Here is a 72089-nt window from a genome sequence, read left to right on the forward strand (position 1 = left end):
AGACTTTTCCAATTAACCCAATATGCATGTGTTTAGATTGTGGGAGGAAGCCGGAGAAAACCACGCAGACGCAGGGAGAACATGCAAACTCCACACAGAAAGACTCCAGCTGAACTGGGATCCGAACTGGGATTCGAACTGGGAACCTTCTTGCTGTGAGTGCTAACCAACACACCACAGTGCCACATTTGATTCAGTTAATCACAAATGTTAATACAGGCTTAAAGTTTTTTTTTGACCACATATCACTTTGAGAGTCCTGGGTGGGCTGGAGCCAATCCCAGCTCACATTGGGCAAGAGACGGGGGACACCCTGGACATGCTGGATGATTGTTTATGTAAATCGTGTTCGTGTGGCAACACTGACACAATGCTAACCCTGGCTGGCCTCTATCAATAAAAGCTGTTTCTAAAATGCAAGAAAGAGGGGCTGGAGTTTTGGAGCTGAACGTAATGTCCCTCATGCATCATCATCATCAGTGAGATCACTCCTGGTTTTAAAATTCCTCACACATCTCCAAGAGGTGGGATATAATATAAAAAATTGGTGAGAATCTGTACCCCATGGGTGCTGTTCGAATATCTTCTCTGTTTTATAACTGCTTAGTGTTAGGCAATCCTATTGTTGCCCCTCAGTACATATACCAGCCACACCATGCACAGCTTGTATCAGATGATTTGTTAGGTGTTGGACCGTGTTATGCTTGTTGGGATATATCGGTGTAGTCATGTGGGTCAGGATTGCTTTAGATTGCCAAGTGTGCGATTATGGCAATCTAAAGTTGTATATGTATCTTTTATTGGTGTGTATGTGTGGAAATAAGATTGGTCATACACTGAATCTTATGTAATTAACATCCTTATTGTGCTGGACGTCCCAGCTAACAGGTGTGTGTGGGTGTTGATGGACATTTATTCCTATTAATATCATGTGTGACCCATGAGTGTTTTCCTACTTGCTAGATGTTTACTGTTAATAAATCGCTTGTTGAACATTTAGCTTAGTTTAGCATAAATACTAGAAACAGGGAAAAACCATTGAATATATATAAACATGGACAACGCATCTCCACTTTTCTCCCGTCGGAAAAAAATGAATGGTAATAATCTACTCAGTAATAATCTGCACAATATTAATATTGATTAATATCAAGGTCTCAATTCACATGCGTCGCCTATAGTAAGTCATTGTTGACTGTCAAACATGTTGTCTCAGTCAATGTTTGGCATTTATTTAGTCTCAAAATTTGCACATGTAAAGACAGTCGAGCGTTCGTCAAGTTCAATTTTAAAACTTTGGAGGTGGGGATAGTGGCCTTCGATTGGTCACTCGGATGTTCTTCCTATCTCTGGTTTTTGCGTGCATGAATTTTGAGACTTAATAAACACAATACCCATGTCCCATCCACTACCATAGAGGAGGCAGGGGTTATTTACTGCTGACAGCCAGCAGTCAAGGTGTTTTGGCTCCACTTTTAGGGAGAAGGCATGTCGTCCATCTTTATTGTCAGTTTGTGAGGAAGGAAGGAGTGAAGGAAGGAAGAAGGGAAGAGGAAGAAACTTTAAGGAGCAAGAGAAGTGAAAGCCTCTTTTAAAGAGCTAGCTAACATGTGTTATCTTATTTGTTTAATCTGTACGAAAACCAACCTGTGGAGACGTCTTTATTTCACATTTTGGATTGATTAATTGGTTTGTGTAAATTGTTTTGGCTTTAAAGGGGCTGGTGAGATGATTTTTATAAACCTTTGAACAGGGCGGTAGCTTCACTTTTCATCTACTGAGTTAGACAGCATACCATGTCTTCAATGTTTTTTCAACATCATCATCTGATCAAATACATTAAGTCTAAAAAGACACAAAAAAAGGGAATGTGATCACAAGTAATTTTTCTTATTAAAACAACATCAACAGAACTTAAAATACCAAGAAAAATCAAAGCATACACTTTCCATTCCCATACTGTCAAGTGTTTTAAAGGCCACTTAACAGAGGGGACTTTAATAGTATCATAACACTTATGGATTAATAGTTAAGTATTCCAGCAGCACTGTTTCCTCCCTCACTTTAAAGCCAACTTTAGAAGATGTAAAAAACTGACCTGTGAATCACCTGGTCCTTCTCTCTCTCTCCCTCTCTCATTCCTACTCCCCCACCCTTCCTTCCCAGGAGGCTCCGCACAGAGAGCGAGGCCGCAAAATGTGAAACGAAAAGGGGAAGATGAAGGGATGAGAAATATAGGTGCGGTGGGGGTGGCTGGTTAACACAAGGGGCTGAGCGTGGCAGATAACAGAGTGAGAAAGCAGAGAAGGAAAGTCCACTTTAAAGGAGGGAGGGAAAAAGTCAAGAGAGTGGACGGGGCTGGTGTTGAGTGCTGTTGTGTTTGTTTAGTCCCCTTCAAAGGCCGGCTTAATTATTTTACCATGCTGTGCCTGCAGAGACTGCAGGATTCATGGGCTGCTCTCAGCCCCTATCTCTTCCAACCAACCGAGCACTTAACCCTTTGTCTCCCACAGAACACTTCAAATGTTCACATTCAGGAGGACATCAAGGTTTAAATAATTTGCCTGATCAATGGAGGTAATGTTGAAATACACCATAGATTATCACTTTTTGTCATTTTTGTTAGTTTTTATACCTCTGGCAGAGTTGTGATTAATAAAATGTCTCATCCCATCATACACAGAGAGCCAGCTGATGACTGTGCACTGTCTACGGCTGGACTGATGCTTGCCGCCTGCAAAACAGCTTGCTTTTTAACAGTGGGTGCAACAAATGTGTGTAATAAATAAGTCAGTAACAGTGTCACAGTATGTTAAAGTGTAAACTACTCATAAAAAAGCAATTTAGACATTAAAGGAACAGTTTGACATTTTAGGAAATGCAGTAATTTGCTTCTCTTGCCAAGAGTTAGGTGAGGAGATTGATATAGCACTCTCAGTCTTGTACATCAAATATAAAGCTGGAGCCAGGAACAAGTAACTTATGTCATAAAGACAGGAAACAGGAGGGGAACAGCCAGGCTCTGTCCACAGGTAACAATATGCCTAGTATCACCTCTACAGTTCACTAACACAATATATTTGGTTGATATTGTACAAGAGCTGAGGTTCTTGTCGAACAAAGTACTCCTTCATCTTGCACAAAAACTTCAGTTGTTTTATAATAAACATACTAACTTGTTAGTTTGTGAGTTAGTGGAGTATATTTTAAATATTAAGAAAATGTATACTATTTGAATGCTGTAATTACTATTAGAGTTCTGTATCATGGTCTGAACCAAGGCTCATGTCTGTTACATCGTATTTAATCGGGTTAGTTTTTGTTTGACATTGTAATTTAGGCAGCCCACTAAAGACTATTGCGTCACACACATACATCCTGTAGTCATCATTTACATGGGCTGCATCGACCTATACTGGACATTGTTGGTTTGTAGACAGGCATGGGTCGGGTGTTTGTTGTCAGTTCAGTGGGTAGGGGTCTTTCCATTTGAATGGAGAATATTAATTATCCAGTTCATGTAATATAATTAAGGTATTGCTACCAGCTTCCAGTGCAGTACTTAACACTAGTTTGAATGCATCAAATTAATGTTCTCTTTGGTCAATCATTATATCCTTGGAGTCGAAGATTGTAAGCATCTCTTCAAGACTGAGCAACTCTCACATACACATACACATACACATACACACACAAATAGCTGCCAACTCACTATGTCCAAATCTGTGGTCACTTGACTTTGCTTCTAACGTTAACAGTCCCAGTGGTTAGCCAGCTGTCCTGCTAGCTGTGCTGCTATCGTTACATTGTCAACGCACTGGATGGGTTTGGGCTCTATAAATATGTCGGAACAGAGTCCAATAAACCATTTCAATCTGGACACATAGTTAAGAAACCAGATTTTACCAGTTCCCTTTAATTTAAAAGATATGGTAAAGGCTTACACTTACTAGATATGTGACACATTCATAGCACATCTATGAACTCACCATTTAAAATCTGTAATACATACTCAGTATTACGTGTCAGTACATCTGGACCATAATAGTTTAGACGTGAGTGCAGCTGTACTGTAACTTAGCTGAAACAGCCCATTTTGTTATTAAACAAATGATTTTAAAATGCTCTAATTTGTTTTCTGGCTTTTATGTTTAAATTGCATGGCTACTTTTCACTCCATTTTTACAGCAGCGGTGTCACACACAAAAGCACAAGGTTCTAGAACATTTAAACTGAGAGACTGCTTCAAATAAATTGTATAACAGGAATAGTGTCAGTGATCTTGTTCACTCAGTCCTGGCAAGCACACAGCAGATCACTTTACATCAAATGGGAATGCCACTCACTTTAGGAATTTATATATATTATTGCTATGGTCTAGACAGTCTAGGACAGATGTCATGGAGATGTAAAATTGGACCTTGTCCATTAAAGATTGAACAATGCAGCATGGTGAAGGTATCTAAAAGTGAAAAATGTGTATGTTAACAAGAAAATCCTCTTTTTCTCAAAAACGTGAAATTGAGTGTCGGGTAATTCCGCTCATTCCCTGTGTAGTATCCCTGTCTGTGAAACTCGGTTGTAATAAGAAGCACTATTTAAGTATAACTCAAGGCGCATTGCTCCAGTATTATCAAAGAACTACATTTATTTTAGGAAACCTTTCAAGAAATTTTAAGTATTTTCTATCTGTATCTGCAACGGTTTAATGGTTAAAACACTTCTCCCCACTGGCAGGTTTAACTCAACTTTCTTTTTTCTTAAAAACTAATATTTTAAGAGTCCTAACTAGATTAAATGACTTGTAAGATTTCCTGCGGTGTGACAGCACCCAGGGTGATTTTTCTGGGAATACCATTTTCTGCTTCATAACTACCAATAATACAGACTACAGCTCATCGGGGTATAAAAAGAAATAAATACCCTGGGGACTCGCAAAGTCACTCCTTCATCTGCTGAACAGTTCCAGATTTTACTTCTCAATGGCATCACAGCTTTGAGGCTTTACTGGCCATTGTGCTGAGCGTGTTCCTTGTCCCATTGACTGTACAAACAAATAATGTAAACCAATCAGAGAAAACAGTCACAACAAAGAAGAAGCTCACTTATGTGCCTCACAATTTATTGTTTGCTCTTAAAGCTAGTTAAATCCTTACAGCTAATAACTTCATGTAATGTCTTTAAATTACGATTAAAAGCAAAACATTCTCTCCACAGCGCATGGGAAATTCATTAGCTCATAATGACTTCTTATAGTAATAGTAGCCTTTTTCAGCTATGTTTTTAACAAAAGTATATCAGAACATTTAAGCAAAACCCCACAGATGTCAAAAGTCCAGGTCCAATTAGCCAAAATGAATTTGCAGACAGTGTGACGTTTAATCCAGAGGTCCATGTTTAAGCTTTCCTGAATCACAGCAACTCCGATCAAGGTCTTCCAGCCCCGGGGATGCTGCTCTGTTCCTGACCCTGCTCTCTCAACAATTTCCTCTTCAGGGATTGACATGCTATCACGAGAAAGAAAAAAAACGGAAAAGAAAATCCTCACTTCACCACCTCTGATAGACAGCACACAGGTTTCTGTTGGACAGGGAGCATCATGATAAATACAAACACAGACTCCTCTTAATATATAGTATCATCTACAAATTGTAAAGGTAATTATTTTCTTGTAAATAACAACATTATGGCAATATCAGTCCATCACTCACTGGTTCCAATATTTAAGTCCGAAATATCTCATTAACTACTGAATGAATTTCTATGAAATTTTGACCAGGGATTCATTGTCCCCAATGGATGACTCCTGATGCCATATAGCGACCGACTTTTCTTTCAGCCCGACCATTCTGTTGAAATGTGGGTTAGAGTGAAAAGTCCCAATAACTGTTGGACGGGTTGCCATTTAGTACAAATACATCAAAGAAGCAAAATACGCACTGGCTGCAGCAAACAAGAGTTTCCCCTGTTTGTAGAAACATATTTACAAAGTAAAACAGCTTCACCTGCCTGTTCCCTGAAGTGAATTTATGTCATGATAAACCAAATTCAGAGTGTGTCTTAATGTTACATTAATAATACAGCACAACACTTCTGGCCACTGAGTGGCATCATTTGTCCACTTTGATGGAGACTGACTAAAGTGACACTTAGCAACCCTAACCCTAACCCTAACCCTCCCGCTAACACATGCTCATGCTACTGTGAGCTACCGTCTACTGCCACTGTGTTCCATAAAGTTTTTATCGTCCATGCAGACAGTCGGGCCTCATACTTTTAGCTGCAGTAGTGGAATGCAATTCAGTTCTTTCTCTCACGCGAGAACTTATATTTCACTCTTCAGTCTGTGTACCTGTCACTCGGACTCTGTCGCTCGTGAGACTGACCTTCGTGGACCCAATAGATTGAATGAATTATTTGGGAAACGCTGTGATATTAGGATTTAGTTAAAACCACCAATATGTCTAAGTACAGCCTCATATAGCTCCTTGCATGACTATATAGACTCTCTTGTCATTGCTCTTAGTCTGGAAGGTCATAAGCACATAAAGTTTCCATGTCAAATTGTGCTGAACATTTTATTTAAACTTCCCTCGATCTATCTATAACATTCTATTATGGTACCTAGGGCTGAAAGCTGCTGTCTAATCCCACCAGCTCTCTTTGACAAAATCTGTCTCAAAACTGCAGTAAAAGTCACTGTCAAGCGGTTGTATCATGGAAACAGGACCCCTCCACTCCTCTCCTTCTCTTCCAATTTCACTCCATCTTTCCCTCTCTTCCTCTCTCCTGTCTTTTCCATCTCTGATCTCATTTTCTATCGCTGTCTCCTATGTCCCCACCCCCCCCACTGCCCGATCCCTCCTTCCTGTACCCTCCTCTCTCCCTTTCTCTTTCTTCTCCTACCATTTATCTGTCTCTCGCTCCCTGCTGTTATTCTCCCCCTCCTCCTCTTCCCTGTTCCCTTCTTTCCTCTCTACTCTGCAGCCTGTGGAACCAATTAGAGCTTGTAAGCAGGGGCCTTTTGCCCCTGTCGTGTGGTCGGTTTAACCTGGTGCTCCAAAAGGACCTCGCATGATAGCGCGACCACCACCACCTTGCCTGCCTCAGTGGGTGGGTTCGGGACAGTGGGGTTGGGGGAGGGGGGTGTAGCTATGTGACCGTAGGCGCTCAGGGACCACCAGGCCTCTCTTGATCCACTGTCCTGGGCTTGACTTGTTTTAAAAGAGAAAAGATGACAGCTCGTTGAAGCTAGGGTTGATTTTTTTAACCGTCAGTAACATGAGATACTGTGTAATAGGCTGTTAACTTTTCATCAACTCTCTCCATCCTTATCTTTTCTAGGCTACTAGAAGTTGCGGGGCAAGTTAGGATATGGTTCATCCTCTTTAGCAGTAAACAAACTCCTCTTTTAGCACCAGACCGTCTCCTTTCACCCTCTTTTCACCCTCACCCCAACTGTCAGGAATGCTTTTAACAATTCACTGTCGGACGCGGAGCAACACGGGACTCTGGGAGATTGTCGCATTCCAAAGGGGAGCGTTTTTTAGTTGCTCTTCACGTGTCAATCAGCGACGCTATCTCCTTGTCACCCCTTTAAAACCCCCCCGCTCTAAGACACACAAACACCGACTCTTTGAGCCTGCAGCCCGCTTTGCTGCGTCTCGGTTTGAGGACACAGTCATCGATGTGTTAAGAACCTAAGAATGCAGGCCTTATGGCGGGTGTAGGACACACAAACATAGTTTTCTCAGACTTCACACAAAGGACTCTTCCACCTCCAACATCTGTGATGTGGGTCACTGAGGAGCACCTCTCCTCTGGTGACATACGCAGCAGAGTAGCAGGTCACTTTTAACAAAGACTCTCTGAGAGAGAAAACTGAAACTATAGGTTTCCAGCCCCATAACTTGTCAATGCTGTTTTTTCCACGTATGATGATTTCATGTGGGTTTGGTTCCAGACACTTAACCTTCTGGCGCTTTAATCCATAGAGACGATACTAAATATTGCAAAATCAATCCAAGTATGCAGCTGATATTTATTTCTGTAGCTTGATCTGGACTGATGAGCAGAAAATTGTGTCGCAACTGGAACACACACCAACACACACACACACACACACACACACACACACACACACACACACACACACACACACACACACACACACACACACACACGCACATCCTCCCCCGTACAGTTGGGATAACAGTCCTGGTGAAATTCCTTGGCACATTATCAGTGCGTTGAAAGCACCTGTCTGGGATGTGACAGTGGCAGTTAGTGACAGTTCCCCTTTAAAGTGGGGGCAGTGGCGGTGGTGGTGATGTAGGGGGTAAATGGTTGATCCATCTGATACGAGTCCTGCTGAATACTTGACAGAAGCTGTCAGTGAGCCGAGGGGTGGGTGGTGCTTATCGATCAAACACCCCTCCTATCTGCTTGGTGACCTTCACGTCCTGAGGAGGGCTGTTTGGGTTGGGAGGTTGTAATGGTTGACACGGTTGGGTGTTGTCTTGTGATTGTGAAAGTAAATTCATTACAACATCAGAGCTTATGCGCACACTCATTTGTTAGTGGGTTTATGTGAATGTGTTGCTTCTCAAAATGTTCTAATTAACTGTATGTGCTCTATACAACTTATATATCCGAAAAAAATATTAATTTAATCCTAAAATAAAACACATATTAGCATCTTATTAAACTACTTATTATTTTTTAGTTAAGTAAATATATATAAAAACAAACAAAATTTCCTCAATTTCAGGCTTAAATTTCCTCTATTGTAAAAAATATAAATGCGTAATGTATTAAGACTTCAATTAAAGGTTAAAAGGTCTGCACCCAAGTAAGATTTATGGTAAAGTATACATAAGTACAGAAAACTGAATGTATATATTACGTTTCTTTTCAAATTATTATTTATACTGTTGCAGCTTTATAGTATAGTATAGCTGTAATGCTACAGTATATCTGCTTTAATAAAACACATACACTCATGATGTTGTCACTTTTTAAGGGTATGTAATATTGTAATAGGAAATTTGGGGCTTAGTATTGTTTTCTATTATGAAATCTAAGATATTACCACTTATTACTATACTTACTACTGTAACTTTAAATTATATTAACAAACTATAATAAAATGGTCCCTACTACTCAACAATTATTGATTAATTTCTCCCAATCTTTTTTTTCTCCATTAATCAGTTAATCAATATCTCTGTGCCCCCGCATGTTTAAATAGTTTGTCTTCAATCCAAAACTTTACAAAAAATTACAATACAAAGATTAAATGCAAATCTTCCCACTGAGAAGCTAAAACCAGCATTTTTCTAAGTGTTTTGAATTAATTTTAAGTTTCAGCTTCAATCCCAACAAAGTGAGCACTGATTTACCAACTTTGTGAGAAAATGGCTTATGCTTGTTAAGTAATTGATCCAACACATTCCTATTTGTCTGACATGTTTAACTCCAGCGACGCATCATATATGAGCTAATGGTACATTTTATTTGTTAAGCCTGTAACTTACTCTGCAAAGTCACTACAGCTGTTGAATAAATTTAGTGGAGTCAATAAACAGCTCCCTCTGCAAACTATGTAAATACATCTGTAAAATATTTCAATATTATAAATATTCAGTATCTTAGCAAATGTGCTAAATTACTCTTCATCTATTTCTTCAAACCTAGTCCATTTGAATTTGAACCAATCCCAAGCCTGCTTCTCTGACCTCCACCTCCGCACACACAAACACACACACACACACACACACACACACACACACACACACACACACACACACACACACACACACACACACACACACACACACACACACACACACCACAGTTAGTATTTATATTTCACATTTTCAGAGTGATTCACCAAATTTACAAAACTCATGAGTCAAACATGGACATTTAAATCCCCATCACACCACATACACTATGAGCACTCACAGTGATCCTGAATTTTTTTTTAATTAACCCTACTTTCTTCAAATCTGGTGCAGTGCCACAGTTTATTTTGGCTGGAGTGGTGGACGCTGGTGAAACCAGCAGCATGCAAAGAGCTGAAGAGAGACACCCAGTCATCTTGCGGTTGACCATAACCAGTGTTTACCCTGGACAATGTTTGGACACTGGTCATCACAGCACCATGCTGCACGACTGTCAAAACACAGGGACTGCGTGTAACCGAGTGTGAGTGGACGGTTTAAAATTGTGGCTTTTGTATGGACGTTTTAAGCGTCTGATCATCCTGATGAACTGTTCACTTGAAAGACGTCTGTCTCCACCTCTTGGTTGTGTGAAAGGCAGCAAAGCCCTTTCAATCCAGTCAAGATGTGAGTGTAAACTGAAAGTCAGGGGTCTGATGTGTGGTTAATTGGCTCCCCCTACTGTCTCCTGAGCTCCTCGCCACTCTGCGACGGCTCTGCATTAAATGGCTTTATGTGACTGCAGAGGATCAGCTCAGCTCGTGTGTTAAAGATACATTTACGATATACAAGACGATATGAAGACGTATAGATAAATATGTTCCATCACATCTGTATTTCTGTGCGCACACACTTCTTTACAAGCCACTGGGACACACATCCTGCCACCAGCGGCCTCCCACTTTTCTCCCTCTCTCCATCCTGATCTATAAATACTCTCTCATCAGCAGTGGTTGGCTGCGAGAGGCGTCGACCCCGGCCTCTCTCCGTCCAGCAGAGCAGTGATTTATGGGGGCTCAGGCTGGCGCTAACCTTGCACTTGGGCCCTGGCAGTATAAATGATGGCAGGTCAGTGCCACTGTGGATGGAGGGGAGAGACTCTCTTCCCCCACCTCCGCCTCTCTCTCCCTCTCTCTCTCCTCTCTGTCCTGTTATCATCAGTGTGATGGAGACATCATCATCGCCTCCTGGGAGTATAAATAGTGCTGGATCAGGTGACAGTGCCAGCCCTGGCCTTTGATGGGAGCTTTAATTTCATGCCTAATTTCTCTCGGCACAGAGAGGATCGATGCTGCCCTGCTTGTGCTCCCTATCCCTCTGCTTCCCTCTGCTGCAAAGACAGAGAGCAAAGAAGGACAAATGCTCACTGCTGACTGATGTGCACGCACCGAGACATTTAGCTTACCTGTAAACACACGTGTGCGGACATCCTTCACAGGCCACAAAGATGGTGACAGATAGAGGAAAATGCCAGGTTAAGAAGCATATGGCGAGATCCTTTTCCGCTGCCACAGATGACTTCAACAATCAATACAGCCGGAACAGATGGCTTTGGAAGTAAGAGCAACAAGCAAAATATAGCACCTGTGTGTTGTGTGTGTTACACATTGCCATGGTGATAAATATAAGCCCTCTGTCCCCGCTCGCAGCCCCAGGGAGGCATTGAACTCTAGCCCCTCCATAATGACTTTGTCTACCTATCGATCCGGCTATGATCCATGTACTGTAATTCTTATATCATCAGCCCCAGCACCGGCAATAACTCCAAGTCATATTTCGGGGCCTCCCGTCCGCTTGACAACTTAATGATGCAGGGGTCCTTGCCGAGTTTGGACTTTTACCACCCCCTCCACCCCCTCTCCCTCTCCTTTCCTACTGCTCCTTCCCCTGCAGGGCTCTAATTTCACCTTGTTCTTCCAGACTAATATCAGCACAGGCACAGAGAGGCTGTTCTCTCTAAGGCCTTCCCACTTTGAACCACACATCCTCTCCTTTTCACCTCTGCGTGTTTGCAGTATAGCACAGGGTTAGTGTCTGGGACTGCTGTGCATCTGTCTCCGATTTGGAGCACAGCCCCTGCAGGCTCCTGAGGAGTCTCAGGCGTCCCTCTTTAGACCCTGTTCTTTTTCTCCCTTTGAGCCACAGCTATATTTCATTGTCATTTCAACCCTCTCTTCCTAGCCTGGATGTAATAGCGAAAGATATATGGGCCCCTGCTTCTGCGGCCTTCTGAGCTTCCTCAGCCTTTTATAAAACACTGTCAGAGTGACAAAACAGCAGCCCTTGGGTATTCGGGCACAGATGCCCCCTCATCCCAAGGCAATTTCTCAATATCCTGCGCTGATCCTTTTAGCAAAGAGATAACATCTGGGTCCTTGGACAGGATGAGTTGGAACAGTCATCCTAGACAGAGTCGTAGCTCATCTCTATAGCTCTGTCTGCCCATAAGCCATAGGCTGTCTGTCAGCTCTGTTTTTATAAGAGCTGATTTAGGGAGCAGCCCTTGAATCCTGCTCCAATAGAAAACTACAGGAGCATGCAGGGCTGATCCAGCACTGACGCACCTGATACGGCTAAACAAGGAGCTCCAAAGTGTCGGAGCAAGAATTCAAAGAGGGGGCTATGTGTGTGTTTTAATTCACCACCGTCTCTGTTATAAAGAGTCTAATGATGTTCCACCTGGCCGCAGAGACACATAACAACCCTATACCTCTGAGACGTGGCCCTGATTGAGATGTGAGTAAGAGAGAGCAGGAGAGTGAGGGGGGGGGAGCAGATGAGGCTTTGCAGACAATTAAAGCTGCATGTGTCTGTCCTGGCTCCTCTACTTTGTTCCTGTCACTCGGCCTCATCCCCGGTGACATCCATCCTCCTCTTATATGCATCTACCTCATTTTCCTCGCGGCTCCCACAAATTCTATCTTCTCCTCATCTCCATCTCTGCTCCTCTCCCCCCCCTCTCTCTCCCTCTCTCTCTTTATCTCTCCATCTCTCTCCCTCTCTCTCTCCCTCCTGCACTCCGCAGCTCTCTCTCTCTCCCTCCCGCCCTCCCTCTCCCAGCCTTAATTGGGAGTCAGGGAGAGCAGTGGAAATCGCATTAACGCGGGCCCTGCCTGGGTGTGCCATCCATCTTCTTTTTTATTACGCCGCGCCGGGGCTGCCTGGGCGCTGCCGTTCGATTTGTCACCGGCCTCGTTCGCTGATAACAGGCATTTGTCATCGCCTTGCCTCCCTGTTAATGTTATCATCTCCTCCCTGACAGCCGCCCTCCGCCGGGGAGCGCCGGCGACAAAGCACATCCGTCAAGCGAATATTTCCACGGCTAAGGGGACCGCACACTGCAATAAGCCACATTAAAGCACTTATGAAGGGTGCGGGCACGCAAGTGCGCGCGTCTGTGTGTGTGCATCTGCGTGCGTGCACTGGTGCGCGCTTGGCACTGTGCGCTGCGTGCGCATACGCATCCTTGCAAAGACGCACGCACACTCCAGGAGCGTGTAGTGCGCTTGTCGAGGTGGGGGCCGACAGGGAGAGGAGGAGGTAATTTGTTGCAATTAATTACGCGGTGAGTGTGGCTTTGTTATGTGGGAGAGCATTTTATCTGTTGGAATGCTTCCTTCTCCAGACTGTGATGCTATTTGTTTGATTTATAGCTTCTGCCTGCCTGAGGCGGGGTGAGCCTGCCTGTGTGTGTATGTGTGTTTTCACATGTGCACAATACTGTGGCATTATCCACAGAAATATACTGTAGTCTCGGTGACAAGGAGCCCTTTGTTTGGGAGTGATGTTACATATGAACAGCCACACAGTCCCTGTTTGTGCACCCCCCTGCAGGACTCACACTCTCCTATGTCCATTTGTCATTCAGCAGCAAATCACCAGCACCAGAGGTTGACCTTCCATCGACCACCTTCGCCCGAAAGTGCAGCGACACCCAGATTTACTGCAGCACACCCCAAATACAATTCAGAAGTGATATGCTGATGTTTCTAACACAAGCCCAGTCGACCCTCCTCTCCTCTCGTCTCTGTGGTGTCAGGACAAGCTGGGATGTGACAACATTTATCCGTTCTGCCTCAGCCGGGGGTTTGCCGGGGCCCCTCTGCAGGGGCTGACAGATGCATCAGCCAGCCTAAAGGCAGTGGGAAGGCATGAGAGAGAGCGGGGCGCCGCTCACCACCCATCCTTCAACATACTGTATGACTCCCAAATTTGCCAGAAAACATCACATGGTGTAGCAAATCTGCAACCCTGGCAGAGAAGTGCAGCCATGAGATGATGGCATCATCACCCACTAAGAGAACAGTGCTTCATGTGACTCCCTTCACATTGTGATCACACGGTTGAAAAATACCCTCTGAGGAAGATTTCTAGGCCAAAGAAAGCTCCACTTCACTGAAATGCAGCTCTTCCATAAGCATTTGCAACCCTAGACAAAAAACAAGATTATGTTTAATTAAAAATAGATCAATACAGTGAAGAGCTGCAAGCATGTTGATTGGTTTCCTGTCTCTTACAAGTGAGGTGCAAGGCATTTACAGATGTTTTCTTCTCTATCAAAAGGTCACATGTTGTCTGTTTCCAATCAGTCATTCCCAGAATGAAACAGTCTTCATGAAGGCTGGAGAAGTCTTAAGAAGACAATTTAATCACTTACCTAGAGTCAAATCAAGAGCTACAGATCTCTGGACCACTGCAGACTTATTAAAAAGGGATAAGCCCATCAATAAATCAATAAAATAGATAAATACTTGATAAAAACATACTGTTTTTATTTACATTCTTATACCAGCTCCATAAAACACATGTAAATCTTGAGCAAACACTCTCACCCTATAGGTGCACTTAGTAGCTATTCTGGAGTTTTTGATCGTTTATAATTACCAACAAATAGAGCAGCAGATGTTTAAAGTCCCACCCCAGCAGATTATTACACCCCCAGAAACTCCTCTTTGTTCCTCAAATAGGTTTGTCATGAAAAAAATCCCCTCCACGGCACTGAAATGGCTTAAATGTAACTCTACACATTCCTTCCTCCTATTGGATCTATGAATATGCTACTATGTTCACAGTCACCCCACCCTCACAGCGCCACCTGCAGCTGAGGAGACTTTTCCCAGCTACTGAACCCCACCCACAAGTTGACAGGATTGGTTTCTTAGGTTTGTGACATCACAACCCCTGGATGTCTGAATCCATTGTTTTTAGCTCTCGCATTTGTCTACTGCAGTGTTAAGGTGGGAATAGTTAGCCATGGTTCTGACTGCTCTTTTCAAAATATATCTTTTGTCATATAAAAGCTAAAATATTCCAAATTTGATTTTCACCTGAGGGGACTTAATGTGTCTCTTTTTGTTGATGTTCACAATCAAGAAATGCGTTAACTCCATCTACTGATGAAGGTCCTGTAATATGACTCATAAAAGCAACTAAATGGACCTTGTGGCGAGACCTGTTTCCTAACCTGCTGTTTCCTGTGAAAATAAACTTTGCACTTTACAAGTATATTATTTGTTAGCCAATAATATAGCTGATAGTTATCACGTTCAAACCCTTTAGAGAGTAAAGCGTGCTTTATTAGACTGTTGTGCCTTTATTTGTTTTTTGCTTCAGTTTGAATATAGGGTTTATTCAGGCGCTCAGTGTTTCCTCTCTATTTTTCTTCTGTAATGTCAGTGCTGGGAAATGTTTTACTTGGGTATTTGTTTCATGATGTATGGGTATGTGTGCTGTAATTGCAAGTGTGCAATTTTGTTATGTTTATGGTTGTTTTTGGTGAGAGGCAATAAAGCCAGACTGTGATTTTTAGCTTCTGTGTGTGTGGAGGCAACATCCAGTTATTGGCATCACCACAGCCAATTGAATGTGGAGTAAACATTGGCCCCAGAAGAAACTAAATTGTTGTGGTAGCTCAGAAAAGCTGTGCGCTGGTATTTTTGTGTGTTAGTCAGAAAAACAGTTTGCAGCCAAATTCTGCAGAATAATAAAGACGATAGAGATTTTCATGTTCAAACATCCATACATTTTTAATAGTCTTAATTTAAAATTATATCTCTCATTGTCACTCCACCATATTTTATACAAAGAGGTCTTGAAAAACATGCAACAGATAAACAAAAAAAACCTTGAAAAATACACAGTACATGGATCAAACTTGTAAAGCTGATTTGTTGTGATATATTGATTCATTATAACTCTTTAACAAGCTTTACGAACATTATGACGATGTCTGGACAGGAAATATGAGATGACTACTACAGTAGCCACAATATTCAGCTCTCTTATGTAAAAAAGAGACAAAATCACAGAGGGACGAAAAGAAATACAAAACAAACATGAGCTCAAGTTTTTGGTCAGGGCGTTCACCTTGAGCTCAACAGTGTAAAAATGCAACAAAAAGCAAATGTGTGACCATTTTAACCACTGAGGGAAACGAGGAATGCTACCTCATCACACTAATCGAAGCGCTGTTGTGATGTTGTGTATGATGCCTCCGGTTGTGTGCACTGGTCGTTGTTTCACGTGAAGCAGAAGATCCCCTTGTGGCCACAGTTCCACGTTTGTCTGGGCCATACTAATCAAAGAAACCTTCGTTGAAAGGTCCACCTCTACGTTCCTTCTCCATGGGCTCTTATTTTTCGTCACGGTGGCCGAGGGTTCCGTAGCCATTCATCATAGCCATTTTCAAATGACCGTTGGCAGTCATCTCCTCTTCATGTATCTTGTTCTTTGCAGCGAACATCTGACTAATCTCCATAAAGGTTTTGTTCTTGGTCTCAGGAATGATGAAGATGGTGTAGAGGGCCACGCCCACGCAGATCACGCAGAAGATCAGGTAACAGTAAGGACCTGTAGCCATCTGAGGAGGGAGGACACGCAGAACAACTGTGATTAAATAATACCAATACTTACAAAAAAGTGGGAAATGTCCAAGGGAACTAAAAGGAGACAAATATGAAGAATTCTGTCATAGTTAACTGACACTTTCCACCTCAAAACACCTCCTGCTTACTGCAAGGAGACATGAAATGTGGGCAAAAATAGCATCCATAGACAGTGACAGGCAACAGTTTGGCTAATAAAAGCTGCAATAAAAGCTGATCCAAATATGACAACAGAACTGGAAAAGCAGGCCATACTCTTGGTTTTATACAAACAACTTCAGATTATATTAATGGATGATCTTCAAAGAAATGCAGAAAAAAATTCAAGTTTAAAAAAAAGACACTGAGCAAAAATATGTATTGACTTGAGTCAGGTATTCACGTTTCTTTAAGCTTTGTTTTGGTCTCCTCCAACTCTCCAACAATATCTGTCTCTTTAGCTACTGAATGCTCTGCTATGTTCACCAGTCAGCTACTAATGCTGTCTCTTAATGTCGTAATCCAAATCACTACATTTGAGGGCTAAAAACCAAAACTAGCTGAAAGATGCTAAAATGCTCTGTTAAATGGAGGGAAAGCACAGTGTTGGGTTACATTTACATGTGGGATCGTCACTACAAGTGGCATCTTGTACGCAAACACATTGTCACACATAGTTGTTAAAGCCTAGTATGAGAATGTTGATATGTGCAGCTTTAAAGAGGAAATTGATATTATAGAAAATAGTTAATTGGGCACTTTCAAAACACAACACGAGAACAAGGTTTTGTTTACTCTTCAATGCCACAGTCTGATGGGAAAATTGTAATAATTTTCATTGCAGAGATGGTTCAGGACAGGATGTTTAGCCTAGCTTAGCACAAGGAGAACTGCAAGCATAGCTCCAAGTGAAAGAATAGTCGTCTGACTGCTCTGAAGCTGTTCTTTGTTTACGTATTTTCTGTGAAATTAAAACAGAAAGATTTAAGACCACATGGCCTCATAGCAAACTCATATTTTTAAGCTCTGTGTCCAGAATGTATGTGGGTTTGTGTTGTCTATTCCCACGGCTCAGGCTCTTGTTCTCTGGATCTGTTTGCCCATAATGCTGAGGATAATGAGGGAGAGCAAAGCTGGGATTTTAATTGGTAATTTTATTGGTGTTTTGGGAGTCACCTCTATTCGACTGAACCAGACAGCCCGTATGCCGTGTGTCTGACACTGAGCCATAACAGATCCTGGATTCAAAGTCAAGATGAACTCACCGCCTCACAATGCCAAACAAACAAAACCTTGGATTTCAGAATCATATGTCAACAGTCATACACTTTGACGCAAAACGCCTTCAGGGAAAAGAAAGAAGTTTGCTCTGACCTCTAGGAAGGGGAAGACGAAGCCGATGGTGAAGTTGGACAACCAGTTGAGGCAACCAGCCACAGTGTAGGCAGCCGGTCTGTGCGACTGCTTAAACAGCTCTGCCGTGATCAGGAACGGCACGCCAGCTTCGCAGGGGAGACAAAGTCATTTCATTTCACATTTTGACAACAGCAACAATCTCAGCTAATCATGGTTCACTCCACAGTCGGTTGGTTTGATCTAACAAGGCATCCCATCAAGCCGTCACAATACAAATCACATTTAATCACTCAGTGCACTTGTGTGAATCTATTGGGTGTTGTGAAATTAACTTCAACGTCTTCGTTCATCAATTAGTTTATCAATATTCCCACTCAGGACTGTTCTTTGGCAGTCATTCAAACCAAACAAAACATGAACAGAAATGATAGACATTCCTCAAGCGCCACTGTGCTATTATATTACTCTCCCTTTATTCTGCATGTACTTGATTATGTGATCATTATTCCTCAGCGTCCAAAGATTGACAAGAGAGGAAGATGTTTGTCAAGTTGGCGAAACTCCATCTCTGAACCACAAGGAAAAAGAAAAGCTTCATCCGGACTTGTGTAATTCATGAGTTTGATATGTTGGAGATTTTGTCTTTAAACACACAATCCCTCATTGTTAGGAGTGAAAGCTACGACGGAGAAATATACATTAGTAAAAGCTCTAATGATGAGCTTTTCCAATGACGTCCTCATTATCTGTGCATGATAATTGCATGGAGGAAGGTTTAATATCAGCAAACCAATAACTAGGCCGTAATTTGTCAACATCTGTGGTATGTATGGGGGATTTTGTGCGAAGCCAATCATATTCATCATAGCTAACTTATGAACAATGAGCCATTAAAAGTCTAATTGCAGCGAGAGAAACTTGTACGCGTGCCGAAGTATGGATTTTGCCGACGTGACGGATGATGCTATGTAAACCACATTCGTCCCAATTCATCATCCTCGCAGGTCCGCTCAACGTGGCACCAACATTGTAAACTACTGCCTGTTAATTCACTTCACTCAACTTATCCGGAGTACAAATGGTGGTGGGAATGGATGTGGTGTGGCAGGTCTAATTTCCTCATTTACAAGACTAATGAAATACAATATCTCTTCACAGTCAGAGGAGGAGAAGGGAGGGAGGGAGGGCGCCTGCTGTTGTGCGAGCATCCAGCAGAGAGCAGTGCTACCTTGCACACAGGACTGCACAGATCTCGTGTGAGGAGCTGGAAAAGTTAAATGTGAGTGTTTGAAAAGGGTTTTCAGGTGAGAAGAGAAAGGGTGGATTCCTTAAAGTATTTACCTGGACCTATGCAGAAGCCTGCGATAATCCCAACAACGCAGCCCACACTGATGTAGCGCATGAAGGACAGCTGCGTCTGTGATTGGTCAAACACAAGTCACGAGTCTGAAGTCATGGGTTCAACTGAGTTTTTCATAATTATTCATTTTACTATATTTAATCATTCTGATTATATGTAACATGAGAGACATGATTAGTAGCATGTGAGGCTCCTGACCCTTACTTCATAATTACACATAATTACACACGTACAGTAATTAGTGTGTTGTTTGGTTTCATGTTGTTTCCTGAACTGAATATATGTGAATACATTTTACTCTTAAGCCAATAGGCTATTCTTAAAGATGTTTTTATTAAATATACATTAATTAATTAATAAATAAACACAAAATAAAAAGTATGTGAATAATGATAATATTTATTATTATTATTAATAATTATAATATTATTAATAATAATAATACGATTTTGTAGTTTATGTAAATTATGTTAAGTCGGTAATGTCCTTAGCCCCAATAAACAAGTACTGAACTGTTTGCCCTGCGTGACAATGTGCAGATTAGTATAACATATTCCCACAGTAGCAGGACATGAGAGGACATTGTACCTGGAGGAGGACAGAAACAGTGATTCCTGCACAGCACACTCCCATGAAGAGGAAGCCGCCAATCATCAGAGGTCTCCTGCCCACACGATCGATGGTGAAACACTGAAAGAAAGGACAGAGGGGCATGAGCTGTTGTGATTGGCTGGCAACGTTACACATCATCAAAAGATCGAGACACAGTAGGAAAGTTGAAGTTTCATGTTTACAGAGAAAATACAGGGATGTAAAACATTCATTTCAATAAGACAAACAACGATAGATAACCAAATAAAAACTAAATCCAAAGTATATGATCATTCATGACTGCATGTCAGATCCATCTTATAAACTATTTCAACATTTTTCCCATAGTCTACTTGTTTGTTTTCACTTTAAAAACTCTACAACCATAAAGCCTAAATGTAGATATTCAATTCACAATGTAATACAAACTGAGAAGAGCAAAAAATAATAATGAAAAGAATCCCATTTAAGAAACTGCTAATCACTTTAAACTATTAAAATAGTTGGACATTTTCTGTAAATTGACTAATGGCTTTTTAAGCAGAGTATGAAATATATCTACGATGATGTTAATGTCAACTTAGTGTGTTTACAGTGTCATAATATCCACTCACCCCCAGCACCCCAGAGATGACCTCAATGGCTCCAGTTCCCACTGTTGTGTACTGAATATGAGGCTCTGGGATCCCAGCATTACTAAATATTTCATTTGTGTAGAACCAGATCTGAAATTGACAAAGATATGTTTATTAAAATGACAGACACACACACACACACACACAGTGAGATCGACGCTTTGTCTTTTTTTGGGTCTTTTCTTAAAGAACCAAAAAGTGGCTCTTATCGTGAGTGATCACGATCATCAGGCCGAACATCACTTTTGCATTTGAGGTACGGCGCTTCATCAGTATGGACTCCTGACAAGTGCTCCCGTTGAAATTAATTTGTGTATGCTCATTAATCACACTTTGCTGATGCAACATCCATCATTGATGAGGTGTGGACAAGATCGTGATCGGTGTGGTTAAACGCTGTCTCGTTGATTTAGTAACCATACATGGAGCTTTTCATCACCATTGCAGCACTGAAGTATGCATACACAGACAATTAGAAAAAGTTATGAGTTGGTATCAGTTTTAACGCACGAGTGGTCTTATAAGAGTATAAGCATATGTTAATAGGATAATAGTTGATAATACCTAAATTTAAATCCTTTGAGTTTCTGTCAAACTGGATATTTTGCATTTATACACAGTTTTGAGCAGTTCCATCACAAAGGCATTAGATGCTGCTCAACACAGGAACTCACACGATTGCTGTTTCAAGCATCCTTCCAGATTTCTCTGATAATATTCAATCTCTCCCAGGCCAAACATAAGCTGTTTGTAGACCAGATGACTGACTAGTCCCCTTGTGGGTCTACATCAACATGTGGCTCCCAATTACACAGCAAGAGGGCGGCACCTTGAGGCACCATGCACCTGTCTGAACCAACTTATCCATCCATCCATCCATCCATCCATCCATCCATCCATCCATCCATCCATCCATCCATCCATCCATCCATCCATCCATCCATCCATCCATCCATCCATCCATCCATCCATCCATCCATCCATCCATCCATCCAAGGCTGAGCTGTGAATTCTGTGTTTGAAGCTTGTAGGTAAGCGTCAGAATGAAGACTCACAGCATCATGTATGATAATTATAATTCATGATTTTTGCCTTTGCATGTTCACCCATTTTCTGCCATAAGCCCTGTTCCACATATTTTTTCCCCAACACTATCTTGTGACAGAGTTGTCTTATCTCTCTTTGCAGGATAGCTGGTTTGGATTATGTTCAGTTATAAATACCCAAAGGTTGTGAGAAAAAAACATGCAGACTTCTAGGTTTTGTTGAAATATCATAAAAGATCTATTGTACAAGGCGCCTGGACTCATGGGCCCCTCCCTAATGAAAGGAGCCGTCCCGTGTTCCTGAGCGTAACATCTGGAACCGCGGGACTCGGCAGGGTGTAGCCCTGCTGGGAAATGATGCTAGCATGTGAGCAGCATGCCCAGAGCTTCCATCCACATGGAGCAATGAGTACAAAGATGTGTTTGACTTTGTGTGTGAGTGAGTGCGGCTGGACCTTCTTATGTGGGGTAACACTGGAGAGAGAGGACCAGGAGATAATGAGCCGTGGTCCTGTGCCCCCCTGCTCAGTCACTCAGTGGCTGCATGAGGGACTGTAATGTATGAACAGGAAGAGATGCAAATGGGAGGAGCACAGCTGGGGACTCCAGGAGCTCTCACTTTCTTATAATAACTGCACAGTCTCTGCACATCCACAACACACGCACACACACATGCAAACACACCAAGACAGAAAAGACAACAATGCTTCTTCCACGCACCGCGTCGATGCCTGACAGCTGCATGCCGACGTTGACCACCATAATGGTGATGACCTGCCAGCGGACACAGCGGTCCCTGAGCAGGCCCCAGACAGAGATGGTCTGGATGGACGATAAAGAGCGTTGCTCCTCCTGCATCTCCTCAACCTCTGCCTGGATGTCTCCTTTAGTACGGAACCACTTTAGTGCTAAAGAAAGGAAAAGAAAGCTTTTAAGATGTGACAATAAAATTTAAATAACAACAAGATGTAACTTTCTCTCATGATCTTTGAATAATTTTAAAGAACAAAGAGAAAAAAAACCTACATTGTTAAGACAAATTATGAAAGTCTTTTCTCGATGTGATCTAACAAAAATGAGAATACAATCCGCTTTCTGACCTGCAATGGTGGCGTGCACATTTCCCTTCTCTATCAACAGGTACCGTGGACTCTCTGGAAACCATGGCAACAGCATCACCTGGACTAGGGTAGGAAACACCACCAGGGACAGGAGCAGAGGCCAGTGCTGTTCCTGTAGGGAAAGAAAGAATGAAACATTACTAAAAGTAACATTCAGCAGCTCACACTATGCCACTTATAATCATCATATTAAAAAAAACTTCACAAAGCCAGAAAGTTATTCAGAAGCATAATTTTTTTAATTCCTCGTTATATTTTAGCTGTTCCACACATTGACACTGCTGTTTATCAGACATACTGTAGATGGGCAGATGAGGCAGATGTTCTATTGCATAAAAAAGAAAAAACTCAATGACAGGTGAGGAAAGCCAGACGCATAGCTAGACATGTTACATAAACAATTTTTGTATATAACTACAGAACAACTTCTTGTTATATTGTATAATACAACTTTTTTAAGCTAGTAAGTGATAAGAGAAGGTTGCATTCATGTATAGTTTCAGCCTCACTTCTGTGAGACGATTCAAGCATCAGAAATACACATCAGATGTTTCTCTGTGTTTTAAAGTCCCGTGTGCTGCTGCTCACATCTGGATCACAATCTCTCAGGTTGCAGAAGGAGCAAGTCTACACTGAAGACACAGTAGGACGAGCTGCCTGAGCTGATGTCTCTGCCTGAAAACACCAGCAGAGGTCAAAGGCCTCGGAAGATTTTCCTACCTCTCCCAGCAGTTCATGGAGCCCCAGCACCTGAGCGATGAAGACGCCGAGACAGATGTGGATGCTGGGAACGAGGCCCAGGAAGCCTCGCAGGTTCTTGGGGGCGATCTCACCGAGGTACATCGGCACCACACTGAGAGAGATTCCTGTTGAAAAAAGTGTGATTACACACAAGCTCATGCTGTGATTTCTTCCTTGAGCGACTATAACACTTTTTAGCTACGATAATTGATAAGATAAGAACTTGTGTATGAATAAGTAAGTATGAAATAAAATAAAATAGAAGTCTAACTAAGTCTAATTAAATAAAAGTGCAGTGACACAAGACGATCACAGGGGGCTGTATACTGTATTTGTGCATTATGAATAAGAAGATGTATTGGTTATAGTTTTTTGTTGTAATTCCTGTCTAACCCTAACCCCTGCTAAAACACAATGAAACAATTATGCAAATAAGTCCAGGATTTTATCAACTCTACCCTGACAAAGGGATAGAATATTTGGGTTCGTTGCTGTGTTCTCACATCGGCTCATTCAAACATTCTCCTGATTTTTTACAAGGGGCCTGGTCGGGGGCCCGGAGGTTCTCTCAAGGACATTTGCGTTCCTTCATCCAGCCCCTCCAGAGAATGTCAATAGATTCAGTGCATCTCCTAAAGCAGTAATGTGCTATTGTGGCTTTGCGTCTACTCATATGCAAGAAAAAGTAACTTTTTTTTATTTGCTTAAATCGCTTCTAGTTTGTTTTCTTGTGAGGATGAATGACTGGCCCACCTGAGTGTATTCCCATGATGAAGCGTCCAAAGATGACCATCGCTGGCATCCGGCACCATCTGCTGAAGCCCATCATAGTTCCTGCTATAAACACCAGCACACTGGATTTCACCAGCGTCCCTTTCCTGTTTGGGCACACAGTCATCCCTCTTTATTCAATGAACTTAATGAATTAGATGTTTGTAACTGCCAGAAGCATGAGGATAATGGCATTTCAGAAATACAGACACACATTGAGTACTCGCAATAGTAACAAAATCATCCAAACACACACACACACACTAACCTTCCATATTTTGTGACTAGTTTGCCCACCAGCAGGGCCCCCGTCATCCCACCAATAGCAAAGACGGACACAGTGAGGGAGTATAATACAGTGAGGAACTGTTCATCTGGAATCCAGTCGTAGGTATTGATGATTGACTCATTGTAGAAGGCTTTGATGTACTGGTGGAAAAAACAGTAAATGAATTAAGTTCATCTTAACATTTCCCATCAGGAGAATAGATACATGTATTCATTACAACGAGTGCAGTGTCCGTTCTAAACCTGCCTGAAATACTCTGGAGCTACTTCAGAATTATTTGTTAGTGAGTCTTCCTCAAACAGTTCTACAATATACTGTCACTTTTTATGGTTTGTGTTTGTGCACAGGGATTTTTATTAACAGTCTATGGTGCAGAGTGAAGTTAGAAAACTTTGTGTTCATCCTACCAGGTTTATCTACGGTGAAGATTTCATAGTCAAAGTTTTTCATTAAAAGAAACTAAATTTGCTTAATTGTAATTCCACTCAGTATAAAACATTGCAGCAACAAACCCTCTGTTGTTCTTTTACTTTGAAGACAAATTGCCAAACAGGAAGTGATTCTGTGAATGTTGTTGCCATGACGGAGGTTAGCACCCATCTGGGTTCGGTCGGTCTGTGTCTAATGTGGTGGAATAAAAATGATCAAATTATCAAAACAATGTTGCTTGCGGTTTGACCCAGTTATGGACCACTGTTGTAGTCTATCTGAGGACCTAGAGGAAGACATGTTCAACTCAGTCCACAGACTGAAGGCACACTGCCCCGCCCCCACTAATTGCTACAGAGCGCTGGTTGCTTGTTTATTAAATTTGTATTAATATCGATCGTGTCACATGTCCAAATCACACCATAATCAGCACTGTACTTTGTCTGGCAATTTACAATAGACGTACCAGGTGTGAAGCCAAATAGATGAACGGTTTGAGAGATATGCACATACAGACGTTTGTGGAATCGGTTATGTTGTTATCCTCGAGGTGTGTTACAAAACATGTAGTGTGAGGGCTAACAGCAGCAATATCCATCAAATTGCATTTGGGTTCATCTGACAGTGAGGTGTCCGCTGAGATCAGACTGTCCTAGAGAATCCTCTACATTAAGAATCGAATTTATCTCGAGAGAATCAATTAATTCATACTCAGGGATAGAAACGGAAAAATGTAAAAAAAAAAAAGTTTGTGTCATGAACGTTTGTGCACTTCTTTTTTTTTTTACATCTTGGGAACGACGTATAACAGCGTTTATAACACATTCATGATGTCGAACATGACTCGTTGGGGAAAGAAAACTGAATTCAATCTCCTCTACTGGCAATGGGAAAGGAGTCGATTGCCCACCTATACCTGCTGAAAGAGACAAATTATTCATCAATAGTTGCCGTTTCCTCATACTAAAACGATATCTCACAGCAGGAGCCACAACATTTTCCTGTTCTGCTCTGTTCATTCATTGTGGTGTCACTTGATGTCAGTGCAGAAATAGTATCTCATAAGTACTATTCAGTTACATTTTGGATTCCCTCTCCTTAAGGCACATGACAAGTCAGTGAGGAAGTGGAAATGATGCACCAGTCAGGAAAAAACACTAATTAAAAGTGTCTCCTGACTGATGTAACTAACTGTTCCTGCAGTAGAGACCTAACTCATGTGATAGTAAAAGCATGGTGAGGGTTCATAACTAACACATGGGGAAATTCACATGCGATCATCTGACTCCCCCTGAATGTTAGCAACAAGCTCCTTTGCTTTGAGCTTTGAATTATCAATGGAACTGTTGGAACAAATGAGTGCAGTAAGAAAGAATTCAGGTTAGGACTGACTGTTGCTTCCAAACTCAAAGTAACCTCCTAAGAGGACAGGCTTTTGTCGAGGAGGTATCCGTCAAATCAAATAACAAGTTAGGAGTTGAGCAGGGGCGATGTTGAAGTCATGTGACAGCGGCGTGGTTTGTTTATAGCCTCACATTAGTTTTTTGCTGCTGTTCATTTGTGAAGATTATCCCGCTGAACAAACTGTGTAAGTATCCGGAACCTTTTGGTCTCAGAGCTGAATTTCCACAAAATGAGAAATTCCATTGGCTTTTCGTCAAATGTTACCAAAAGATGCAATCGATTACCACGACCCACAAAGTCAGACAATCAAGTTTTAGGGTCAAGTCTCACCTCTCCCGTGACGAAACCGTCTGCCAAACCTAATGTTAAATTTGGAGGCCACCAGCGTAACTACTGTCAGATGACACACAGTGGTGACTCCAACAAAGAGACTGAAGTCACATGGACCATGGTTAAAGGTTTGGCCTCACTGTATCAGAAGTAACTTGGAATGAATGAAGAAAAGCTCTTCTCAGTCGTAGCTTTTTATTCGGAAAGGAAAACATTTCTCAGTTTGTAGAAATCTGCATGGTACACGTGAGAGGGGTAGAGTGAGAACCACATGAAAGCTGCTGCTTGTCCTATGTGCTTAGCTTAGCTTCTAGCTTTAGGGATGCTACGGTGAAGATTTCATGCTTTCTTACAGAGAGTTTTCGGAGAAGCTTGAAACCATTCTTACTGTACATCTGTGTGTTAAATACACAGCTGGAGTTTAGAGGTTAGCTTAGCTCAGTGGCAGGAGGAAAGAGCTATAGCTGTGCCATGGGGCATAGTTCTAGCACAATAAATTTTCATTTGTACACTTATGTTTGTACGCAACATAAAACAGCAACTTTATTCTCAAATGAAATAAAAACTCATTTGATTTACTTCTACTTTATTATCAATTATCATTGTCATTGTCCACCCAGTTTTGTTGGTGGAAGTCTATCTCTCATCACCAGTTGGAAACTGGCCACGTTTTTCTCCTCTAGGGAAAGTGAAGAAAAAGGGTGCGAGATGAGGAAAGTTTGAAAGTGAGGAATCACGAGCGAAGCAGCAGATGCAGCTCTTTTCATGTTAGTGCCTCTTCAGAACATAACATGTGGCACTCATCCTCCCATGCTTCAATGAGAGGGCCGTCCATGGCCAAACAGGAATGGTTCACAGCTTAGTCACCGCACCGCAACAAATCCAACATCGAAGGAACAGAACAGAGTGCATCATAGAAACGACAGAACATCGATGACACGGTGAGGTGCACAGCAGCTTCTAAATTTGATACACAGGGCCACATGCCTCCACATGACAATGATAAAAAAAATATCTGATTTGTAGTCGGTCCTCTGGGGATAGCCACAGAGGAGATATGGAGTAGCGGTGGGAAAATGTAGCCGGCCAGGGGGGTCCAGAGGCATGTCCCCTGTAAAACATTACCGACCTGGGGCCTAACATCACGATCCTGTCATATATACTGACCTCTTTGGAAACATGTAGGGAATTATTGTAAAGGAGAATTAGGCTTCTTGTGCATTCTTACTCATGTCTGCCAATCCGAATTTTTTTAATTAAGAATAATTCAATCTTATATGTTTCATTCTAGCTTCCTTTTGAGCCGTGTCTTTTCTTTTCCTTCTCTTCTGTACTGACATATTCCATGCCAATAGACAGTAGGTCAAATTAATAAAGCAGCCAACTGAACTGAATTGACTAATCCAGTAGTCGACTGTTTGGCCAGCAGCCAGCGCTTAGGAAGCTCTGTGTGCATTAACTTCTAAAATTCATTTTAAGCTTTGGGGGGATCAAACACCATCCATTATCACCCCCAGTGTACATAGGCCTACTTAAAGAGATGAAGCTCTGTTGATGTTGTAATGACACAAACCTGTGCAGGAGAGTTGACCACAGCTAAGTTGTATCCATAGAGCATGGAGCTGCCGAACGAGGACAGGAGAGCCACTGCCAGCAGTGACCTTGTGAGAGACTGAGGAAAAGAGGAGGAGAAAGACGAGTGAGAAACAGACAAAAAAGGCCCTGAGGCCAATTTATTAAAGCAAAGCAAGAAAAATCTGATGACATCCAATGTAAAATGAGATCAAACTAGATGACTTGAGTATTAAGTTAAATTGTGTGTTTATAAAATGTTGTCATTGGATTGCCTAATTCAAAATACTAGAGACTGATGGATATGGATTTTTGGGGACTAATGACGATATGATATGATTAACATGTAAAAACATAAAAATATTGGACATTGACAATAAATCCAAACTCATCGTTATAAACCCCTTATAACAGATGTATTGTATACAACTAAAAAAGAAAAAAAATGCAACCAAATATCTACAACCTGAATCTTTTTTTACATAAGATCTAAACATAGATGCAAATATTTTCGGCATTGTTTATTCTGTAAAATAAAAGTTTTTATATGGGTGCATATCAGGAAACATAAACGCAGATACTATGTCAGTGAAAGACTCATCAGCTGATTATTATTGGCCAGCTGATAAACTGGTCTGGCTTTACAAAATACTCTGAATTGAATTGAAAAGATGAGTTTAATGATTTAAACTTTAATCCTGTGTCCATTTCTACTGTTTTCTATTGACTGTATGTGCATTTAACAGTGTCAGTCTAAGGGTATAAGCTGCATATGAGTCTGAGATCTTTGGACTTTGCAGCAGATCTGTATGAGCACTGAGCAACACGTGTCTGAATCAGAAAAAGGGAAACAAACCCAGGACTGGGAACAGGCCAGATCCCATTAGCCTGCTCTGTTTGATCATAACACGTTCATAGCACATTGAAAGAGCTGAACAGTTCTCTGCTCATGGTCAGTTAAATCCAAATACAGATTTACTGCTGAGGCCCAACCTGAGCTTTTGTCGCACTTCAAGAAAGTAACGCAACTGACGACTAAAGATGACTGACGTTTTCTACACGGCAAGGGGGGCTCGCAAATGTTAACCATCAGGTGCATACCAGTGAATAACCTTTGAGTAAATATCCAAAGTCACATGAGCCCCCACCCTGTGTAATGGGGTCAGTGTACAGTAGTTTCATCAGCATTGGCCTGGAGCTACCCTCTTGGCTGCCGTCCTAGATTCCAACACCCCGAGCTAAGCTGACCTCCAAGGTGGAAGAAAAGCAGGATTATCATGTGTTTTTGAATGTTCTTACCTTTAAATGGTGCATGAAGGAAACTGGCATGCAAGCACAAATGACCACAAACTAACCCCACATCAAAACCCCACAGATCCTTATTAGCTCTGTGCATAATTTGGGTCGAATGAGTGTGTTTATGTGAATATGTAGGATGTTGGTGTGTTAATGGCCAGAGAGCAGAGAGTTCCTGCTCTGGCCAAACAAGGACAGCACAGAGGCCTTAAAGAAACCTAATTTAGCCTAATGGAGAGAGTGATACGGCTACACGTGAAAATAGCTCATGGCAGACAATGCTGCCCAGTGACCATCACATCAGGCTGATTATCTGTAAGATCCGCAGCTCTTCACATGTGAGACGACATCTCTTGGGTCAAAGCTCTGGGCAGCCATGTTGAAAACTTTGACTAAAGTCTTTGGTCATTTTTGTTTGTTTGTTTGTTTGTTTAAAAAAAAAAATACATTTAATCTAAGAAATCTGGAAATTTGAACATCCTGGTAAACCTTCCCATGCCAAAGGTTGCTAGGCAACATTGAACCTAAACCACACTTTTTGGATTATGGGTTAAAATACAATGTGTATATTGATATTTCTGTTTTTGATCAGGATTTTTCTAATATGATTAAAACGTTGATTGATCATCAAATCAGTGAATCAAACACCAGTCCCTCCTGCCTCCTCAGCAACTCTCTTGTCGTTTACAACACGCGCACTGATCACTCACCCCGTGCATTTTCGCATCGCTTCCCGGTAACAGTTCCTCCGCCATTTAAATCAACAATAATTCCCTCTCGTGTGTGATCTGCTCGTTGGCGATGAGCAGCAGCGCATCGGCAAAACTTTTCACAACTCCTCCGGCCAGCATCCCACATATGTAGCCGTCAGACATGCTCCTGTGTCACGGAGGAGGCGTGTCGGTGTTGCTGGGAGGAATCAAACCAGCCACTCTCCAATCACCGGAGTGGGACCGTCCCAGCGCGTGCGTCGTCGTCCCCGCCAGCAGCGGTCACATGAGACAACTGGTCGGTCTCGTGCACCCAGTCTCATCAAACGTACACCACCTCGTTCACTTGGAAAACGTAGTATTCTCTTTGGCTCAGTTGTGAGATCCTACGTTTTGTCTGCCCATTTTGCATTGGCCTGTGCCCGTCCGTGACTCTCAAGATCCGTCTGCGAAACGAAACATGGCGGACATTCTTGTATTTCAGATAAAATGTCATTTATAATATAGTTTGGGCATTAAAATACATTCTGACACCATTTCTACGAAATATGCTCTTTGCTTACAATCTTCAGCCAGTTCATGCTTAGATCTATATTTTATTAGTTATCACGAATATTTTCAGATCTGCAGAAAATGGTAATGTCATTTATCGTTGCTATGGTGGTTGGAACGCTGCCTGCGTAAACCCGTCGTAGCGTGCTGTTTGAATCATCGTCCGTGCGTGCGTCGTTCAGTGAACGTTATTCGTTATTTGATATTAATATTTGATGATGATTACTCTAATTCGAAGGATCTAAGTCCCGCAACTACATTCATACGAGGCGGGCCCAGTGCGCATGCGTGGCGGACCCGTCATCTGGACGGCTAGTATAAGTGCACATTTTACAGTATATATGCCTATTGTGTATTTGATAAATTTGATATGGACTGATGATGAACATTACGATTATTTTCGTATATCATTAATACATTTTATCTTTATTTTCTTATAACTTTGTATTTGTATTTCTGCTATGTAAAAGTTGTTTGTACATACTGTTAATCTTCATGTGCTCTGTAATAGCGATGAATAATAACAAATCTGCTGTCTACTTGAATTTTAATTTTTTATTTTGTATTACTGTATAGAGATGATAGACATACTGTATAAGGCAATATATCAATTATATAATTTATATATAAAATTCAGCAAACAATTCCCAGCAAATGGTTTTGCAGTTCACAAGGCGTTGGTTTGAAGGGTTTTAATGTACCATACATACAAACAAATTTGACAACATTCCTAAAATATAAATTAACAGTAAGCTAAAAACAAGATAGTCTTTCAATTAAACAAATACAAATAATAGTATATTACATTATTAATATATACTGTATATACAGTATATTTTATATACAGATATATACTGTATATATATTGACATGTCTGTTGTAATACATCTATATATCTATCTATATATGTGTATATATATATACATATATATACATGATAGATATATATATAGTTATATATATATATATATATATAAGTAATATAACAAACTTTGAAAATAAAACTTAACATTGAACCTTATGTACATTTGTGTGTGTATGCTTGTGTATATTCATGTTGTGTATGTATGTCAACTCCGGTGTTCTCCTTTGCAACTGCGCCCGTCTTCCCCGTATTAACCAAGAATTTTTGACATTAGCATTGAATGATCAAAACTTGAAAGAGGACGAGACACTATATGATATCTACAGCACAGTCTGATGAATGACTGATTATTGTAAGAGTCATTGTCAACAATAGTTTTCTGTCTTAAATTTTTAAATAATAAATAGCACATTACAACAATTTACAAAAGTAAAGAAATCATAATGTTATATAAATGAATAATACTAATTAATTGTATTTGAAACATTTACATCAATCAAAGACATTGCATACCATGGAACGCCCCTCCACTTCCATGAAACACATTAAACTGTTTACCATAAACTATGGGATGACTTACAGGTAAATCCATTATCTCTAAAATTTTTTTGTATATTACAACTACATTTTTGACCTCAAAAACAAATAAAACCTTCCTTGTTTCAGTACTTCGGTTCCTCAGTGATGAATGGTTGTAAAATTACTTCAATGATTTATTTATGAAATCATTGGAACATCCTAATACTACAAGCTAATTGCATGCACAGGCATGACCACGGAAATTAAAACTGGGTGTGTAATCTAGCTGCAACACTAATCATGTCGACCACAAAAATTTGGGTTCAGTTCCTTCCCACTTGATTTTTATCTCAAAATAACATGATTACGTTAAGCAAATTCACGGAAACTACTATTGCTGTTGACCACAGATAATCAGAAAAAGATCATGCTTGGTTTAATCATACCTTACGCCAGTAATATTTGATGTGAGCCCGTGCCTAGATAAAATTATATTCAGTTCATTGTCTCGATTCTAATGTGATCCGCCAATTGATGTCTATAATGATATTATTAAAAGAACAATATAGAGATCTGAAGAACAAACACAGACTTGATTTTTATCCGATGTTGTGAGTCCAATCCACTAAAATGGAAAAGATAAAAAATAAAGAGTAAACAGAATGTCAGTTGGGATCATATCCATTCATAGTATATAATGAAAATCAAATACCACATATACACACCTTGTTAAATCGCGCCTGTGGTCATAATATTTGAACACGAGACATAAAAACTCTGAATCCCACACACACTGCACTTACATGATGTATGGGATTTGGTCGCGTAGCAGCTCGAAACCAATATCTTGTAGCTGACACAAAATGTTACACAAGACAACCTCGGAAACCTAGCCAAACGCAAAAGAGTTCGTCCCAGGTTTGCTCTTGTGATGGACGGCAGCAACTAGTGGCCCCGAGCAACATTCACACGGTGAGTCCCATTAACCCTCATTGCCCGTTGCTGAGAATTACAAACGTTTTATATCGTTTGTGTGTATGTAATATACAACATAAGTTTTTTTATCTCCTGGTTGACTCATCTAGAATGTGAAAAACAACATTTTATCCTCTTAGCCATTGCCGCGTTTTCGGGTTGTCATCTGACTTAAGTAAGGACAACTCATCCATTGGAGGTTATGACTTTAAATTAGAATGTAACAGAAACTGTAGTAAGGTAATTTAGTTTTGTTTTTTTATAAATGGTTACTATTTTACATAGTAATCATTTGTATATGTTACACAAAGAAATTGGCATTGTTGGCATCTTGTTGTCCCACCTCATACACTGAAATCTTTGTATAATAGAGTCTCAATCGTTCTCAGTCATTTGATTGGTTGGTCTGTGAAATAAAATGAATTAGTGCCAATATGTTTACAATCAAACCTTTGTGTAGACTTGTGTAAACAAGTCAGGACAGTACAATGACATACATTTCACAGTACCTGCGTCCACTGCTGAACATCGACACCCATTACTGGACTGTGTCTTCTAGTGATGTTCTCAGCTTACAGTCTGTCAAACAAAATCAGAGTTACAAATGTTAATGCTGCACAACCTTGCAGATAGGCTGTATTGCACACCACATGAGCAAAACAAAACTGCAGTCTGTAGAGCAGTTTTGTAGATATAGAAGTGAATATTTCTGCAGGACATATTCAGTCCTAGCAAAACAATGGCGACACCTCAACGCCTCGTCTACTACAGACTAGTGAGTCTCGCTGCTGCCACTGACGTCAACATCGCTTTCTAAAACTAATGAAGCAATTCACATGTAGACAGAAATAAACAGTATAAATTAAAAGTAAATATTCTAACATGATGTTTGATGTCATCATTTAAAACAGAAACTTGCACATCTATTTGACGGCGACAGTCTGGAAGGTGGTGGGTTTGTTTCTACTTTCAACATCATTATTCAAAATAAAATTGGTAGGTACAAGAAACGTAAAATAAGGACAATGTAATATAACTCGTGTTTGTCGTCTCATGGATGTAGTCAACCAAGGAAGACACCTCAGAATCCTGGCCAGAACAACAAAATCAATCAAGTCTCAACATAAAAATATACATATTTACAAATGTACTGTTTATGGCACTCTAAATTTTTACCCTGGTTGGCTCTTAAAGCCGTATAGTTGGATCCCATCCACTGCAAAGCCAACATGGAGGGTGTGCACGAGGGCCTGAATGCACCTGAGACAGCCTCTCAACTCAAATTTGGCATAGGTCTATTCAGTAATGCATTCTGCATGGTATCCCATATCTTAATCTCTGAAAAGACAAAATCAACACTATATTATAGTAATATATGGAAACATATTGCAAGCAGTGGTATTAGTTCCATTTATACTCACGACCTAAGACTTTTGTCGATGTTCAGCATGCTAACAAAGCTTGCCGTGACATTCCCAGAGCGCAATCTGAGATCCTCATATTTAGTGAACAATCCCTGCATCAAGGTTTAAATTGACTGTTGCTGGCCAGTACCACTTTCAACTAGATCAGCAATGTCCACTGAAAAGTCTTGAGTGTATCCCCTGAAATTCAAAGACAAAAGCAATTATTTCAATGCACAAGCAATCTTAAATGACATTACTGCATACATTTTTTCCCAAAAACATTTAGATTCCTTCAATCAAATTTACTTGCCTTCCTGTGAAAGTTGTTTCCAGTTGAACAATCACAGCAGGAAGCATGCTTGGTCAAAATCAACCATTCTGGAAGCAAGAAAATAATTTGATGTACTAAATTCAGTAACATCAACGTTAGTCAGCGGAGTATTCTTTCAGTGTGATATTAACATATTTCACCCAGCGTATTTGGGATTTAATAAAAATTATATTTAGTATATTATATAAATGGTGTTTGTGGTATGTAACTAAAGTACCTCTTTAATGGTAGGAGAATTTCTCCTCATCTTCTCGATGATTGGATGGTGGCAGTGGCTAAACCGGCTTCTGTCTCAGGTCTCCTTCTCTTTGGGAGGCTCCCTTCCTGTTCTCATCAAGCAAAACAAACTGTTCGGTCCCAGTTTTGACGTTGAAACTCCTGTAGCTTCACTTGGATCCTCCTTGATTAAAACAGAACATACCAATTGTTACTTAAAATGTATGAAGCCGAACATCTTGTTTTGAAAACATTATTGTCATATTGCATACTATAAATTAAACCAAATTGATCTGATATTGTGAGTAATGGTAGACAAATACATCCCTTGTTAATCTAAAGCATTCATAAATCAAAGTTCAATCATAAACCACCTTAATTTGAAAGACGAAATCAAACTATCACACTCCAAAATAGGAAGCTCTCAAACTTAGAATGACTGTATAGTGAAGGCCCACAAGGGCCTTTCACCCTGCACCTACACTGTATCATGTAGAACTATTTTATGGGCTGATTCGTGGTTTCTGTTAGTTTCCTTATACCATTACATTATCTGTTTATGTTTATATTTATATTGTAGCGTCCCTCAATGATGAGCTAGCGGGAACTGGTCTCACCAACCATGTATTCACATCCCAGGTAACACAGGCTACAATGGGCCGTAGCCTGAGTACAAACAATAGAATATTAGCAAATGAATAGCATCCATTGTCTGTATCGACAGACTCACATCTGTGTCAGCACTCGGACTGTAAACCCAGATCGACAATATTTAAAACAAAACAAAATAAACTACTTACCTGACAGAAGGATTATAACATCGTCGTCTTCAGTCCATGTTTATGACGTAGCTTTGTGTTAAATGGACCGGAAGTTAAAAAAACTTTATTTACGACAGTCACACGACAGGTCCGCTACGCATGCGCACTGGCCCGCCTGTATGAATGTAGTTGCGGGACTTCTTAGATCCTAATTAGAGGTGTAATCTATCATCAAATATTAATATCAAATAACGTGAATAACGTTCACGCTCACTGAACGACGCAACGCACGGACGATGATTCAAACAGCACGCGACGTGGTTTACGGCATGGCAGCGTTCACAGCAACCACCATAGCAACGATAAAACGTGACATTACTACGATTTTCTGCAGATCTGAAAATATTCTGATAACTAATAAAATATAGATCGAACGAACTGGCTGAAGATTGTGGAAGCAAGAGCATATTTCGCTAGAAATGGTGTCAGAATGTATTTTAATGCCCAAACTATATTATAAATGACATTTTATCTGAAAATACAAGGAATGTCCGCCATGTTTGCAGACGGGATCTTGAGAGTCACGGACTGGGCACAGGCCAATGCAAAACAATGGGCAGACAAATGGTATCTCACAATCTGAGAGGCCAAATTGTGAGAATACTAGTTTTCCAAGTGGACCAACGAGGTGGTGTACGTTTGATGAGACTGGGTTGTCTCGCCCCAGACGTCAGTTTGACTGACTGAGTGCAGGGCTGTTCGTAGGATGTGTGAACATCAGGGACAGGGCTTAGACCCAGGGGCACCTTCACACAGACGTGGGTGGGGGTCTTAAAACTTTGAACATGAACTTTGAGATCAAAATGAATCCTCTCTGAAAACACTTCTACCCACTTTTTGAGAGATTGAGCATCCCTGATATTATATCTATTATAAAATGAGTCTTCTGCTCTGTCCTCTTTCTTTTTCGCCCATAAAATGTTCTTGAGTTCATTTCCTGTAAGTTTCAATAGAGATGTTTCATGTTTCAGGTTTCAAGTGTCAAGTTTTATTTTTCATATGTAAGTTAGCACATATGAATCAACATACAATGAAAGGTGTTGGGAAGAAGAAGCCAGCCAGCTCAGCAGGGCAATAGTTAAAGTCAGGGAGAAAAGTAAAAGAACAAAAGTTTGCTGAACTGGCTTGGAGCTCTCGTTGGTGCAGCCATCTCTCAAAAGTTATAGAGATAGTAAAGTTAAAACACTGAAAATGGGCATTATTTTGCATCCAAGCACATCTCCACACTCTAGCATCATATTGCCTGAAAAAATTGGTCTTAAAGATGTAATATTACCTACGTTACAGGCACTATTTTGTTGACTTGTGTACTTACATTATCATTATCAACATTATATGTTCATAACCAGAGAAATCCCCAATTTTATTTAAGGTAACGGTACGTTTACACTTTAGTCGACTTTTGATTGCATCATATGTCTCAAGAGAAGTTAAAAAAGTGAAGTGGAAGGAAATAACAGCCAAGTGGCTAACTGTTAGCCAGTTAGCCACTTGGCTGTTATTTGATTCCACTTCACTTTAATGGATCATGATTATGATGCTCGTTGCTGTTTGCTGTGCGGGAAAAAAGCTAACCAAGAAGATTACGGCACAAGGAATAGTGGTGAATACAACTCCCATGATCCCACACTGCTTCACAATATCATCAAAACAGGTCTTGTGTTATTGTCTTGACTGAGAGAAAGTAACATATGCACATATATTTATCTAATTGCTGGCACTGTGTCCAGCCTGAAAGGACTGCTCCAGTCCCAGTCAAAAGGCCAAACCCACTTCACACCCTAATTTAATTGGACAGTGACATGTCTGGTGACGTAATGTATATATGTATTTCAATCTAAAAATGTGTAATTTAGTAGTTTGTTGCGGGGGAACACCAAGGCATAGAATGACTGAACTGTTTGAGATAAGATTCAAAATATTTATCAAGATGAAGTGGATGTCTTTTCATATTTGTTAGTTGCTCTATTAATAGTGTTGTTTCTCAATATAAAGGAGCATTTAACTTGAGTTCCTCTTCCAAATGATCAAAAAACACCTTTTGTGTAACACTTAGCTAATCCAGCTGAAACTAAAAGATTATGTACTTGTTAGTTACAAAAGACGTGTCAAAGTGAGTCATAATAGCCTATGAGATCAAAGTTATACAGATATTTGATACATAAAAGTACATTTGACTGTTTATTCCTTCATTAAACAAGCTTGATATAAACATACAGTAGGTATATATTGTATAGAGCTTTGGACTGACCTGCTTTAAAGTGTTAGAGAACTACGACAAGGGTCACGAGAAGAATTATTTGAAGGACTCACAAGTAACAAAGACTGGGAACCACTGGAGCGTCCTGACCATAACCTACCAGCACGGTGTCTCAATGTGGTTATATAAATTACGCATATTTTTCATGATCTTCTTGATCTGTACAATTAAAGGTTACGAGAAGACACATTGGGACATTTGAGACAGTTTACTTTTACATGCTGAAAAGAAAAGTTTAGGGCCTTTGAGATCGATCATCGATTGTGATCTTTATTCAGTCTTTTTGTTAATGCGTCTACACGTAAAGGTTTGTTTGAGAGTAAAATAGTTTTTTTCCTTATTATGTAGCTGAACTTTCTACCATTACTGATTGCATTACAAAATGATCACACTGCGATGACATCCGGGGCAGACTGAAACTATAACTAAACTATAATCCATGCCACCCTCACACAAATCCTGAGGCCGGAAACTTTTAAGTCCCGCCCTATTTGTTGATGTAACAGCTGCCAGTTATAAATTCAGTGGGAGGATGATTACAAAATACAAACATTTTGTAACATTTTGGATTGACCAACAAATAGGAAAACTATATTTTTAAATGATTTAATAATTTATATTATATACATTTTTTTTACCAATTGAGTAATAACACGTTATTACTTGAACAGGTGCTGTTATAATCATAGCAGAAATACATGGGTTACAATTACAGTATGCCCTTGACCTAATAAATATATGAGTCGAGGGGTAGTATAGTTTCCATTGCTCTCTCTCTCTCTCTCTCTCTCTCTCTCTCTCTCTCTCTCTCTCTCTCTCTCTCCCTCTCTCCCTCTCTTTCTTTTTCTCTCTCTCTGTGGTGTTTGCTATTGTTTTGACGAGAAACTCCTTTTACAGGGCATAAAGTTCCTCTTGGATTGTATTTGTATAAACATTTATCGTGCTGCCTATTCCAGCACTTTCTATCATTACTAGAGTTTCTTTTGTGGCTTTTCATTTCAAATATTCTTTATGACCAATTGAACTAATGGGTTTTAAACATGTGGATACAAAGAGAAAGAGTAAAAATGTTACTAATGGAAAGCACTGAAGCATAAGTTGAACTAATTCAAGCATCACTTGCTCACACATGACTGTCTCGCATGCATTGATGTTTGGTCACCTCTTAATGGGCTTTGGTCGCAGTGTCCCCTGCTTCACTTTTGCATAAACTCCTGTGTAAAGTGTCTCTGTTTCCATTTCCTCCATCCTGTTGAAGAAAGAAAACCCTTATAACATTGAAATACATAATATAATTAGAAATTATATCATTACCGTATCATATTATTATACTTAATATAGAATAATATTGTCATTTGTTTTGAAATGACAGTATTTTAACATTCACACCGCTGTACTCTGTGTACCTGAAGAGCTGTTTCTTATAGACAGATACATCAAGCTGCTAATGTACATAAAGATGGACGACATGGCTGCTGCTCAAAAGTGAAGCCAAAAAGTCTCAATTGCCGCCTGGTGTCTGGCGGCAGTATAGGGTATAAATCCCACCTTCTGAATTTAAGTGGATAGGACTTGGACCAAATTAAAAAGTCACAGGATGTGTGAACAATTCTTTCTCAAAGATGGTGTCTGTCCTCTTAGGTAGTTCTCATCACACTGATGTATGTTCAACTGTTCATGTTTCTGAGTATGGTTATATTTAGTTATTTGATGGAATTCAAACAGGGTGAAACATCATGATTGACAGCTGGAGACTGGATCATGTTTGGTAAAGTGTGCGTATCAAAGGAACCTCGTGACCGCGGCTCTACCACCTGATCGTTACGGCACAGAATCTGGGTCCAACTGTGCAAGATGGTAGTGTTCGTATCCAGGATATTTTGGCTTCATTTCTGAATAGTGGGAGGAAGAGGAGACCTGTCATCCATCTTTAAAAAGGCTGAGCAAGTATCTCAAGTCAATGATTCATATATAAAGTATAAGTAAACTAAGATGTAATATATCATAAACGGAAAGAAAACTGAATTAATGAAATTAAAATAGTGATGTGCTCCCTATTTTTTGTATATTTACACAGCACCCTCGATACAAAACCAGTGAACCTTCGGTCTTGTCCCCGTGTAACTTTAATGAAGCACGGCAAGTTGAGACGATCATGCAAGTCAAATGGCTGGTGTCATATGACTTCTATCACTGTGAAATGTCTGTGGCATCATGCGGCTTTTGGGTAAAAAATCAATTATTCTGCAAACAGGGACACAGCACACAGGGCTGCAACCATAAAAGAAGAGAAGAGGACTAACACAGTTACACAATAACACAAGACACCCTGAAGACAAAGAGTGAAATAAATGATGAAATGTTTGTCAGCTTATTAAGTACACTGTTACAATTACATGTTTGTAATACACAGTGACTGAAGAGGAGAAATAACGCTCAACACCACACGACCTCAGAAATGAGCAGAGTTTGAATAACCTCGCAAACTGTAGCATCTGGAAATGAACATTGAGCTCTAAAAGACATAATGCTTATCTTTTTTGAACCAATTATTTTTTCATTTTAATGTATGATACTGTATTTCAGATTATAGTCTATGTTCCATGTTATTCAGTTAGAGCCTTTTCCTTTAGTCTTACCTCACAAAAATGTAATAAAAGCTTTTGCATAATGTGCCCAAAGTTCTTTTCTTTGTTTCACAGCAAAATTGTTTGTTGGACTAAAAATTGACTATGTAAACAAAATCCTGCCCCTTTGAGTTTTGTTTTTAATAACATGTTTCTTTGGGTAGTACTCACTTACCCGTTAATACAGCCATAAAAAATAATGGCTGGTGTGTGTGTGCACTAATTCGCAGTACAACACTTTTCTGTTGTTTAAATCGCGCTAATTGATTTTTTTCCTGTTACTTGGGGGCAGCGTAACAAGCTTTAAACACAATACAGATATACAACACATTTGTTATGATGACAAAGCTGGAATTACACAGTGTCTTCGAGATTTGGGAGGTCTGCATGTCGGCATCTCCGCGAGCCACGTTTTAACTTTAACACAGTATGACAGTTTATGTCATTTATGTGTATCTACAGCGAAGCCTTATTAGCGTTAGCAAAGAGTTGCCTATTTACACTCAGCATTTCAGCAGACACAGAGCAACATTAGCCTTTGTGTGGAGTCATGTTTGTTTCCAAAAATACTCTTGGTAGCTCTGTCAACTAGTTGTTAACTTTGCTTGTGGTTTGGTGCTGGACAATTAGCCCAAAATTGGTTTATCTGAGCTTTTTGGTTAAAAAGCAGCCACCACTGCTGCTGTTGAAAAGTTCACTGAGGAGAGATGGAAAAGTCAAACAAAATATTACATTTGAGCGCTGTAAAACTAAAACAATGAGTTTAAAGAGGTTAGAAAGAGTTAAAGAGAACCTCAGAGTCTGGTGGTGAATTCCCCTAAGATAATCTAAATGCTGTAGGTCAGCTGGTTGCATGCAGGATGGCTGCTGTTAGCTTTTAGAGCTCATGAAAAACATTAGAGCATTAGTAAAATTTTTAAAATTAAGAAAATTCTGTTTTTCAAAAAGAGGATTTGTACACAAACACAGGGTATAAAAGTGAACAGCCCTCACCAGAACAACGTATGACATAGAATTACATAGTGTTAATCTTGCTTGTTGATTCTTATAGAACAATTGAATGTCTTATGTCGTGAATATTCTGTGTACCTCAATATGTGTTTATGTATTTTATGTTTTTACTTTATTTATTCATTTTATCTTATTTAATTTTTTTATTCTTTTTATTTTACTTTGAGCTACATTTTATGTAAGCGATGAAATTTGCTTTTAATAATAATAATATTAATATAAGTAACATTATTATTATTTTAAATATTTGTTTTATTAATTATTAGTAAATGAATGTCAAATGCTGATTCCTCTAACGTGAGCACATGTGATAGAGAGGACTTCATGGTGTTAGAGAGCAGGTTTGCCTGAAGCAGAGCTGAGTTGTTGGAAGTGAATGAGGAGGCTGAGTCATGTCTCATTGACATCAGTCAGTGTTAGGTCTACACTCACTTGTTGCTCACTGGATTTTTGGAGTTTGTTACAGACACACTCACAATTACAGCATTTACTGTGTGTATTTGTATGTTTTTACAGAAGTTGGCCTTATTTAAGCTTTTCTCTTTCGTACACCATTATTCATCCATTCCATGACTGATGCTGATGCTCCCTCACTCATGAGACTTCAGGGTTTGTGGGCGTTCACACTCCGGAGATGAAATAAATTAAAAAAAAGAGCACATCTTTTTTTATCTCCCAAACTCTCCCACAGCAATTCAGAGGGGTTGACCTTTCCATCACAGTGATGTTCCTCCAGATTCTCTCTGTTGTATATGTTCATTATCACAAAGACTGACAGAAAAATCAAAGAGAGACTTGTGTGTCTGTGAAAAGAAGAACAAAATAAAGGCAGTGAAAAAAGAAATGAGCACTCGCCGACATTACTCACGAGAGGGATATCTCATGATCATAATCAGGATCGGGGACTACATGATTTAATTTCCTCTCAACAGACTGAGATGTCATTTGATAAATTACCCATCAATACAAAACAGTAGGGGATGCTGTGCTGGGGAATATGGCTTGTGCATATGAATGTGCGTGTGTTTGTGTGTAAGTCGGATTGTGAATGTTTGTGCGCGCACACACACACACACAGGAAAGACATTTTGCTACAGTCAGTATCCTCACAAGCACAAGTGTGTGTGCAGCAAGTGCAGAGGAACCTCACATTAGCAGCCCATTATTTCAATAAGCCTCCTCTTGCATCCCGTTGACAGATCATCTGCCTAGAAACGCAGATATTGTGGCCTTTAATCAGTCAGCCCCCTCCGAGCCGCCGTAGTCTCTTGTGCAGTATTTAAATTCCTCATTTACTCCGTTGCAGGCGGGACGTGCCTGTCCCCCATTGTTCGCCCTGAATAAACTGGGGAGCTGATCGTGTTAAGTGCAGCTGTGATTGATGGCTGCTGATGGAATCTAATATACTCGCCCCATGCCATCGTTTAGCAGAAATAGGATTACAGCAAAAAATATCCAACACGAACATGATAAAAGGTGGAAATGTATTTAATGCTGCTTTCTCCGATTTTTTAAAAATTGAACAGTCCGCCGTAATCGAGCAACTCCAGAGTCTGGGACATTAAACTGTTGAGTGATGATGAACACGAGTTAGGGAAATGAAGTGTTGTCTTTGTCGACTTGTGTGAGGTCACTCGTCACAGACTCATTTAAAGAAGCATGAAGTGGAGTGACTGTCATCAAGCAGGCCTGGGATCCACGCTCATTATTTTCCCAGTTGTTATCACAGCTATGATTATCTCCCCCCGTGTTTGTAGTAGGGTCAGCTGGTGGCAGAACATTTCTAATCTGCACTTTTACATGCATATTTAGGTTTTGTATTAGTGCACTGTGGCTGCAGACAGCACATGACTGCGCGGCATCACTGTTCATTGTGCTGATTGACATTTGAGTGGGTGAGAGCTCTGGAGGACGGAGAGGAAGTGAGATTTTACTGACCTCTTGTGGGAAGTGAGCTTCAGTTCATGATGGCAGGGTGACCGTGATTGTGGCCTGAAAAGGCTGTGCATTGGTTGGTTCAGACTAATGGTGATGTTTCACTGAAATATAAGTGATTGTAGCTGAAGAAGGCGCGGACACACTGGCAGACAGACGATGCACACAGACTCAAGAGCCCACTTGAAGCAGTCATAAGTCTCAGCGACACCCTGTCCTCCTCTCCCTGCTCTGTGTCTTACCCACTTCACAGCTACATTACCACTTGATTTGGCTGTAATGGATCTCCCTCCTCCCCTCTCGCCCGTTTCCATTGGCTGAGGCTGGCCCCCAGCCCGGCCCACCTGCTCCTCGGCGCTCTCCTTAATGTGACTGGCAGAGGGTGATGGATCACCCCTTGTCACTTCCACCTCCTCCTCCAATCAACAACCAGCCACGGAAATTGATTGTTCTAATTTGCTCTCATTATTATTATGATATTAAGCACAATATACAGACACAGCTCACTGTCAGATCTGGGCAACGCTGTCATTAGTTACAGGGGCTGGAGAATACGCCTCGGCGGGGGTTTTCTCCCACAGACGCCAAGATGTAAAAGAATCAGTGAGCGTTGGAGAAACACTCTGCTTTTTCTTAATAAGATTTGCCATGCAGCCCCTCACTGAGGTGATGTAGCATCTAATTAAGTTCAACTCGGTGCATCTGGGAAAGGAGGAAAAAAAGAAGATATGATTAAGTTCCTCCGTGTCGGATGCAGAGTGTTCACATGCAGCTGCCGGATCCGAGGAAATGGGAGGTGCCAGCGTGAGGAGAAAACTCATCTTTACATCTGCAGTGACTGCAAGTGGTACAAATCTGCGGTTAATAAATGTGTCTTAGTGAGAGGCAATTTAGATGCACGACTGCACAGGCCTGGGGTGAATGGGGCTGAGTAGAAATGAGAGGACACAATCAAGGAAATGTCACCGTTAGTTGTCTGCTTGCATTCTGATTCCAGAAGATACTGATAATACAAACAACACACTGACGCAGGCCTGAAGGACAAGCTGCACAGGTTTGGTCAGTGACTTTGTGCGTGACCTTTCTCGTTGTTCTCTTAAACCTCTTTTGTCTTTGTCATCAGGCCTGCAGAGGAGCAACCAAAGGTCAGCAGTATTATCATTCTGAGAGCTGTAGGCCCGCTCCCCCCTCTGCTGTGTTCACAAGCCTGGTTTGAGATGGTACAAATGAGACTCCAAAAGGCCAAAGCAAATACCATGGAAAATCTGCTGATCCTGATATTACCGCAGCAGCCCCTCCAGCTGTATACTACTCCTATGTTCCGCGGACCAGAGTGTATCCCCAGCCATGCTGTTACCAGCCCAGAGTATATTGGATAGTGCTTACATTAACACACAGTGTCTAACAAACCGCTTACGCTCCTTTAATTGGATTACAAGGAGTGCTGCATTCCCATTGGTGAGATTAGGAGGGTCCGGGCATGCTGCCGACTCCCCCTCCCTCTGCCTGAGCTAGCGATCTGATTCGTCGTCGTCCCTAACGACCCGCAGATGCCAGATGTTTGATTGGTGGAGTGGCGCTGGCACGGGTGTTTATTGGTCCATGACAGTGTAATAAGGAGGGATGCCAAGTCGACTGTCAGGGTGTTAAAGTGTCTACTCTGATCTAGAGGTGATTAATGAGGCTCTTTATTTATTTAGTGGCCTTAAATACAGTTTGTGGAGATACTTTTCTCTAAGTAGATTTAAAGGTCAGCTTTGAAATACAGAAGAAAGGATACAAGCATCAAGTCTCGGTTCTTATTTGACTTTTAAAAAATGCAACAAACAGTCACAGAGGTTAGCGCTGTAGAGTGGTACTTTTTGGGTTTAACGTGTAAAGGCAACACAGGGATTATTAAAATATTTGTAAGGTTCAAAACAAAGCTAAGCAAATACCAGGGCTGTAGTTACCATTATAGAGACTGATCTCTTACACTGTGTATTTGTTTGTGGAAATTCAAGGAATGTCAGCTACACATGGTGAAGTCTATATCGTACAAGGAAACCTTTGCACCTGTTTCATCTGATTTATTGAGTATTCTTTAACATAATATATTTACCTTTCACCTTTGGGCCGACAAAATAAAGAGATGGATGATTCATGACTTTTCCCCCCAACAGAAACGGAGAATAAAATAGAATAGAATAGAATAGAATCAGGGTTTATTGCCAAGTAGGTTTTATTCATACAAGGAATTTGCTCTGGTGTGTTTGTGCTAGCATAAATGTAGAAATTGAAAAATAGGGAACAGTATAAAAGCCTTCTAAATACTAAAAATAAGATGTGTGCAATATGAGAGATAGATATTTACAATTTGACGTACAGTAGAAATAGAATAGAATAGAATAGAAAAATCTTTATTGTCCACTTGTATGGACATTTTTTTGGTATGGTGAAATGCAGTAGTATCAGCTCTTCTTGATTTCTGGAAGGAAAGACAAGACTACTTTTAAATCAAACTCGCTGAAAATATAATAAAGAGTAAAAAAAATATATACATTTTATTATATTATCTACCAATAATACATTTTTGGAAACATAATAAAAAAATACAAATAATGAAAATGATCCTTAATGTAAGAAATGTAGTACATGTATTTTTTATTTGTAGTTTATGTGAACTGACCCTTAGACTGGAAAATTCCAATGGAGAAAAGGGGAAAAATGTGAAGCCAGCTTGCATTAGTGATTCTGGGTGTTTAAGTGTGCATGTATGCATGTGTGTGTTTAGAGAGAGAGAGAGAGAGAGAGACAGAGAGAAAGTACTTCTTCTGACCTTCCACAGTTTGACCCCCCACCTCCGACCTCCGCTGTAAATCTCATGTTTTCCAGGCGTCTTCCGTCACACATTACCCAAACCTCTGACCACTAACTTATGTGGAGTCCTCGGCGCAAGCTGCTGAAAACCTGGCAGCTGCTGGCCTCCTGTGAAGGAGGACCCTCTCCATCATGGCGGTGACACCTTAACTGTCCTGCTCTCGCTCATTGAGGAAGGCCCCCTGCCACCACACACACACACACGCTTTCTCTCGTGGTGGTGAAAGGACAAACACAATGACACAAACTGCGTGCACTCACTTTCTTTTCTCTTACAGGTGCAAAAGTAAATGCATTGTGCACAAGCTCGACCAGCGCCAACACCGACAAACCCATGCACATACAAACGCACACAAACTGCCTTTGAATTAAAGTTCCCACACTGCACACTCTCTCTACATGATCAACAGAAACAATTCTCCTTTTGATACCCTATTTCACACACAAATACACTCACACACACACACATTGGAGCTCAGCTATTATGCCTTAATGTACTCTGGCCTGTCCCTGCAGGTGACCTGACCCTTACTGTCCTGTTTGTCAGAGCGAGAGAAGCCAATTCAGCCAGATGGCCGCGGAGCCGAATGGCTGGGAACAACAGGCCGAGTTAATATGTAGCTTTAACCATTGTCTCCTCTGCCTGACAATGGAGCGAGCAGGGAGGGAGGAGCTCTCGCCGGAGCTGCGGCTAAAGATGGACTCGGCGTGTATTCTTGGAGGAGTTCATAAAAATGGAGCTAAAACCCACTTGATTCATCACTGTCTCATTTGGGCAGGAAAGCAAATGGACAGCAGGGGGGATGCAGTGTGCTAGTGTTACCTCTATTGAGAGGTTCGAGGATGAAGAGCACAAAGGCACTTCAGTGTTTCCTTGCCTTGATAAAGCCTGTTTAATCCATTCATCCCGACTGGAATGTGAGGGAGTTTTGTTTGTGTTCAGGAGTGAACATAATGAAATATGTTTTAATCAGTGTTGTGATTATGTTCCTACATTAAGGTAAATACAAAAACAGAGATCACAGTGCTCTCTTTCCTCAGTGCAACAACGCCCGCTAACATCCCCATTGTCAGCCTCCGTTCCTTGGCGCTATCACTTTCCTAAAGATGAGGGTAATTTTCTATGCAAATGGGCCGTCGTCATTGTCCCCGCCTCGTTAATCTGGGCCTGGGCTCCTTTGACAAACCCCTCTCTGATTGATGAGGCCCTGACAGCTCCAATGTGTGCGTGCATTTCCACAGATTGACATCATCATTAAGGAGCGAGAGCAGGGCCTGAATCACTGCAGATCCTCCCCACCACCTCCCCTCCACACACACACACACACCCACCTCGCCTCAGCACACACACACACACACACACACACACACACACACACACACACACACACACACACACACACACACACACACACACAAATGTACAAGGGTTGATGCTTGTGTGCATGCAGGAGGACACACAAAAGCAGCTCACCATCCGTCTAACAGCTGAGGTTTCCCTTCTGTACCAGCAGAGCCGGGCAGGCGGCAGAATGCGAAGCGCTCACTCATTGGCTGCCTGAATCTGTCATGTTGAAGTTAATTGGCGTAGGCTTTAAGCAAATTTCCAGCAGGACCCCCAGTCACTGCACAACTTGATGGGTGAGCCACTGTCATATGGCACCTATTGATTCACCCGGGGGATGAGATGACTCCCTCAACACTCGCTATGTCAGTGTCACCCTCTCGGAGAGCGGCCGATAGCCTCTGTGCTGCCCTGTCTGTTGATGTAGATCCCAGACACGAGTATTTTACATTTATTCGCTTTATTCATATTCATTCAATCTGGAGGGGAACCACGGGCTGGTTTTTAGTGTTTCAATCGGCTAAAGTCCATTTTGGAGTTCATTTGAAAATGGAAAAATCGTTACCTAATCCTATTGCTCTCGCCCCGAGCTACAACATAAGAAACATGGCGTGTGCTGGCAGAGCAGAAAAGACAAGAGACACAAACACTAACTGAGCGGAGGCAGCTGCAGATGAGCAAATAAAGCATTCAATATTTATGACTGAAATTAAAACCAGATAAAGATGTCACATATTACCGCATCCCCGCCCTCCTCTCCGCCCTCCCGGGCCTCTGGCCCTGACTCCGGTGCTCACAACTCTCTACTCTCTCTCAGCGCGAGTGAAAGGGAAGCATTATTCCTTCCCAGGCCAATGTCTTCAAAGACAGTAATGAATGCAATGCAGTGACCCAGAAAATGGACTTTAGAGAAGGAGAGGGAGAAAAAAAAGCAATCTTGCGTTTGTGGCGGAGCATTATCACTTTACTCCCCTCCCCTCGTCCTCTCCCCTCCCTGGGCTGGTGTGTGCGTTTATATATATGTATACAGTATATATGTGTGTGTGTATGAGTGTGTGTGGGTGTGTGTGTGTGTGCACCTGCCAAGGGCCTATGTGGCTGACTGCGTTCATGTGAATTTGTATAAGTGTGTCTGAATATGTGTGTGTGCCTGCGTGTGTGTGTGTGTTTGAGTGTGTGTGAAGTCTTCATCAAAGTGGAATGGGCACAGGCTGACAGGCAGGCCCATTGTGGGGTTAATTAAACACTTAAGGTTTAACACCCCATCCCTGTCGTTAACCCAAACACTGGCTCATCACTCATTCCCGCCACACTTCAGTTAGAGAGCAGGGGTGGACAGGAAGGGAGGGGGGGACAATGGAGCCGTCCCTGCGGGTGGGGGGGTGCAGCGGCGGCTGGGTGATGTGAGGGTATCAGATAGCGGAGGTGGTTGTTAGAGTAAGAATGTGTTTGAGTGTTATGACAGGGATGATGAAATGATCCATTATAAACATGATGCCATCTAACTAACCAGTATTTATTTTAACCTGCAGCATGACTGCCAGTGAATTAGTGTTTGATTAAAGAGCTGCAATGTGGGAAGTTACATCATCTCAGTGATCAAGCTTCTGTCCCACATGTTTCATCAAACTGAAAAACACAGAGGTAACAGATAGAGAGTGGTGGAAAGGGTTTGGGCCGCCACCAGGCACCAACACATCTTTACTGCTCCTTGGCACGGATTTACAAAGAATCTGAAATTCATTGAAAAGAAGGTGCAGCGACTTTTAAAAAAAATTCCCTCCTTTGGTGCTTTGGTGACAAATGGGAACGGCATCTTAAGTCCCCTTTACACTTTACAGTTATGGGTTGATGCCATGCCTCTACTCTCATATAATTGTTTTTCGTTACTGAGCTTTCTGACATACAGTACCTCAAATTAATATCCTACGGTCTAATACAGATTGAGACCAAGATTATGCTACACTCCGCCCATACAATGTGACCTGGGATTGAATAAATTAGCATTAGTGGTGCACAGTCTAAGGATGACACATCAACCCAAAATCTTCTATAGGTGTTGGATCATAGTGATTGTGGAGTTTGTGAATTGAAACATATACATTCATCAGAGGTTCTGCTGAAAACCTATTTTCTCCATCAGCTTCCTCCGAGAAGTGGAGTGAGTTAACCCCATGTAAACACAAAAAAGAAAATCTACCAGAGTTACAATAGTTTTTGTTATTTCACTTGAGAGATTTTGTTTTGCTCTTGTTTGTGTACTTGCTCTTGCTCAGTGGTTTGTAGCTCATAGGAAAACAGAATCATATAATGTACTGTTTCAATGCACCAAACTTTATATGTGAAAGTTTTCAATAATAAAACCAAATCGTGTCTTAAACTTAATTTTTGCTTGTTTAGTAATATATATATATCATCATGAAAATACTCAAGATCTCAAACCAAATTTTATATATTTATTGATATCTATATATTTACCTTTACTCATTTGGGAGATGATTTTATCCACAGCACCTATAGCTTCCTGGACAAAAATCTGTTTTATGCCAGGGTGGAAAAGCAGCAGATGGAACGTGGTGAAGCATCCATGTCATTTTCTTTAAACAATAAAATGTCTAATTCATTAATAAAACCGAGGTAGATTAAAAAAATGAATAAATGGTATAAAGATGACGAATACATGTTTCCTCTTACCTTCACTTTATTAATTTCAACACATGCAACATGAGATAAATGTGAAGAGAAGCGTCGGTGGTCATCTGTGGGACAAACTACTACAGCCTGCAGTGTAATGGACCCTCACACCACTAGATAGCAGTACTTTACACCACTGACAACTTAACCAGGGCCACTCACTGACTGCAGAGAGTCGTGAGACCTGCTGGTGCTCAACTGACGGAGCCACTGAATATGTGAATGGGATGAACGAGTGAAGGGATTTGGAGAATATTTTAAGAGGTGTCTTAAGGAGAGCACTTAACTTTAAATAAATGAAAATTAATGTGATTAGGTTGAGGAATTTGTATATTCGAGCTAATACGAAAGAGCACAAACCTTAATTGCCTCAGTAAAACTAATGGAATGTAGTTTTTTTTATTTTCTAGGAAATTGTTATTGTTGGTTTTGAATGACACATAACTTTCAAGTTTCCTTTCCTCTGTTAAAAATGAAATAATACACGTTAGGCAGGGTACAGCCTTCTCATAAGGCAAAGGCCTCATATATGCAAAATAATGGCTTGTTTAATGACGGAATGCTTCTAATTTTATATAGATCACTTACACACAAATACATGTTTTTACCAACTTGAAAAGTTTCCTTAATTGGTGAAGCACAAATGGATGAACGTGTTAATTGTTAACTTTGATTTGCACAATTGTCGTTTTCCTGTGTGGAAACAGGTTTTAGTTTGGCACGCTGTTAAAAATCCCATCGGGAGGTTGTTCTGTCCTTTTTTAGTAACAATTAAGTTATTAATTCATTCATAATTATTCAAACTTATATTATTTTAGCATTCATAATGTTGTATTGATGTGTTTAACTATACTCCATCACGTCAGTCCTGTCTGTTAGATGGATGCCTCTTTCATAGACTGCAAAACCAAATTCTACCAATGGATACAAATAAAGTAACCAGATTTTTCTAATGACTCTCCAAAAAGTTGTCAAGTCTGCAGTTGATCTTGTGTTTGTAGGTAGTTTTGGTAGTTTTCCCAACCTGGCAATTTTTATAGCTGATGGGATTTAATGGTGCAGAGCTAATCTATGAAGCTTTTGGTTAGTTCATCAGTTAATCAAACATAAAGCAGTTGTAATATATAAACCCTAATTAGACGGTGGTACCAGATATTGTAACACGGAAATCGTTCAAGTTACCTAAATGTGCTTCCTAACCAGTGTAGCATCGTTTGTGTTAGCGAAGAAGCATTAGCTGGTTGTCACCACACCAGTGCAGATCTGCTTACAGGTGTACAGGTTGTTCTTACAGCAGGTGAAGTAATAGCAGAGTAAAGTGGAGACTGTAAACAAGTAAATGAATCAACAGAGACACATTTTTATGTTGTTTTGATGGACTTCTCCGCGCATAATTAAAATTGGCCGGGCAGATGTTAGGAAAACAGGGTTTTAAACGTCTAGCTCTGGTGTTCCTACAGATTCATTAATGATGGCGCAGTTTGTGTTGCCATGTTGTCATGTGTTACCGTGCGGGTTTGTTGAGACGGAGCACATGATGCAGTCTTTCCATTAGCCATTAGCCCATTAGCCCGTTAGCGCTCAGGCTGTTGGAACAGCTTGAACGTGTGATGCTAACGCTTGAGGGATCCAACGCAAACTGGAGCCTTGGCAAAAGGCCAAATAGGAGGAGTGGTACAACAACTTCCTGTACCTAGCACCCCCCTCCTCCACACGCTCTTCCCTCATTGTCCCATCTCGTTTGCCGTGAACGCCTCTAAGATGCCAGTGCTTTAGCATCTTTAAGCTACACTTTTCATTGGAGGAGCGGCGCTGTTTCATCCCCGCGCCATATGTTAGTAAGCAAGACTAATGAACACGTCCATCCAAATGTGGTGGAGACATTTTTCTCCTCCAATTCACTCGCCGTTGCCCACTGCAGTTTATCTACGGTTTGTTTTCAGAGCATTTCTCATAAAAGTGATTTATCAAAAACACTTAATACCAAACTGCCAATGTTTCATCCTGAATGATTCCAAATTCTGCTGAAGCCGGCGGTTTTTATGGCTCGGGCTGGGGAAGGTACCACTCGGGGGCATGTTGTGTTAGCTTCTTGTAAAGTAGTAAGACGCACACACACACACACACACACAGGCACACACACATATACATACATACACTCTACCCCCATTGGGATTGACTGGGGATGGGCGGCAAAGAAATGTCAGGAGGGATAGAGGTCATTGCCTTCCAAAGGGATAAACACACATTCCACATGGCTCCCCGCTGTGTTATCATTTACTGCCCTATCGGACACGTTTTGCCGCCTCTGAATGTATTTATATTTATAAACATATTCTTTATTTATTTTCTCTGAGGCCACTGCGCCGAGGAAATGATACTGAAATCTAACATTTGGAGAGCCATTGTGACTGCCAGGATGCAATTTGTGTTCTATCTCCGTGGAAAAAAGGGGGCCGTGATGCCCCGGGGCGGCCATTTCCTTCCCTGCAGTGACATTTTTAACAGGGCGCCTGCAGGACACAGGGACGCAGCCTGAGCCACGCGCTCCTCGTCATGGCAGAAGGCCTGCGCACCACACCGTGGACACACTGACACTGTCTCTCTAAGGCTCTTAGTCTGACTCAATATGCTGGACCAAGGTTGGCTTCAAAAGGCTACGAACGCAGTAAAGAATGTCTATGGGTTTAAAGAGTTCAGATGTCGACGTGTGTGTGTATTTTGCAGGTTTCTTAAAGTTTTGTGAGCTTGTGAAACATATAAAATCAAGGTCAGAGTTAGTTTAATCACATGGTCCATGAAAATGAAAGCTCCTGATGCCCGTTTCTTCGTCTTCTTGACAGCTCAAGGACCATTCCTTGGTTTTTTTGTCACCTCGCCGTGTTTCCTGCCAGTAAACAGACCTCCATCAGCAGCTGGGAGACTTTAACGGCCACAGTTGCTTCTTTTCATTAACAATGATATATACCAGTTTTGTGTGAGTTCCCTGTTCCTGCCTATATTTATCAAAGCGACATTAGGAGTGTATCAGCATCAATTTGCCATCATGAAGCATGGAGGCTGCATTCCACTCATGTGTGACCATTATACTAATGAGGTTAATGGTTCAGCTGTGCTTACCATAAGATGGATGCCCCCCAGTGGAACCTGCCCCTTTGTGTATGTGCGTGTTTGTGTGTGGGTCCTTGTGTGTATCTGCGAGCTTGTTAGTGTGGGTCGTTGCTTTTTTTGCGTTGCACAGAACGAAGAAGCGAGTGAAAAAAAGTTTCGTTTTTTGAAATCGTCTTCCCGACAAAGAGATTTCTACGTCATGACTTTTCATCAGCATCAACATTTCCTCACACGCACACACACGGTTAACTGGAGCCTCATTATCAGTCAGAGCTATGTATGGCGCTCTCCACCGTCCAGAATTATCTTTGAACTTTACAAACTAATGTGATGAACTAATGACTTCTTGTAGGCTATTACAAGAGGGCGAATTACTGGTGTTTATTTTTTGCTAATTACAAATGGTAAAACCAGTGAAGCCTTTTATAAGCTAGGATCCTGTTTATGCGCTGCCACATGCTATTCCTTCTAAAAGTGAAACAACCCTCAGGATCGAGATTGCACCATTTCTTTAACAGATGGGATGCCCTAGCCATCTGCATTGTCTCAAGCGTTTTAAATGTGTTTAGGTCGAGAAACGCTCAATCTGACTCCAGCAGACTACCTGCTAACTCTTCTTCAGCTGCCTGGGAGCAGCGCCGGGCACGTCCATCATTCAAAGTGAGTTGAAAGTGATTCAACTAATGAACATCCTCCTTATTGATTTTTTTATCTTGACATAAGCACTTATGAGGGTTTGGATTCGTTGGTTTTAGTTGGTTTCTAATTTCAATTTCTACTTCCACAATGGTGTCGTGGGCCAATACTTGTTTGCGCACAACCCCAAAACCACAGTATTGCTTCTTAATTAGATTTACAGGATATTAAAAACACAGTAGGTGCTCCTAAACGATGATCATTGGAGACAGAGCTGAAATAGCAGGCTATCGTACGTCTTTTTTATATTACCAGTCGAACCGTGGCAATATCTGTTTTGTTCTTATAAATGCTTTCAATTACCACCACCAATCGTCCAAAATATGCAACATTTCAAATTAAGAGTGCAAATTTGGAAATACTTGCGGCTGACTATTATAAATTTTCTCATCCTCAGAATGGAGCTTTAATGAACAAAACGAAGTTGGCCTCATTTACTGTTAATGCAGTCAAATGCTTTTTCTCAGTGGGTGCTGCCCAATAAGCTGAGGAGAGGAAGGGCATTGGGTCTCTGGAGGGGTACAACTTTAATTGGATGATCTGAGAGTCCTTTCTTCCCAATTCCAAATGTAAACAAGGCATGTCATGGCACATCTAACACCAAATGAAGAAAGCTCCCGAAGAAATGCCTTTCAGAAGTTTAACAGGTTTTCTTTTTTTCCCTCTCTCTCTTTCTCTCTCTGTCTCTCTCTCTCTCCCTCTCTGTTTCTCTCTCTCTCTCTCTCTTTCTTTGTGTGATTTTGTTTGGAAAGGGGTAAAGCAAATACTGAGGAACATCGGGCAGGACCCTCTTCACTCTGTTATTCACATTCTGAGCTAAATTAAATTAATTCATATTTAAGTCTTTAGATATTATGTCTCTGTGCATCAGTTGGTAACCAGGGTTTCTAGGCGTATATTACATAATTGTAACTAATTCATCAGTTGGACTTAATTTATCAAATTTAAAACATCCACCACCACAGCTTTCCACAGACCACTGCTTGTTGTTCCATACAATGATACAAAACATATTCAAAGATGTAAAAAAAAGAGGAAGAATAAAAGTAGCTGGGACCAACAAACCTTGTTTAATAATCACGTTTAAGTTTAAAAATAAGTATTTATAAATAGGCAGCTAATTCTCTGTTGATCATCTAATTGACTATTTGTTTAAAACTGAAATGTGACCAATCTCTTTGTTTGGACGAAAAAGTTTCCATGTGCATTTTATTATTAAGTCCAATTTTATTTTATTTCATTGCTAATTATATGGGCATGCTGGGATCAACTGAATGGATTAGATGAGTGGATCGTGATCGTGGTGACAGCTGATCGTGGACTACTATTTACAACAAGACTGTTTGATATACAATATGTCTACTCACATATTCTACAATAACTCCTCAATTCATTTGTCATTGCTGATCCCTTCATCTCTATCAGACATTTTTCTTATGCACAAATACTTTATTTGCATTGACATTGACACACTTTCCATTATGTTAAAAACTGTTTTGTCTAATCAGTGTTGTAAATACTGTTATTTTGGGTGTTCAGCCACACGTGGCATCTATTGCATGTCCGTCCTGGGAGAGGGATCCCTCACATGTGGCTCTCTCTGAGGATTCTACGTTTTCTTCCCCTGTTAAAATGTTTTTTGGTAGTTTTTCTTCACTCTTGTTAACTTGTTAAGCCCTATGAGACAAATTGGTATTTCTATATATTGGCTATACAAATCAAATTTGATTGATTGAATCATTATTAATTCATCATTTATTCATTTATAATGTATTTTTTTATAACTTTGTATTTCTATTATTATTATAAGCATGTATATTGTAATTTGTTATGATTATGATTATGATTATGATTATGATTATGATTATGATTAGTATATTATGCTTTATACACTGGCCCTGAGAGTTTTCTTCTCCAGTAACAAATTAGAAATAAAACTACCCATGCCATATTTATAGGCTGACATACAATACTGGTTTTCCTATTTAATCCTATTTATTTAGAAAAAAGAAAGTGGTCATATTAGGTCAATACTATTATTTAATACATCATATATAATATATCATTGTGCAGTATGAATGTGTGTAAATGTGCAGGTCTCTAATCTAATTTATAAAAATATTATAAATGGGTATTCAATAAGTATTTTGAAAAAATGTAAAGTTTACTTTGTGTTACATTCAGCTTTTGTTAATCATCTCACATATGAACAAACTATCTTCTTCTTTTTACATTGCACACAATGGACATTTCGAGATGCTGCATATTCTGCTGAATTACTGGGACCAAACCAATCCTTTACTTCTCTGTGAGAGATGTGAGAATGTAGACATTCCTCAGCGCCTTGCTCAATGTCCAGTGTCAGGCCTGGAGGACGCCAGACGCCTCGAGGTGAAGGCAGCATGTAACTCAGCATTAATAAGCAGTAGATAATGTGACCTGACCACAGGTATAAAACACTGTGCTCAGTCTCACATCTCATGTATTTGAATGCATTGAATTAAACTACAGGGAGACCAGTGTTGACTTTGCTAATTTTATTCAGCAAATTGCCAGCACAAACTTATAATTAGAGGATAATTACTTAAATAAATAAATAAATAAATAAATATAAGCTAATTTCCATCCTCATGTGCCTGCAAATTGAAACATTTTACATTTTGTTTAAATATCTTTTACATTGGAAGTTGTCCCTTTTTACTCAAATCATACAACACAGTTTATTGTTGGTTTTCTGTTTTTTTTAATATAGAACTCACTGACACAAACTGTTACTCACAGAAGAAAATGCTCCTTAATCATTTCTCTACCAGCTGGGTAGTTTTATCCTGCAGGCATTTAACCCCAAGAATGTTGAATTTTAAATTAAATGATTATTTTTTTATATTCAGGCCCTTATTTGCACTGTATGAGTTTCCTCTCTTCATCTATTTCTTGCACCACAGCCAAGAATGAAATTCTGGACCAAAGAAGAATGACTGGGATTACATTTTTACCATAATATGGGAATGATTGAACCACACAGACATTCTTAGCTGAAATAAAGACACAGAAAGAGCAAAACCAACATTTACAGAAGGTTGCATGTTCATGAACCTATTCTGTAGAAGAAGATTCCTCAATTAGTAGAAGAACACAGAGGGTAAAAATAAATGTCTCCTGCGCTGTTGTGTTTCTCTCCTTGTCTACATATGGGTGATAATATCGGGCCTTTAAGTTTGTTTCCCAGTGCCTCAGCGAATGTGTTGAGGAGCTGAGCTGAAGAGTGCTGAGGCAGTGAGTTAGCTTAGCCGACCCTTGGGCCTTTAAAGCTGCTGAGCACAGCACAGCACTTTGTGCGCACACACACAGACGCACACGCACACACACACACACACACACACACACACACACACACACACACACACACACACACACATACACACACACACAGACACGCAAACCGACACACGGCCCTGATAGCACATAAAAAGTTTTCAACCCTTGAAAACAGTTGTGTATGCACAGCTCTATCTCAGCTGAGTAATTTAACAAGACTTACATCAACGTCTGAAGGACGTGAAATATGCAATCGACAGACAACCAATTGTACAGGAAGAAGGGTGTTCCATAAAGTTCACGCTGGTGCCTGCTTTATTGGCTCTTTTAGGATCAGTGGAACTCGCAGCCAATGGGAGCGCTGGAACACAGACGGCATATTAATTCATCGCTATTCGTTAGGACCTCCGCATGTGCTAAAGATGGTAATCTTCAGTAATTTGTTAGTGCTGCATCGGCGCTTTGACTTTTTAGAGAGCTACTTGACAGCAGCGTTAGCCCCTGGGCTCCTGTCTTGGAAGAAAAAAAAAAAACGATGCTCCAATTTGCAATTCATACACATTGGGGGAAATGTTTAATTCCATGGCCGTTATTCAACTCAGTTCATTAATTAAAGAAAAAACGCTACCATTCTCTTCCCTGCTTTCCCGCCATCTTTTTGATGAGCTTTCTTCAGGAGTAATTGAGTCCGTTAATTAGACAGAATTAGGCTCTAATTATTCCAAAGGCCCAGTGCCGGGGGAGAGAAAGAACCAAATGTGCTATATTTCACTGCCTTGCCACTCCAATGGCTCCCACTGAATCCCCTTTAACTCTCTTTGATGTCCCCTACACCGCCGGTTTCACAGGAAATGGATTAGATATCAGGCCTGTTAATTCTGCCGCTCTGCTCAACAGGAGAGCTCTTTTGACGTTTGCGCTCTCTTCTGCCTGATTTCAAGCCCGTGCTGCAGTAAATGCATTTCATTACAATGGGGTGTTTTATTTTCTCCAGCTCAGTCTTTATGTTATATTAAAGGGGACGGGCATCCGTCTTGTTTATGTCCTCCCTCAGCCTCTCAGTCAGTGGCACTTCTTTGCTATATCACATTTTTATGGCCGTACCTTTAAGCAGCTCTTTGTCACGCTGAGCCTTTGAATTTAAAGACACCAAATTCATCCTTTGCAGAAATATTCAAAAGATAATTCGTCTGTGCGTGTGACATATCACTGATGTTGACAAAACCTCGTATTTGTGCTCGACCATGTTTGTGCAAATAAAATCACACACAGACAAATCTTAGCAGTATAATTTTTATACAACTTGTTCTATATGTTCTAAATGTTTGCAGGATGTGTCTATATACTGGAATTAAGTCCAGAAAGCTTGAAATCTATTCACACATCCTTGTATTCAGTCAGCCGTTGTTCTTATGTAACTAATAACATTGTACATAACAAACTGGAAGATACTGTGCTAGTCTAAACAATGCTTTATCAATGGTGCAATATTGTCTTCAGTTTCTACCCATTGAGAGTCCAGACAACAACAGTGCAACACCAAAACAACCCCACACACACGCACACACTCACACATACAGGAGCAGCCCCGTGCACAGCTGCTCTGCCAGAGTCTCTCATGCAGATGTTGAATTGGACAGACCACCCTGAAGCACCGCGGCTCACAGTACCACCAGCCTCACTGCTGCCAAACCTGCCGTGATGGATCGGTCCGCTCTCCTGCCAACTACGACGAGCGAGCGACGGCCCCGCTCCCATTGGTCCAACTTCCACCGTTAATGGTTGTTCCCAGATTGTAGCATGAAAAGGCCCTTTAGCTGCTCTCATAAATATGGTAAAGATGTAAAAAAAATAAAAATAAAAAGACTGATCTATCACATGCGCTCAGAAAAAATTGCTGCTAATATAACAAAGTAGTACATTGTTTTATATTAATAACTTACGTTTTAAGATTCAGGGATCCGTCTTCAGGAGTCAAAAGATTACAGACACGCTTGTATATCAGCTTTTTATTGTGCTTTGGTTCCCTGATCCGAGCTTTCCCCTATGATCAAAGCTAAAACTGTCGCCTAGTGTGAAAACAGCCATAAACCAAGCATTGTTCAGAGGTATTTTCCTCTATTTTCAGATGCCAGATGCTGCATGTTATATGAAATGCCCCCGTCGTATTTTTCACAGTGACAGCACCATAGCTTACTCTAAGGGGACTGGGGTTAGTTTATCCTCAACTGGTGTATTACTCTTTGAATGTCTCTAAGTTAAACTGCTGGTGACAGCTTATCAGTCAATGTAATGCACAATGCCTCTATGTGTGCGGAGCAGGGGAGTAATTCAATATCCCTGTATGATTCAAGGCAAAAAGAGGGAAAAAGAGATTTATGCCTCCAACGGTGGCAAGGGACATTAATGTTTGCGGAGTCTGAACTTCCCGCAAGAAAAATCCATCGTGGGCATCAGTCTTCCATTTGTAATTTATTCTAATATTAAATTGTGTTTACCAGCAAAGACAAATGGAGAGCTCAAACACATGCAAATCTGGGGGAGAACAGGGACAGAAAATATGGACTGTAAATAATATTCACACTTTTTTTTTCTGTCGGGTTTGTGCTGGATGCGTTTCTTTATTGTTCAGCGATTTCGTGCTTGGTCGCTGAACGACAGAACAAACAGTTTCTCTTTCCTCTGTGATGTTTGCCCCAGTTATTCCTCTCTGTTTGTCCACTGTTTCTATTTGGGATCCTCTTTGTTTTTGCACCTCCGCGAGGCCACGCTCTCTCGCAAGTGGCCCGATCTCCGTGTTAGCCATGAAATCCCACCGTCGTGACCTCTGACCTGCCACTAAGCCCTTTCCCCAACGCCAGCCACGATAATAAACAAGAGTGTCAGAGAGCATGTCGCTGTGAACCTCATGCGTGTTCATGTGTGAGTGCGTGCCTGCAAAGCTTCACATATCCCTGTATGTATTCTGCTGCACGTAACCTGATTCAGAACTTTGCGTGTGCGTCCACCCCAAAAAACGGACAGCCGACTGAAATAGCACAAGGAGGTCGATCGCACGTACGGACACACAGCACACCAGACTTCTCCATCACTTCCAAACGTGAATTCTTGACATTTTCTTTTTATCCGTAGCACCTCCGGGTTTACGAGCGGGGTCACGATTGTTCGTCTCATTGGAACAACCTCGCCCCCTCTCACGATTTCTGACTCTGGGGGAGAAGAGATCAGAATGGCCAGCTCTTGTTTGAAACGCTGCACCTGTTCCAGCACATGTATGAACACAGAGGCCTGATTATCTATTTTTACATGCAACATATATGTATAATTGTAGCAGTAGTGCGGCACCAGAAAAGGCAGAAGATATGTTTCTACATTAAGCATTAAATGAGTTTTACATTTGACCTGGGACTTTGTCGGTGGGTTTGCGGTTCGTTGATGATGATAATCTCTTAAATCTTTCTATTTTGATAATTCATGATTCATTACTGAATCCATTCATTCAATTTATGCTTAATATACATTTTTGTTGAAAAATATGCCTTTATGAATGGCCAACATTATTTTGGAACACTTTCTGGAAACATGCTGTGATGCAGCTGGACCAACATCCAAACTGGATTTCTAAATCAATGATAAAGTATGCAGATTTTTCCAGTTACAAACTATTCAATTCTTTATTTTTTTCATTGTCAACAAATCTTTCAAAATACAAAATGAAGAATGAATTGATCTAGATAAATACCATCAACTGTGTGTAGCCAAACCCTGATATAGTATATGTGTTATTTCTCTGTAGGAAACCCACACTGGTGAGTCCAACAAACCCTAAAAACCCACCAATGAGTGACACTGTTGATCTGGGTAAAATGTTCCTTCAATATGATGAACATCTGCACTGTAGTTTATGTTGAGTCAAACCCAGCTACACTGTCCTAATGCTGTAAATCCTCACTGGAGCCGCCACTGTGTAATAAGGAACATTTCAAAATAGATCCCCAACAAAATGTACTATTTACCTCTGTTTGAGGAACATTTCAGATTGCCCAGATGTTTTTAGAAATTACTTGGTTTGATTACCTTTTTCATAAACTCATAACGAATTAATGTTTTTAAAGAATTACGTCTCTGGTGGCTATGACTTTGCATGGAGCTGCGTGTTGGAGACCGAGTACAGAAAACATTACGGAGTAAACGTTCACGTTGTTGGTGTTTTATTATGAGATTTAATTGTAGTGACAAAAAATGAAAAAGCCTTTACAAAGGGGATGACCATGAAAATAATCAACTCCATCTCTAAGTTTAAATGTTAATAAGCCAGGATGCTCTTTGTTCATGGTTGCTATTCGCAGGCCAAATGTATTTTTCACAACCTGGACCTGGTAACCCCACAAGCTGTTTTATCAGTAGCGTTTTAGCAGGAACAATAGGTATTATTATTAATAATATGTGTTATTATTAATATTATATGTTACTGAATATTATATTACAGAATGATAACAATTGATTAAACAGAAGCTATAAGGTATGTTTTATTTGAGTAAATAAGTAGTTTTTTGATAAATCTACAACAGCAGGGTTAAAAAAGTAGTTTGAAAATACACACACACACACACCCACACACACACCCACACACATACCATCTCTCTCGGGGGGGAGTATGCAGGTGTTTGTAAGCACAGCAACATAAGTTGTGTGGTTCCTCTCAGCAGCTGATGAAACAGAGCCAGCCTCCACCATTAAGAGTCAGTAATGAACTCCACATAATCAGATTAGCCAGCTTCCTTATCTAAACATCTACAAGTGTTACTGACCCGACCTAATGCCATCTTATAGCCTGAGAAAAATCAACACCCAGCCGTGTGTTCTTTAAAGCGGCAATTGCCCATTTACAGGCTGTTTAAAATAATCGTGGATAATACACGTTGTTTCCAGAGGACTTTTTTTGCAGCACAGGCCTGGAAGGGAAGCGGATACTCTCTTAATCCAGCTGCCACAGAAGCATCATTAATTCCCTTAATGAACCTGTAACCTGAGAAAAGTTAACCTGTGAACTTGTCGTCCCGAACACACATTTTTGCGGCGAATCACAGAAATGGGGCTTATCTCTCATTCGCGAGGAACTGGCAGTGGAGGAGATTTGTTTTCCGGGGGGATATGAGCGCGGTGCGGTCACGGCCGTTAGTGAAGGCATTAGCAGAGTGGCGCAGCCAGGCCGCTTCCTGCCACGCAGGGTTACGGTGTCACGCCTTGAGCTCTGATTGAGTTACAGTCCAGAGAGAGAAGGTCACGGTGCCTCTCCAACACGGCTGCCACTCACATTTGTCCAGACTCCAGAGGTACAAACACGCACACATGTGGAAATTACACACACACACACACACACACACCTTGCAGCCCCTCGAGCAAACCTGAGGTCATATGAAACTACTGTGTATAAGTTGATGGTTCGAGGGTGTTTTACAGTTCTGACATGTTGGATCAGAGGTTAGTTAGTGTATGGCGGGGCTGGTATTAAACTTCAGTATTGTGTAAAACAAATGTTTGTAGCACCAGTTATCTAAAAAAAAGAGCCAGAATGAGTGTGGGACAAATCCTTCACGTTAGACTCTCAGTTGCAAAGCTGTTTTCAGACATGTTTTAGGTCTGGACATTTTCTGGAGTTTACCTTTCAAATATGAAAAAATGCAGCAGGATATTTTTTGAGTTAGATGCGTTCACAACAACAAGAAAATATCTGGGACATACAGGGGAGGGATGAGGGCTGGGTAGAGCATGAAGGAGGTCGGACATAACCACACATAGACACCCTTATCACCAAAAGCTCTCAAATCTCATTGTCTTTCTGACTTGACATATTCATCAGCTTCCTCTCCCTGTGTGGCTCCTCTGTTCATCATGAAACATTTTAAATCTAACAGTTTCGTGTCCGTGGTGTGTTGGAAAAATGATTAAAATGCCCATTCGTTCACTGTGGGTTTTCCAGACATTCTCACGTGGCCTCACTCGGACATTGTTCAGACATGTTACCAGGGGGCAGGCAGTATAAGTTCCTGAAAATGTCCATATCACATTCAGCATTTCCTGAGAGTTTCAGGAAAATGTCCAGACTGAAAGCAGCTTAAGTCTCATGTATGTGTAAGAAATCTCTGCAAAAAGAAATGAGCAAATCCACCCTCACTGGCAGTCACATCAAATTTGAACATATACTGAGCTCAGATAATGTGTAAGGAGCAATATACTGTTTGTTTATATCAGGTTTCACTTGTTAATGACCCACTGCAGAGACGTGACACAACAAAAGAAGTTGATTAATCTGCTGTGACTGAGGTCAACGGTCAGAGTTAAGATATAATGTGATCCCCAGTCGGAAGGACGGCAGATTTGTCTCTGCTCCCTGTTCACCTACTAGGGAGAAACGCCTTTTTGCAATCAACACTCTAACAAAAAACAGTAAAACAGTCAATTTATTCAGCAATATTTTGGCTAAAATATGTTTTGGAACATTCCGAGTAATGAACAGAGGAATAGTTGATAATGCAGCAGTCGTTTGATAAAGTTCTTTAGTAGAACTGTGCTTATTAAAGGAGGGAGTTGTTTCTCAAACACTTTTGATCTTATTTGTTGAAATCCTCTTCATGTCTCGATAACCATCAATACATAAAGTCATCTGAAAAAAGAAAGAACAGCTGGTGTCTGTGGCCCTCGCAGGACTGTAGTAAACATGACCAATCAATTCATTCGGATTTCATCAATATCCTCTTATACGTGTACAACTCTGTAACCAGATCATGTCTGTAAATGGCTTAACTGACCTGCCAGTTCACAAGTGAGTCACAAAAAAGTTGGTTTCTAGCAGTTGTCAGTGGACGTTCATGTGATGAGAGGGCCAATGGGAGGGGGTGGGATGTATATGTTTCATTTTTGTGAGTGTAGTGTAGCCTCCTCTTGGCAGCTTTTCAAGGATTACCAACCCTAGCTTTAAGACAACATTTGACATATGAGAAAATTTGGCTAATAATTTTTTTATAATTGGTAAAACGATAAATCAAAAAAGATTTGTTAATGATGCCACCACTGGCATAATTGAGATCATGGGGATCTATTTCTGTTGTGAGTTAGAAGCTTTGGCAGAAGTCACGTTACAGGAAGCCTGATGTACGGAGGCTTGAGCATGTGACATGTTCTTATTTTGTAGGAAATTAGTCTTATCTAAACTTTACATGAACCTAAACTAAGCAGTTATCCTTATAACCTCGACCAGGAGGTTTCCCATATTTCAAGTGACACAATGCAAGATTCGCTTTTGGCCATATTGGTGCACCAAGTTCTTTGGCTAACTTGCTAAACCTCTAGTGAAATTGGTTTACCTGGCTTTTGATAAACTAATGACTTCACGCCCAAGCAAGCAGAACAGAACACGACCAAGCAATCCTCGGCCTCTTGTAGCGCTCGCCAACAAGTGAAATATGCTCCAATGTTCACTCTTGTTCAGTTTGTTACTTGCTCACCTCCCGTTTTCTCTTCATCATTTCCTCCGACAATGTTTCCTCGGTGGCTCTGCCATGATGTCCACGCTGAGAATGGCGAGCTGGTTGTCTCTTATAGCTTAGCTGCTAGCTCCAGCTCTGGTTGTTAGTGCATGATGTATGTCGTAAAGCAGGTCGTCCAGCATGGTACACCACAGTTACATAGTGCAGTTCCAGGCGTCCAGGGGGCACTGTGGCAATGACAGACATGCTATGTATAAAAACGACCTAGTTTTGCTTTAAATAATGTTTTTTTGGTCCATCCCTGACTCAAACTCAACCACTGAGTTGGCAGATCACAAAGTATATCATCATGTTGTCATGCATGTTTTATGGTAATGACAAACAGTGTATTGTTATTCAGTTCGGAAGATTTGTTTGTTATCTTGTTCTTGATCTTTAAAATACAGACATCAGCAGACAATGCATTTCTCCTCTGACAAACAAATATAACATCAAACATCTGCATGTGATCACACAGAACACGAGAGTGCTAATGCTCACACTGGGGTAAATGCACCTGCGCATGTGCTCACACACTCACACACACACACACACACCACACAATCAGATGATTGAGTTCTCTTCCCTTAATAAACCACTGATTCAGCATAAATATAACCATTGATTGGTGACTTAATTCCCAATTCAAATTATCATCCTGGGTCCCTATCCAAGGTTGACATGAGCCTTGAGCTTCGGAGCAACTAAATTATACTCCACTCCATGTTAGCCACCCCCACCCCCTCTCTCTCTCTCTCTCTCTCTCTCGCTCTCTCTCTCTAACACACACACACACACACACACATGCACACAAGCACAGACGCAGACTCCCAGTTCCCCCATCTTTCTCCCCTGTATACCTCTCTCTCGGTGAAGCCCAGGTGCTGATACAAGCAGAAATCCTCCACGCCCCATCGCTCCCAGAACACATACGCACTTACAGACACACACACACACACAAACACACACAAATACACAAACACACATACAAAGTAGGCACACACAAATACATCCACCCACACACACACACACACACACAGCTCTATTCACTACACTTCTTCAAGAAAAGCCGAGGGGAGGCTGCATTCGTCTCCTCTCCATTTGCTGTGTTAGCAAGGAGGCAATATGAAACATAGGAACACTGTAGTTTTTCTGCTCAGGGACGATGCTGCTGCTGCATGCTCGAGTGTGTGTGTGTGTGTGTGTGGCGGGAGGCAGAAAATAAGAGATTATCACTGTGATGCATTGGTGGCCGTAGTCTTAAGTCACCCAAGGTTGTGGCCCTTCTCTCTCAATGAGGATGTAGTGGCCAATAACGGCGCTTTGTCAGTCCAAAGACAGAGAGAGTTGAAGGAGACAGAGGGGAGAGAAGACAGCAGGCGGAGGAAGAGTGGAAAGTAGTAAACAAGAGAACGCAGACAAGAGGAGGAAGAGGAGGAGTGGATTGAGTCTGCTATTGTCTCTGCTTCATCAATATCCTCTTATATAAATGTCAGCTGTACCATTTCCCTCATCACTGTTTCACCACCCCACTGGCTTTATCCTCTGGTACAAGGGGAGGGACATCACTCTCTCTCATCTCTCTTTATCGTTTTTCTCCCTCCCCACTCCCTAAATCGCTTTACTCTTTCTCCCTTTTTTTCCCCTCATTTCTCACCGCCGTGTTTCTTTCCCTCCTTTCTCCCTCTCCCTCTCTCCATGTGCCTTCTCCCTTTGTCATTCTTTATCTCCCCTCTTCTCCCTCCTTCCTGTCTCTCTGCCTCTCATGGCAATGCGTCACTGGCCTGCCCCCATGAAACAAGTCAATTTTCTGCCAGCTCGGCGGATGAATAAATCTCCCTGGCTCTGCTCAGAGCGATGGGGATATTTATCTAAGTGGAGTGTGTCCTCCTCGGCTCAACGCCACCGACTTCTCGTCTAAGGCCCCCCCAACCTCCCCTTTTTTTCCTTTTTTTTTTACGGGAGAAGATGGAGAAAGCGATTGCTAAGGAGGGATGTGAAAGGTAGAAGAGGTGACAGAATGGAAGCAGGAGAAGGAGGTGAAAGAAGCTGATGATGAGAAGAAAGACATGAAGCTGATGTGAGGAAGAGGAGGGGGGGGGGGTGTTTCACAATTAGGAGGTGAAAAATATGAAAAAGATGGATAGAGGGGGGAAATGAAGGCGCCACCTCGAACAAAGCCTATAAAGCAGCACCGCGTCAGGGAAGTGAGGCAGGGGCATTAGTCGAGCCTGCTCGGGTTTAAACGGCAGGAACAGTCACAGATCTGGATGAATGGCGGCCCTCCTCCTTCAGGCCACACTCATCAGTTAGAGAGAGAGAGAGCGAGAGAGAGAGAGAGAGGGGCTCTCTCTGACAAATACTGCACAGTATGCTGAGACAAAGAAGAACAGAGGAAGAAGGGATGGAAAACGATGATTGACGGATGAGGATGCTGTGGTATTTTCTCCCTCCATCAAAATACTACTAATAAAAAAGGCAGGCATCAGCAGCAGAAACCAGATGCTGCATCGTTCTGATTAGCGGGATAATCAGCATGAGGTGGAGTCGTCTGAGCTCGACTCATATCTCTTGAATTTTTTATGCCATGTTGTATTTCGCAGAGTAACAAGTCCAAAGATTTAAAAAGCTTTGGGCAGCAGCGGGGGTGTTTGTGGCGAGGAGGAGAAGGAGGAGGAGGAGGAGGAAGAAGAGGAGGGGGGGGGGGTCTTTGCTACTTGCCACAGCATTAAAGCAAAGTAAATAGCTGTTGTGTCTCATTACCATTCATTTTTAAAGGGGACTGTTAGTATAATGAATGCCCGCCCTATCCTCTCCTGGTCCTCCTCCTCTTTCAATATTAAGAAGAGTAATACTATCTTTCACGCTAGATAAAGTGCAAAGCAAATATTTCCTTTGCAATTAAAATGGTCAATTTTGCTTATGCACAACAGGCGCTGTATAACACCAAGTTTTGAACTTAATTACCTACAATAACAGTGCGATGATATATTGGGTGTGTGGTTCTTTGCAGGGAGAGCATGATATGAAACAAGACGCTTTTAATAAACTCATAAAGACAAGCCCGGGCCCTGTGGAGCATATAATGTGGTGAGTGTGTGTGGGAGTGTGCAGTCTTTAATTTGTTTGCACACACACACACACACACACAAAAACTCAGACACAAAGATGAGCACCTGCATCTACAGTCGCTCTCACACACACACAGAGGAAAGTCACACAAAGCTCCATTTTTAATTGTGAAATAAGCTTTTTGAATCGCTGGGTAACCAACCAACGCTGACATGCTTTTCAATTATATCAGGGTTAAAGGTTGAGAACCTGCCTCAACCCTCTCGCCCCAGGTTTTCTGCTGTTTATGTTCCTACCAATGGTTATTACCATTAACAGTTTTTATAGAGGGTGCCATCAAACGCCTCTTAGACCGGCTGTAAAATTAATGCTGATTCTGTTGAATCTGTCAGAGAGAAATTGCTGAATTAAGCTGTCATGTTGCACAAATCGGATTTCTGTTTCACTTATAGAAAGAACGTATACAGCGTGGTTTGAGTTAATCAGTCAGGGTCAGTTCTAACTAATAGCAAAACACAAACTGATTTCTGTTTCTCATTTATTCCTTTTTTTGATTTCATTGACAGGTTTTTCCTAATTTAAAAACAACCAACAGAGAAACACATCAGTCAACAAAACACAAGTATACAAAAGTTCAGACTTTAAACAAGCCTAAAGTACTCAGAAATAAAATAATACAAATTAAAAAACGCAAAAATAGATCACATCCATAAGTACTGTGGATACAGGGTAAGAGAAAAATGATAGATGAAGACAGAGAGGGAGAGAAAATGAGGAAGAGAGAGGTTCACAAGACGACGTTCGTAAAGTCGGCCGACAACAGAGACCTGGCTGTGTCAAAAACATTACAATTTTCCACAGGAGCTCAATTTCAGTTTGTCCAGCCTCAGACAGCCATATAAGTTTCTGACCCAATGACTCTAGGTGGGCATTAAAGTGAGTTTCCAACTGAGGAAGATGATCCACAGAGTGGTGTGTGCTGCTGTATCAGATCAGGCACGTGATGTTGGATCGCAGAGATAGTGAGGGGGTAAGGTTCAAAATCAAATCCACATACCATAAGAAACATTTAAGTACAGTGAAGGGCGTGACCAGAATTGATCATTTTATTTGTTTAGGTTTTGCGATATGTATGAGATATTTCTCTGGGGGTTTTGCCTCCATGCTAAGAAAATTAGGGTGTATGAAGTTTGATGTACAGTCTTTGCAGAAACAGTAAACTGTGTACAGTTCTTATTGGAACTACTTTCAACGAAAGAAGTTTGTATGAAAACTGTTAAGTTGATTATTTAAAGTAACAGAGACGCAATTTCCAGGTATAATTTTCCTGTCATTCCTGTGGTTTTCACAATTAAAATTCCTTTCACCTCCATTTTATTAAATAACAGCAGAAATCTCTAACAGATATGTCAAAACACGTCCAAACCACATGGCTAGATACCACCAGGTCTTCTTGTAATCTGTGGGAATTGACCCGACACACACATTAAAGTGAAATTAAATTGTTTGGTTACCAGGCAGGCACAACCTGGCCGCACATATGTTTCCTGCATGTTTCTGTTTAAGGAGGCTCTGCAGGTTGCCACGTGTAATATTTATGCTGTCACTGCATTAGCATGATGAATGCAGACACTTTTCATTAGAGACAAATGAAAGCTATTCTGATACAATTATGGCAAAAACAATAACAATGCTGTGTGTGAGCTGCTCTGTGATTGATAATACTGCAGGGAAGGGGTGGGGGTTCGGTGGTGTTGGGCTTAACCAGGCTTTCCCCGAGGGGTTTTCCCTCGGCATTAGTCAGACAAATCCCTTTGTCAACCTCTCCCCTTGCCATTTTTATTCATAAGCATTTGGCCCTGAGAAAGACATCAAACCAAGAATACAACAAGAGGTCAATATCGTCTTTGCGCAATGTTAACCTCTGCATTGATGAAGCTAATTCACATTTCCTCAGTCCAGCCTACGGGGGTTCAGGAGGGGAGGGGGAGGAGGAGCCGAGAGAGGCAGCAGGGTGTGTGTGTGCGTGCATGCATATATGTGTGTGTGTGTGTGTGTGTGGGTGTGTGTGTGTGTCTGCTTGTGCCTCTCTGTGTGTCAGCGGCCACTTTGTAGTGGGTCTCCCTCTTGACCCAGGCCCCTCCACATGGGGTTTGTATTGATAGCGTTGGCTGAAAGGAGGGGAAAGTGAATGTTGTCTGAGCTCATTGGAATGACAATGGGGGCATATGGTTGTGTGTGTGTTGGTGTATGGTCATGGCAGCCACCATATTCCTCTGTGCAGGGTTGCCAGGTGCTTCATGAACGGACCCACGGAGAGTCGACAAATCATACACCAATGCAACAGACTGGCTCGTGGCTCTCCTGCCCAACGGGGGGCTCTCAGTAGCTGTCGGCTCTCCGTTTCTCTCCTTCTCTGCTTTCTCCTTCAAAATGATATGAAGTAGCATTAAAACAAAACTACTGAAAATAAAAGAGATCACGCCAGTGATGACTGTCAGACAGTCACATTTCATTGTCTGTTTACCTTCCTAGTCACATCCCCCTTCCTTTACCACTGTAAAAACAAACACCGTAAGAACAAGAGAATAAAGACAACCTGCAGTAGCATCCCCTCCCACACAAAGCCACTTCTTCTGTCATGAATAGTCAGCTCCACCCTAATGACTGTTCAATACAGTCTGCAGGCTGCAGATGAACGGCCAATCCACAGCAGCATCTGCTGCGGGCCTTACTCGCCAGACGCCAGCCTTGTAAGAGGGCCATTGCAGGCTAATTGAAAGACAGAGGCCATCTCTCAAAGACAATGTTTATGTGTGCTTGTGCATGTGTGTGTGTGAGTAAGAGAGAGAGTTGGGAGCGACACTTGACAAAAAAGAAGAGTGAGATCGGGGAAGAGCGGAAAATAATTGACAAGGGATGGAGGGAATGAGGAAGAGGGAGCGAGGAGAAGAAAGAGAGACATTCCTCTCCTCACAGAAAGAACAGCTGACCTGTCAGCATTTGTTCCCATGCGGCCATATTGGAAAAACCCCTGTGGGCATTGAATTAACACAACCCAAAGCCTCTTCGTGTAATTAGAGTGGCCCTGTGGTCTTATCCTATTTTAAATACATGTTTGAATTATATAAGCACTGATTTGGGTAGAGACAGTCGACACCACACATCCTTTTTGGAGTCAGAAATGATCAGATGTCGTGATGCTGATCACAGGGTGGATAATGTTAAGCAGGTAATCACAACCTGCATTTAACAGTAAGTAACAGGTAATAAAAATACACTATGATCTATAATTTTACATAAGAGTAATCAACAGAAATGTGGCGGCTCTCTGAATGTGACAAATGATATTTTCAGTTGTTTTTCCCCTCGAGGCCCCTTTATCCTCCTTTGTAAGTCTTTGCATCAAATAAGAATTAAAGAAAATACACACACAACAGCCTCCACAAACAAAACCTAAAGGATTGCTGTCATAATTCTCCCCAGTTCTCCTCTGGCAGTTTTTATTACTGAAGGCGGTGAATAATCTTTTCCACCCTGGCCTGCCCAAATAACACAATCCTTCAGCGTCACTGCTTACTGTGTTTTATGGTGAAGTGCGGATGAGAAAGGAAGAACATTCAAATGAAGCACTATCTGGCGACGCAGCGATGGCGTCCGTGCTGTAGTGCAGTGGAGGGATTCGGCTAACGCAGAGAGGCGGAGGGG

At 41.1% G+C, this 72089-nt stretch overlaps 1 protein-coding gene and 1 long non-coding RNA gene across 2 annotated transcripts; one reads left to right on the forward strand and one right to left on the reverse strand.

Annotated features, from left to right (window-relative positions):
* Positions 1 to 13190: 13190 nt before the first annotated feature.
* Positions 13191 to 15527, forward strand: LOC118122930. Its single transcript, XR_004698534.2, has 2 exons — positions 13191 to 13290; positions 13594 to 15527. It is a non-coding gene; the product is annotated as an uncharacterized LOC118122930 (long non-coding RNA).
* A 205-nt stretch (positions 15528 to 15732) lies between these two features.
* On the reverse strand, positions 15733 to 30415 carry slc2a15b (solute carrier family 2 member 15b). Its single transcript, XM_035179710.2, has 12 exons — positions 30240 to 30415; positions 28235 to 28333; positions 24478 to 24638; positions 24192 to 24316; positions 23418 to 23563; positions 22677 to 22809; positions 22297 to 22484; positions 20510 to 20620; positions 19893 to 19994; positions 19286 to 19361; positions 17963 to 18090; positions 15733 to 16584 (listed from the first exon to the last, which is right to left on the reverse strand). The coding sequence occupies exons 1-12, from the start codon at positions 30282 to 30284 to the stop codon at positions 16357 to 16359; spliced, it is 1542 nt and encodes a 513-aa protein (XP_035035601.1). The 5' UTR covers positions 30285 to 30415; the 3' UTR covers positions 15733 to 16356.
* Positions 30416 to 72089: the final 41674 nt, after the last annotated feature.

Source organism: Hippoglossus stenolepis, chromosome 2, assembly GCF_022539355.2.
Source record: "Hippoglossus stenolepis isolate QCI-W04-F060 chromosome 2, HSTE1.2, whole genome shotgun sequence".
NCBI classification, from domain to species: domain Eukaryota; kingdom Metazoa; phylum Chordata; class Actinopteri; order Pleuronectiformes; family Pleuronectidae; genus Hippoglossus; species Hippoglossus stenolepis.

Excerpts from the sequence above, each read along its gene's own strand:
- slc2a15b (XM_035179710.2), bottom strand. The coding sequence starts at position 30,284 with ATGGCGGAGGAACTGTTACCGGGAAGCGATGCGAAAATGCACGGG. Across the intron at positions 22,485-22,676 it reads TGTGCACGCCACCATTGCAG|CACTAAAGTGGTTCCGTACT; the intron begins GTCAGAAAGCGG and ends TCCTTTCTTTAG. Across the intron at positions 16,585-17,962 it reads TCGTCTTCCCCTTCCTAGAG|ATGGCTACAGGTCCTTACTG; the intron begins GTCAGAGCAAAC and ends CTCCCTCCTCAG.